The 72089-nt window shown below is 36.3% G+C and overlaps 1 long non-coding RNA gene and 1 other non-coding gene across 2 annotated transcripts; one reads left to right on the top strand and one right to left on the bottom strand.

The window, feature by feature from the left end:
- Positions 1–4917: 4917 nt before the first annotated feature.
- LOC128773339 (small nucleolar RNA SNORA50) lies at positions 4918–5057 on the bottom strand. Its single transcript, XR_008417606.1, has one exon. It is a non-coding gene; the product is annotated as a small nucleolar RNA SNORA50 (small nucleolar RNA).
- A 14356-nt stretch (positions 5058–19413) lies between these two features.
- LOC128773018 (uncharacterized) lies at positions 19414–51324 on the top strand. The gene is made up of 2 exons (XR_008417220.1): positions 19414–19697; positions 49457–51324. It is a non-coding gene; the product is annotated as an uncharacterized LOC128773018 (long non-coding RNA).
- Positions 51325–72089: the final 20765 nt, after the last annotated feature.

Below are 72089 nucleotides of genomic sequence, written 5' to 3'. Positions count from 1 at the left end.
GAAATGGACAAACAGACATCAAAAAGATGAGCTGAATCCATTCTCCTTAACCCATTACTCAATCATCCTATGCCAATGGAAAATGAGTTACAGTAATATGTCAAAAATATTTAAAAATATAAAACAGACATTAGAGTATAGAGAGGTATGAATGCTTCCATTTTTAATGTGAATCTTGGACTTATGAAGATATTAAACATGTATCTGCAAATGAATTTGGATTTCTTTCTTCCTAGTTACATTTTATATTAAGTGGTACCAAATGTCTCTAGCAGCTTTCAGCTAATTTTATATTATAGGCTGAATTAATAAGTGCATGACATGGCCACATGGGTAGTTATATAGTTAGTAATAGAATACTAAGAATTTGGATCAAGAGACCTTGATTTTATTCTATCATTTGCTGACCTAATATGCAGTGGATTGTCATCCATCTAAAATTACATGAAAAGCTCAAGCCTTTACTTGTATTCAATTTCCAGGATTTTTTTTTCTCAATTTTAGATTGAATGGAAACCTAAATTTGAGGTCTTCAATGAAGACAAGCATAATATGATGTTGCATATCTTACTATCTGAGCACTAACCATTTTAGCTACTTCCTACGCTCAGATAACTATATTTGTCTCCAATTTATATTCAAATGACACTCCTATGTCTGCCTATCTTCACCTATACAATACAACATGGACTGTCAAAAATACTCAGTTGATTTCAACTAGAAGTAAAATTATCCCTGTTTTCAGATTATATGAGCTTACATATAGAAGACTCTAAAGATTCTACCAAAAAATTATTAGAACTAATCAACAGATTCAGGAAAATTATAGGATACAAAATCAATTCACAAAATGCAGTTGCATTTCTACACCCTAATAACAAACTACCCGAAAATTAAGAAAACAATCTCATTTATAATAGTATCAAGAAGAATAAAATACTTGGGAATAAATTTATTTAGCAAGGTGAAAAACTTGTACACTGAAAGACAATACATCAATGAAAAAACTAAAGAAGATGCAAATAAATGGAAAGCTATTCCATTTTCATAGGCTGGAAGACTTAATATACTTTGTTAAAACATTAACACTACCTAAAATGATTTACAGATTCAATGCTATCTTCATTAAAACCCTGATGGTATTCTTGATTATGAATGAATATCCAAAATATATATGGAATGACAAATCAATGACCAAGAAATACAAATAATCCAAGTAAAAATGGGCAAAGACTTAAACAGACATTTCTCCAAAGAAGACAAAAAGACAACAAGTAAATAAAAAAGATGCTCAACATCACTTACCATCAGGGAAATGCAAATCAAAGCCACCAGATATCACACTTCACACTTGCTAGGATGGCTATAATAATTTTTTTTAACATTTATTTATTTTTGAGACAGAGAGAGACAGAGCATGAACGGGGGAGGGTCAGAGAGAGGGAGACACAGAATCCCAAACAGGCTCCAGGCTCCGAGCTGTCAGCACAGAGCCCGACGCGGGGCTCGAACTCACGGACCGCGAGATCATGACCTGAGCCGAAGTCGGCCGCTCAACCGACTGAGCCACCCAGGCACCCCATAATAATTTTTTTTTAAAGATTACAAGTGTTAGCAAGGATATGGAGAAAGGAAATCTTTGTACACTGTGGGCACCTCTAATGGTTTAGTCACTACAGAAAACAGTATAGAGTTTCCTCAGAAAATTAAAGATAGAATGACCATATGATCAAGCAATCCCACTTCTGAGTATGCAACCAAAAGAACTGAAATCAAAATCTTGAAGAAATATCTGCACTCGCACCTTCTATGCAGAATTTTTCACAATAGCCAAAATATGGAAATGACCAAAGCACCCACTGATGGATGAGTAGATAAAGAACTGTGGTTTATACATACAATGGAATATTATTCAGCATTAAGAAAAAAATGAAATGCTACCATATGTGACAATATAGAGGAACCTTGAGGACACCATTCCAAGTGAAATAAGCCAGATACAGAAAGACAAATACTGCGTGATTCCATCTAGATACCTGAGGTATTTAAAAGAGTCAAACTCACAGAGAATAGAATGGTGGTTGCCAGGGGCTGAGGGGAAGGGGAAATGAGAATTCATAAAACAAGTTCTAGAGATTTGTTGGAAAACATAGTGTCTAAAGTTAACAATACTGCATTGCAAACTTAGAAGTTTGAGTGTAAATCTCATGTTAAGTGTTTTCCCTACAATAAAAAAAATTAAAAAGGAACATAGTGTTCTTAGTATAAATTAAAAAATCCAACTCTTTTATAAAACTAAGCATGCAGGGGCCATATGATCTAGAAATTACATTCTTGGACATTTATCCCAAATAAATAAAAAACTATGTGTACACACACACACACACACACACACACACACACACACACACTGTACAAGAATGTTGACTGCAGCTTTATTTGTAATAGCCTGAACCTGGAATTTAAAAAGGTGCCTTTCAGCAGGTGAAAAGCTATAGTACACTCAAACCATGCACTATTACTCAACTATTAAAAGAAACATGCAATAACTTGATGACCATCCAGGGAATTATGCTGAATAGAAAAAAGAAATCTCAGAGGGCTACATATCATGATTCCATTTATATAATATTTTGAAATGACACCATTTTAGAAATGAAGGACAGATTAGTGGATGGCAGGGTTTGTGGCTGCATGGTGGACAGAAGGAAGGTAGTGGATTATTTAAGGACATACATGGGATTTCGGGGTATAGAAACTGTTCAGTATCTTTAACTCTGGTAGTGGATATACAAAGTTATGCAGGTGATAAAACTATATATAACTTAATACACTTGCACATGTACACACACACCAGTAAAACTGGGAAAATCTGAATACAATCAGTGTATCATTATCCTGGTGTGATATTATACTATGGTTACAGTTATATAGTATTGTACAACTAGCTGTAGTGCTATAATTATAAAGTATCATTATCCTGCCTGTGATAATTTTTTTTAATGGTCATTCATTTTTAAGAGAGAGAGAGAGAGAGAGAGAGAGAGAGAGAGAGAGAGACATAGTGGGAGTGGGGAAGGGGCAGAGAGAGAGGGGGACACAGAATCCAAGACAGGCTCCAGGCTCTGAGCTGTGAACACAGAGTCCCACCCAGGGCTCGAACTCATGGACTGTGAGATCATGACCTGAGTCAAAGTCAGATGCTTAACCAACTGAGCCACCCAGGTGCCCCATCCTACTTGTGATATTATATTCTAGTTATATAGTGTTACAGAACCAGCTATAGTTACATACTGTCATTATCCTGGTTGTGATATTATACCATACTTTTGCAAATGCTATCATTGGGGAAACAGAATCTCTGCATTACTTCTTACAATTGTATGTAATGCTACAATTATTAAATAAAAATTTCTTTAAAAATCTCTTTTTCTAAAAAAATGTTATAAAAATGTATTAAACATATTTCAGGGGCACCTGGGTGGCTCAGTCGGTTAATTGTTCGACTTCAGCTCAGGTCATGATCTCACAGTTGGTGAGTTCGAGCCCCGCATTGGGCTCTGTTGCTGACAGCTCAGAGCCTGGAGCCTGCTTCAGATTCAGCCTACTCTGTCTCTCTCTGTCTCAAAAATAAATAAAAACATTTAAAAAAAATTAAAAAAAAACATATTTCAAACGCATGCAAACATATGACACAGGTAAAGAAATCTTTAGGTCTTCATATGCCTAATAGGTAAATTGAAAAACACCAAGTAATTGTGATGATACCTAAATCGCCAAATCAAGTCAAGTGTGCTAGTCATTTTTCTTACTATGTCATAGAGTAGGTTTAAAGAGTTAGCTTCTGCCCAAGTATCAGAGCTTTAATATGAGGGATACAAAACTTCAAGAATAACATTTAAGATGAATTGCCCTGCAGCCATAGCACTAAGCATTTAGCAGTGACATGGGATGTTGTTACATTAGGTCTTTAAAATTTCCAATAAGCCCCTTTACAACAGAAAGAATCTCTCAAACTACATTATTTAACTTTCAACACAATAAAAGCTTAGCAATTAGAAATAAATCTTCCAGTCAAAACAGAAGAACATAGGGGAAGGGAAGGTAAAATAAAATAAGATAAAAACAAATAGGGAGTCAAACTTAAGAGACTCTTAACTATAGAGAACAAACAGGGTTGATGGAGGGAGGGAGGTGGGGAATGGGCTAGATGGGTGATGGACATTAAGGAGGACACTCCTTGGGATGAGCACTGGGTGTCATATGTAAGTGATGAATCACTGAATTCTACTCCTGAAACCAATACTGCACTATGTGTTAACTAACTTGAATTTAAATAAAATCTTGGAAGAAAAAAAGTCTACTCAAAATTTGAGGATCTTGAGGGTTGTCAGAGATCACTTCTAATTTAAAACAAAAAAATAAGGCATGCTATTCACCAAAAGATCTTTTAAAATATGTAATAACTGCACTTCCAAGCTTCTTAGTTTGTGGCATTATTTCAGGCCTTCACGACCACAGAAAATGGTACATAAAATGCCTTTCATAAAGTGGCCACTGAAGAACTGCTAAATGTCTTTTTTTTTTTTTTTCTTAAACTCCAATCTGCCAATCAACGAAGATGAAAACAGAAGTGGAATATGCTGCTCCCAGAAAGAAGGGGAGTGACTGGTGTCAGGGAGTAACTTAAATGTGCCTTGTTTTTTATTTTTTATTTTATTAAAAATTTTTTTTAATGTTTATTTCTGAGAGAGAGAGAGAGACAGAGCACGAGATGGGGAGACACAGAATCCAAAGGAGGGTCCAGGCTCAGAACTGTCAGCACAGAGCCTGACCTGGAGCTCAAACTCACAAATCACAAGATCATGACCCAAACTGAAGTCTGATGCTTAACCAACTGAGCCATCCAGATGTCCCAAATGCACCTTGTTTTTAAAAGAACAGTTCAGTTGAAAGCTGAAGAGCCCCAGTAATAACAAGTCCTTATGCTCTAGCACTGTTGCTTGGCTGCTGAAGAAGCTACATAACAAGATACATCCGGTTCAAAGGCAGTGCCTTCTCAATAAAAATTTCCATTAAAAAATTCAGTCCTCTTGTTTAACAAGTCTGCTGACACATCTGCTCACCTGTCATAACTACATTAACTATAAGCCATATTTACCCCTGCCCCTGTTCCTCCCCTAGTCTTCCCTTCAAACAGATGTGTCCTTTCATCACAGACAAGCTTTGAAAATTTTGTTTTCCTTGATACAGATCGCTTTGCTCTGTCAAACTGTAAATCAATTTAAAACACACAGCACCATCTCTTAACCTGGATTTCACATCCATGACTTATTTTTGCCTAATGGAATATTCAAATGCTGCATGGATTATGTAGATCATGGCTATTAATTTTACCTGTCAAATATTCTAGCAGTTAGAATTTGTCTGGAAGAAAAAAAATTCCTGAACATTGTTTTCTACTGTATTGCATATTTTGTGAGTTTAGTAATTAAGCTCTATCCAGGTTGCTATAAACACTTCTTTTCAAATATAAGCCTCCAAAAGAAAGATAATGATCAAAGGGGGTGAAAGGCAGGCTTTTCCCAACTGTTCACTGAACCCATCTCAAGGTTTATTAATGTGATACACATTTTCACATATCACTGTGAGTGAAAAGTTCTCATAATATTAAATAACAATGGTCACTCTAGGTGTTTTCCCTGGCTTCACAATAAAGCAGTGTCCTTACTGATATTAAATTCCCCACCCCCCACCCTGCCATATGCAAGTCTCTGAAGAAGTGGACAGTCTTGGTTCTAGAATGATTCTGAAATGATGTCATTAAAGTTAACCTACAAGCCTCAGCAGCTGTGATTCTGATGATTCAGAAAAGAAATGTGAATACAAGTAAATACAAGAGAAATCACAGACCTGGATTTTACAGTCTCCTAGCCTGATGAGCTTTTCCAGAGGATGTGGAAACTGCAAACCGAAATATTTATTGAAGGGACGGGCCACATTCAGCTGGAGAGACTCTAAAAGAATATCAGTTAATTTGAAACAAATCTTCTCAAAGAAAGAGCCTCCATGCCTTGAGCCAACCCTATTACTAAAAGTGGTATTTCAAATACTTCAAGTAGGTTTGCATTTATGAGAAGGATGTCCTTTGCTCCTTCCTATGCAAATTGTAAATTCTGTTGTATATGGTGGAACATGAAAACTGGAAGAATAAGCTAAATAGTTTTTTTTTCAATAATCTTCCACTTTTATTATAGAATTAGATGTAAACTTTTACTTTTGAAAGAGCATTGCATTGAGCCTCTTTCCATCCTGATAAAAAGGGAGAAACTATTTTATCCCTTTCTTCTATACAAAGAATTTATTATTTCCAATACTGCTATAGCTTCAAATCTGAGCCCAAGTGACCTACACTGTTGTGCTGGGTTGTTCAACATTAGACATTTCTTGCTGCACGTTGGTTCATCTAAAAAAAAAAAAAAACACCAACAGTGTTCCCATTTTCTGTTGTGGTAATTGTGTGGGTAACAGATGGTAGAACTTGTCTTGGCCTATAGTGGGATTGGACAACCACCTCTGAAAATATAGCATCCTGTGATGTAAGCAGAGTTCATATAGTGCTTTTCCTAGAACAACCTGAGATTGGAATATTACCAAATAAAGCACCCATGGAGTAAACAAAGTTTTTCCTTTTTATGGCTTTAATTAAGTTATAAAATATATCAGCTTCTGTCAACACAAAGTAAAGTTAGACAATGTTAGAAATCCTTACCTGGAACGAAAGAACTCTCTGTCCATAGAGTCTCTGCGAGGTCTACTGGTGGCTGCTCCAAGAATGACAATAAGTCTGTTGATTTGCTTATTCAGTTTATCTTCAAGAAGATATACGACCAACACATATGCACCCAAAAATGGCATCATGAATTGGAGCTAACAGAATCCTTCTGGTATAGCCTAACAAGAACAAGCATTTGGGTTTTTAGGCATCCACTTATGCTATAGTCTTAGGCTCTTATTATATATATAAAGACTCTATATATAGAGTCTTAGGCTCTTATTAATGAATGCATGTGTCTGGCTTTCAAACCCACCCTTAAAAGTATTAGGGAAGCAGCTTCTGTTGGTAATTCTTAAAAGTTCTGTTGCTGTTTTCATCATTTTGTTGTTTTAAATACACTGTAGCAAACAATGAAAAATTTGGGGTACAAATAAGGTGGTTCTGTGTTTTCTTTTCCTTCCCTAGGGGTCTGGTGGTCCTCTTCAGATTAAACTCCTGAGGGAGCTCCTGAGAATTCAGGTGTTTTAGCCACCAGTACAGGTCCAGCATCTATACAGTGCCCCATATCTAGACAGTATGCAATCAGTTCTAGCTGAATTGTGAGTTTCTTTGGGGAGGTTTCATTTTGTTTATTTCATTTTGTTCCTTCATTTTCATTAGAAGTCCTATGTCAGACTCTGCCTGCTGGTGGTTCTCTTTTCATCGCCCATGATGACAAGGATTTTAAGATACAGAAGATGAAAGTGACTCTGTCAGGGTCACCAGTTATATCTTGGCAGAAATGATGCCATTTGTCAGTCTTTCTCTTCATGAGTATTTGAGTGGTGATCTTCAGGATATCTTTAGTTAGTAAACTATTTTCATAAATAAAAGCAACAAAAATCATTATGAGCCAGAATAACATCTTGGCTGCCTGAGCAGTCTAGTCCCCAGAAACAGGCTGGACATAGGAAATTGATTCAGTACTTCTGGATATATCCTTTAGCAGTGTTTTTTGCCTAGCCTCACCTAAATTCTTCCCAACTGGACCTAAAATATGTTAAAATTGCAGAATATACTTGACTAATGCCATTTTTCCATTTTTCCATCTGGCTTTTAAAAACTGCATTTGGGAGGAACATCTGTTATTACACATCTGAATCTTTTACAGTTAGATCATCAGATCACTGTTGGGATGTTTTCTTTCTTGGACTCATCTTCTGTCCTGGGAACTCTTACAGCTTTTATAATCAGCTATATAAGCTATTCTGCTGAAAGCTTCACTCTGCCAAGGGTAAATGAACTGGGCCTACAAAGTTTGGTGCTTAATTAAAAATTTTTTTAGCTCATGAGTTATTGCAGGTTCTAAACTTAGCAAATGTCTTTCTTGAAACCCAATATGAATATTAATGTGAGACAGACTTGGAATGCCAAAGCAATTGAGGGTAGATCAGGTACTTTATAGACACTGGAAAATTTGAATGCATAACTGTTGAGCTATGAAATGCCTTTACATAAATTTCTTGCCAGAGTCTTTTATTAAAAGGAAAAAGCATTTATATCTGCATTGGCTAAATCCCATATGGGCTATGGTGTCCATTTTTGGGACACATCCAAAGAGTGGCTTTATCTGATCCAAATAATAAGGACGTGTAAGGGGAGACTATATTGAGAACAATTTAATATTATATAATAAACCTCATTTCACAAATATTTATTAAGACTCTTCTATGATAGGGGCTGATTAAAAAAAAAAGTAAAAATTATTCCTGCCTTCTATAAGCTATATTCAGAAGGGGAAAACAGACATTAAGTGATCATACAAATACATCATTGTGAATAGTGATACTTATATGGCAAAGCTTGCTAGGTAATTAATTATCCTCTTTACATCTTCTGTGTATTCCTATGTGACAACTGCCTATACTGTCAGGGCAGCAATATACTCAGTTTAAAAAACTATATTTCCTTTAGTTTGTACAGAAGGATGGTAGAAAGACTTCCTCACAGAGAGGGATGATGAAAGCAGTATATGGAAATCACTGGGTGTGGTGTTTGTTTGTTTGTTTTTTAAGTGGAATGATGGGAGGCTTTTGATCTTACCCCTTCTTCCTGTACCCGGAATAGGAACATGAAGACTAGTGGCATAGGGGCCTTTCTGTGCTAATGTGTTGACATGAGGATGGATGGCACTCACTAAGGATGACATCCCTGAATAAAAGGCACCTGGGTCCCTGATGGCCATGAAACTGCCTTGCCTGCTCTGAAGTGCTTACTTCAGACTTCTTCAATGTAAGGAAAAAATAAAACTTTTTAAACCACCCTTGTTTAAAATTTTTTAAATAATTCACTTTAGACCCTGTGAATGTGACATTACTTGGAAATAAGATCTTTGCAGATTTAGTCAACTTAAGGTGGACTCTAAATCAAATAGGGCTGGTGCCCTTATAAAAGGAGGATATGGGTAGAGAGACAAGAGGGAAAAATGACCATGGCAAGACACAGGCAGAGATTGGAGTTAGGCCCCAAATCACCAAAGACTGCTGGCAACCAACAGAAGATAGAAGGGGCATGGAAAAATTCTTCCCTAGAGATTTTGAGGGGAGCACGGCTCTGCCCACACTTTTATTTCTAACTCCAGAATTGTGAGAAAAAAAATTTCTGTTGCTTGAAGTCACTTACTTTGTGGTAATTTGGTACCATAGTCCTAGTAAACTAAAACACCAAGAATAAAATTTCACTTACAATGATAAAGGGGTTAAAATAACCAAGAGAACATAATAATCCCACATTATCATGCATCACATAAGAGATTCAAAATACATGAAACAAAAACTGACATGGACTAAAACATGAACTAAAGGAGAAGTAAACAAATCTATCATACTCAAGGACTCCTCATCATCCAAAATGGCTGCTGAAACTCCAGTCATCACCTCCAAGATTTGGACAGGAAGAAAAAGGAGGCAGAAAAAAGACAAAGGATGTTTCTCCCAACATAGTCAGCACCCTTTAAGTACCTTTCCCAGAATTCTCACCCAAAACTTTTGCTTATATCTCATATCTCATTGAATATCCCTAAATGGATGAGAGACTAGGAAATTTAGTCTTGGCTTCCTAGGGATCAGGATTCTGCTGATTCAGAAAACAGGGAGACTAAATGGTGGAGTGGCAACTAGCAGTGTTTTTCCATGTATGGAAGGAGGTAAAGCCTCATGTTTAAGCATGGTGCCTTGACAGATTACTTAGTTTAACATCTGGCTCTGCCACCTACTAGTTGTATGATCTATAGCATGATATATAACGTGCCTAAGTCTCAGCGTTCCCATCTGTAATTTTAAATAAATAAATAGATGTGTGTGTGCATGTGTTTGTGTGTGCGTGTGTGTGTGTGTGTACATCTCAAAGGGCTGTTTAGGAAATTAAATAAAAATATGCATGCACAAAAAAATCAGCCACATTTTTGTATACTAGCAACCACTCTGGAAAACAGCTTAACATTAGCTAATAAATATGTTTGCACCTTATATCTGAGCAATTCCTCTCTTAGGTATTTATCTAAAAAAGTCTGTGTACTAAGAAACCCATATACAAATTTTCATAGCATACTCATAATAGCCTAAAACCAGAAACTATCCAACTGCCCTAAACAGTAGAATACATTTAAAACAAACAAACAGTGGTGTAGGGGTGCTTGGGTGGCATCTGACTCTGGACTTTGGTTCAGGTCATGATCTCACAGTTCGTGTGATTGAGCCCTGTGTTGGGCTCTGTGCTGACAGTGTGGAATTTTCTGTCTGTCTGTCTGTCTCTCTCTCTCAAAAATAAATGAGCACTTTTTAAAACAGTGGTAAAGTCAAATAGAATATTATACCACAATGAAAATTTATGCCTTCTAACTGTACTCAGTAACATTAATGAATCTTATAAAAGAAGAAATTTATAAAAATTTAAAAATAGGCACAACCAAATTATAGTGTTGTAAGTAAGGATGATGGTTACCTTTTATAGTAATTTGGGGAAGAATTAAAGGTTTCCCAAATACTGACCATGTACTATTTCTTGATTTGTGTGGGAACTACACAAATATTATTTTGGGATTACTCAGTGAGTCATGAATTTATATATTTTTTACTTTTCTTTATATGTATCAATTTGCATGACTATGTAGTTAGTGTTCCAAACTCATATACCTTTGATAGTAAAACTAGGTACATACTATTACATGAGGACAACAGTCATAACCCAGTACTGTCCTAGCAAACCAGAAGATATGATCACCTTTGTGATAGGTAATAGTAAAGAAGTTTTTGAAAGAAAGGATGGAGGAAAGGAAGGAAGGCAAGGAAAAGAAAAAGAGCAAGAAGAGGAATAGAAGGAAAGAAAGGGAAGGAACAGACAGAAGGAGGAAAGAAAGAAAGGGAAAGAAGGAAGGAAGGGAGGGAGGAAAAAGAGAGAAAATAAAAGGAGGTGGCCCTGATCTAGATCACACTTCCACTCCTACTTCAAAATCCTAGAGTAGAGTGTAAGGAGGAATAACAAAACAGGTCCTAGCCATCTCTCTCCGAGACAAGCTTTGCCTTGGTGGCAGAGACAGAACACAGAGGAAGTTTTAAGAAGAATGTGAAATTAAAAGTTTAAAATTGCTTAACCAAGATGTTAAACAATTTTCTCACATGTCCTTAAAGGTTGTGCACCTTTCAGAAAGAGATAAGTGGCCTCACAAACCTGGGAGATGTTGTGGGGAAAAGGTAACCTATTTCCATGTATATACACCTTCAAGTTGAAAGTGCTCAATAAAAGGACTATGGTGTCTCCTTTGTTGAGGAGGTATTGGTTCTCATCGATGCTTGGCTGGGTGCTATGCACATACTGACCTTTGCTGAGGAGCACAGACATCCATCATGAATTTCAGTCATGTACCTCTAACCCTATGAAATCCTCGCAGGTCTCACCCAGCCTCTGGCCATGAGGTCATGTATGCTACCCTGCTCCCTCATTGATCTGACCACGAGATTCTTCACAGACACTAGTTCTCCCTTAGCCCTTTTGCTTGCATCCCAGGAACACAGAAAAGATTTCACTTTCCTGTCTTTCTGAGGCAGGAGGAGACTCCTACACAAGCAAGGTCTCATTCTTCTCTAAAAACACGGTAGCCTTTTGATCATCCTTGTGCCAAGATGTGAGAGACTTTTGGGGTGCCTGGGTTGCTCAGTCAGTTAAGTGTCCAACCTCAGCTCAGGTCATGATTTCACAGTTCTTGAGTTAGAGCTCTGTGTCAGGCTCTGTGCTCCAGCTGGGAGACTGGAGCCTGCTTCAGATTCTTTGTCTCCCTCTCTCTCTGCCCCTCCCTCACGCACTCGCGCTCTCTCTCTCTCTCTCTCAAAAATAAACACATACACACCCCAAAAAAGATGTGAGAGACTTTGGTGAGGCCTCTTTTTACCAGAGATGCATTGAGCCTGGAGAAACATGGGTCTCTCCCACTCTCAGATCCTCAACTTTTAGGGTTTCTTTTCCTCATGTGTCCCCTTCCATCAGAAATTTCCCAAGGGTGTGAAAACAAACTTCAAGGTGAACTCCTACTTCCTCTCCAAATTCTTCACTCTTCCCTCACACAAGCTCTGTCTAGCCTGGGTGATGCAGATGGTGCTGGCTGGACTACTCTTTTTCCTAAATCTTTCCTTCAAGTGAACTCAAAATTTATTATAGGTGCTAGAAATGTGTAATCCTGACAACTCTCCCCTGAGACAAATGGCAATGTCACATCTTCAGACATGAATGACGGGTGCTTATGGGTAGAAGTATAAAAACACACCTGTTACTTTGTCAAATCATTATCCTGGTAGAGTCTAAGACACTCATCAAAAAATTTAAAAATAGTTCAGAAAGTAGTTTCCTTGTATTCTGTAGAGCCGAAATAGTTAATAACCCTAACAAAGACCAGGCTTGTATGTAGGGATGATTATAAGCAACGTGCAAAGCTATATAAAATTATAAATGGATCATTCCCATTTTGAGAGGACCTCAACGTTCAACAATCTAGGAAAAGTCTATGTTTAAATTCGAGCAATATAACCGAGTGAGAATGCCCTTTGTTTCTATGGTATGCCTGATAGTTACTCCACACAATTAAGGTAGACCCTGCATGACTACAAATAACTATATGTCCTCCTTTAGGGACTAAGTTCTTTTCACAAATTTTTTGCCCTTATCACTTATGATATTATAAATACATTAAAGAAATTCCACAGTTCAGCCATCAAATCACTTATTATTCAAACCAAATACAACCTTCTTCTTAAAAAAACTGATTCTAAAAATTAACTCAGAGTTCTAGTAGTTTTGAGTTCTGTACCAAAAATACATGTTTAAAAGAAATATATTTATGTATGTAAAGTTGAAGTGTTAGACACATTTGGTGTTTTTAATATTGTTCTTTTTTCATGGAAAATGCCTGTTAACTTTAGGAACAATTTTATGTGAATGAAATATCCTACCTACAAAGAACGAACTTGAAACTCAGTTTTGATCTAATAGCATCATATTGGTGAAATAAATCTCTTGTGTGTGTGTGGTTCCTGTAATGTTATTGTGCTTATGGTTATTGTCGTGCTCCACAGGAGTGATGGATGGCAATGAGGCTTAAACCAATTTTACATCAAGTTTGTGCTAATCTCACACCACCCCTTCATAAATCTGAATAATTTGCTACTGCTCTGCAACCCTCATGTGAGCTTTAGAGTGGTTTTGGCCTGAAATTATGTATTACCGCAACCTCCTTTGAAAACGGTAAGGGCTTTTATTGTTTCCATAACTGAATTATGTTTTCATATCTTTTACACTGCTGTAATGGGTATTGCTTAGCAACAAGTCTCCAAGAGCTTGGGAGTGGAGCACACCTCATTAGCATAATATCCTAATTCCCCTGTGCTTGCTACCACCTGGGTAAATTCACTGCTGTGGCCCCTCTTACTTGTCTAACCCAGCAGAATGATTCCTTTTCACCTTCTAAACTAAGGTTGTATTTCTATACAATGAAACATTAACTCTTAGTGCTACGGCAGCAAATATTAAATATTAAGTAGAGAAGATAGCCCAACGGGGACCTAATATACATAAAAAGCATTTTCATATGGAAATAGATTTTTTAAAAATAAATACCACTTAACAAAGCAAACCCATGCCACGTCATTGCGCTTTGCTGACCTTTAAGAACAGAATACAAATGATACACCACAAATAGAAAGTGCTCCTTGTAGGAATGGCTTCACACTGAAAACGCATGATATTTCTCCTAGCCTTCTTTGTGTCTGAGAGTGCAGTTTGGGGAGACATTTTGGGGATTTTAGGGTAAGCCCATGGCAAAGGAAAAGCACTTTCTCTCCAAAACTACCTCTATGTAGTTTGAATAAGTGTCTTTGGTTTTGTTAGAACAGACAGAAATGCTTCTAAAAATATCTACAAAGATTCACAGCTCACCTTAAAAACAATTCTGAATCAAACAGAAGTTGTGTAGGACAAGCACAAAACATGGACCTTACCCACTAAGGATTTAGCTCACAAGCTGTGCAAACCATATTATGATAATTTCCTGGCATTGGTTTTAGCTATTTTTATCTTCCATTTGGCCTAGACTTCATGTGGTTTTGTAAGGAGGATTCTTCACTCAGTCTACCCTGTTGGCCTCTTGGAGGACATGAGGAATTAAGGCAAGTTCTACATTTCTCATGCGTTTAATTTTTTTAAAGTGGGTTAATGTGCTTTAAAACCTGTTAATCAGAGAAGGGACAAGTTGTATAAGATACTATGAGAAAGCATGATAGTCTCAATGGAATTAAGTATATTCACGAAAACATTTTAGAAGTCTGGAAGCATTACTGTTATGAATTAGCCAATTCTTCTCAAAAATTTTGTGAAACAGCACATCAGCAGCCATGGATCCTAATTCCTTTTTTCATTTCTTTCAAATTACTAAATTTCTGAGAAGTGGTTAATGTCCTTACAGAAATGGACATAGAAATGTCTGCCTAACAAATGGTTCAACTAGCCTTGCCAAACATAGCAAATATATTTTTTAAAGGTAATAAACTATCTTAAGCAATTGGCAACTGAAAGTGAAGTTTAAAAGACCCTTGGACCTTGAGATACGGTTCTAATCTATTGTAGAAACAAAGATTAGTTAAAACTAAATTGTGAAATGTCACAATATATGGCTACACTAGACTCATATAATTTCTGATACTCTAAAATTTTTAATAGAATTCAAAAATATCTAGGGTTTGGCTTACTGTATTAAATTATACATACAAATTCATTCTGAGGAAAATATAATTGCTACTAAGTTCTTGGATCTTGCCATCCACAATGAATAATATATCGTTAAATGCTTCTTTTGACAAGGAACATTTATCACCTAAAAATACTCAAGGTTTTGTTTTCTTTCCCCACTTTGTTTTTATTTTTAATTTTTTCCCTACCCTTTCTGGTTATCCTAGTTTCTATTGTTATCTCTGTAGTATTGAACAACAGATAGATCACCTGACCGGTGAATGAAATTTCTCTCATTTAACACTGACTCTACGATATTTCTACAAGCTATATGACTACTAAGAAGAGTTTCTCAAGCCAAGTCATAAGGTCATCTTTTTCCTCTTTCCCCTCAAACCGCAAAGACTCAATGCTATCTTTTAAAAATATCTATCTATCTATCTATCTATCTATCTATCTATCTATCGGGAGAAGAACAATAACCATAATGACACAATGTCAAAATTTCTAGGTACCATTACCTGGAATAAAGACAAGGCAATGAGATAGAATAGGTGATGGTTAATGAATAAAGAGACAAAATCATAGTTTTTTCTTTTCAGAATTGTCTCCACTTTTTTAGTATAGCTGACACAATGTTATATTAGATGCAGGTGTACAATGTAGTTATTTGACAAGTTTATACACTATGCTATGTTCACCACAAGTATAGCTACCATCTGTCTCATTACATTGCTATTACAATACCATTGACTGTATTCCCTATGGTCTGCTTTATATTCCAATGATTTAATCATCCTATAACTGGAGACCTGTATTTTCTTCTCTTCCCTTCACCCCTTTTGCCCAAACTCCCATCCCTCTCCCCTCTGACAACCATCAGTTTGTTCTCTGTATTTATGATTCTGCTTTTTGTTTATTCATTTTTTTTAGATTCCATTTATAAGTGGAATCATATGATATTTGTCTTTCTCAGTCTGACCCATTTCACTCAGCAGAACACCCTCTAGGTCCATCCATATTGTCTCAAATGGCATGCTATCAGCCTTTTCAATGGTTATGGGTTATGTAATATTCCACTGTGTGTGTGTACACATTTTCCCTGGGTAACACTCAATAGTGGAATTAGGTCACATGGCATTTATATTTTTAATTTTTTGAGGAACCTCCATACTGTTTTTGAAACATTAAAAAGAAATTATATGAAGGGAATTAAAGTCCATTATAAAGAGACCATACGAATAGAAACTGCAAGCTCTAAACTAAACTAGGGCAAATACCCTTGTAGCAATAGTTATAATAATAGGAAATATCTAAACAATTTTGTATATTATCTTGTGCATCAGCCATGTAAATACACCAGTCAGATTTCCTGCTGCAAGGAGTGTAACTGACTGATGTCCCCAGCTACTGTTTCTCTGGATTCCAGTTAACATTCATGCCAAAGCCACTCAATGTCCAGTGGGTGAAGAGGACACCATATTGTGGAATATGGATATCTTCTGGCATAAGCAGCAGGTATCTCCACTGCTGAAGGTTTCTCTGATGGTGGCCTGGGAAAACATCCTAGTGGAGAAGCCACTTTTTCCAGGTCTTTGCAGGTGAAACAGTTCAGGTATTTGAAAGATATTCAGGGGGAAGGCACTGGGCAATGCAGTGGGAAATGCATATACAACACCAGAGTTAGCTGACTGGTTACTATGATCTTCTGTAGAGGGATAATGAGAAACTAGGGGCCATTAACAAGTGGTGTATCTTTAACAAAGGACCTCTTTCATTTCATACAAAGATTTTATCTCCTCCAGCACAACAGCAGACACTGATAAGCAGCAAACTAAAGATCTGATAGTAACAAAACAAAGACTTTTGAATTCATAAAGTGAATCTGCAATGCCAAGGGTAGAGTTCTGATTGGAAAAACCTGAAAAGGTGGGATGAGAACATCTGGGTGGATGCCTCGGAGGAAGTTGGCTCTGTAGAATGCCCTGAACCCAGAGAGCCTGCAGAGGGAGCCCACTCTTCTTCAGTAAGAGCTAGCATTTCTCCTCCATTAGAAGATGCCACAGAAGATGCCAACCAAAGCAACAAGTGGTCTCTTCAAGTGCTACTTCCACCTCCTCTACTGATAGCTGGGATAATAAATGAGTTAAATCCCAGGAAAGCCAGACGAGAATTGTCCTGGGTGTGAAAAGAGAGGAAAAAAAGAAGGAGGTGGAAGAATTAAGTAGTATATACTAGAAAGAGGAATCAAGCAAACTCTGTGTTAAGATGGCTATTAGAAGCCTGGAAAAAACAATGGCCAGTGCTGAGTGATGCAGAGATGACTAAATTGCCCTGTCAGGCAGTGAAGGAAAGAATAAAGAGGCTGAAAGACATGGGCATGCTGGGATGAATAAACTGTGAAGCCACAAGGCCTGACAAAAGATTGTGTTTCATGGGAGGATACTGAAGACACATTACTTCACCAAGACCACTGGGATTATGAAACAAGTCAAAGAATTATATATGCCTTTAAAGAACAGTTCCTGGTATGTTAGTTCAACTCTCATAGATTTGAAAGAGTTCACCATGAGATTACCAAGCGACTATGGCTAGAACTGTCCATCACAACCTGGGTTCGATGAGACCCATTAAATTATACAATTGGGTAGCCCAGCAGCAGTTTTTCATAAGATAGAAATACACACCTCAGATTGAGCCCACAGAGGACCAGAGGGCATAAGGAAACTACACAAACATGTTCATAGGCCCCCATATCATCTGACACAGATGGACCAATATCTCTTCCTCAGTTCATATCTTTGGCCAAATTAGTTGTATATCTTTGGCCAAGTTGGTTGTATATGTGTGTATGTGTGTTGGGGAGGAGTATCCCATATGACCAGCTAGAGAAAGAGGAAGAAAAAGTCCAAGCTTAGCTTAGAATAGCTGGCTCAGTAACTGGATATGAGCTACAGATTGACAGTGTCTACATTAAAGCTACATTCAAAGGTGGTCTTGAAAGACTAGAGATGAAAACTTCTCCAAAGAACAGAGACACAAAGAGTGCATCAGATCATATGCACTGTGTACAGAAGAAATGGACCTATACGAGGATGTACACAGATTTCTGGTCAGTGACCAACAGCTTGGCTGAATGGACAGAGGCTTGGAACAAAAAGGGCTAAATGACCAGAGACAAGGAATTCTGATGTGGAGTCACATGAGTAAACAGATGGGATTGGATAAAGTCATCAAGTTCCACCAGAAAGCATCTACCATGGAAGAGGCACTGAACAACCATACTATCAAAATTTCTTAGACCTTTGATGCTACCTTTTTTATTGATCACCTTAGAACTGCCACTATTGGTGCATGAGAACAGTAGACATAAGAACAGAGACAGAGGCTATGTATGAAGCCAACAGTATGGACTCCCAGTTGCCAAAGCAAGTCCAGCTACTGATGCCTCTCAATATCCTACTGATACCAACCCTCTAATATAGCAAAATTCCTGGAAATCAATTGACAAATTGGTGACAAGTTCACTACATTGGCCTCTTCATCCTGGAAAAGCCAATGGTTTATCGTAACAGGGATAGGTAAGTACTCCAGGTATGTTTTTCTTTCCTATCCACAAAACCTCGGTACTATCACCTAGTCTTCACAGAATGCCTTATTTATAAGCACAGAATCCAACAAGGCATAACATGCAATCATGGGATCTGCTTCACAGAAAAGGAGATGTGGGAATCGGCCATAGTAAGGTCATGTGTGTCAGAGTCCACTATTGACTTACTACACAACCCCATAGGAGCAAGTCTCATAGAACACTGAAATGCCCTTTGAAAGGTATAGCTGAAGTGCCAGTTCAGAGGTAGCATTCTAAGAGGATGGGATGTCATCCTCCAGGAGATAGCATAAGCATTAAATTAGAGACTATATATGGTGCTGTGTTCTCAACAGGAATGAGACATGAGTGTGAGAACCAAGGAGCCAAATCATGGATATTTCATCTCTAGAAATTTTATTTGGGTCTTTATTTTTGCATGTCATTCAACCACGTTTGTGGTTTTCTCTACATTCTTGAACATAGGAGATATAGTTATAATAACTGTTTTAATGTTCTCTGTTCTAACAGTTATAAAATTTATTTTTGTTTCTCTTACAAATACATATTACTTTTTATGGTTTCCAATTCCCTGCCAAAATTTAACTTTGCTTTTATCTACATGTACATAGTAAGGGTACTTGTTTTACAATCTATGATAACTCCAATATCTTTAATTGGGATGGTTAACTTTATGTGTCAACTTGACTGGATTAAGGGATGTCTAGATAGCTGGTAAAACATTATTCCTAGGTATGTCTGCAAGGGTGTTCCTGGAAGAGATGAGCATTTGAATTACTCATCAAACAAAGCAGATGGCCCTCCCCAATGTGGGTAAGCATCATCCAATCTGTTGAGGACCCAAATAGAACAAAAAGGTGGAGGAAGGGCGAATCCGCTCTCTCTGCTTAAGCTGAGACATCCATCTCCTCCTGCCCTAGGACATGGGCGCTCCTGGTTCGTGGGCTTTCAGAGTCAGATCTGGACTTAACACTGTCAGCTTCCTATTCTGAGGCCTTCAGACTTGAACTGAATTATACCACTGGCTTTCTTCGTTTTCCAGCTTGTGGACACGAGATGGTAAGACTTCCTGGCCTCCATAACCACGTGAGCCACTTCCTATAATAAATATCCTCTTGTATATAAGAGGATAAAGCCAATTGGGCATGTATATATATATATATCCTTTTGGTCCTCTTTCTTTGGAAGACCTTAATACATTAATCTCTTTATTTCTGTTGTCTTATATGTCTTTCTCATGTTGTCTCGTCTCTTTCATGTGCCTAGTTATTTTTAAGTAGTCATTGGATGCTGTATTTGAAAAAAAATATTTATAGAAATAATTTGAGTTCTAAGATGGTAATATTTGCCTGCAAGGAATATTTTTCATTTGCTTCAGTCTTATGCTTGATGCTTGGGACCACTAGCAGTCCAGGACCATCTTAATACAAATTCAAGTTTTAAGATTTTCTATCACTTGGATGATGTGAAGCTTGGCTGCATACTATTATAAGGCTTGTTTATTCCCATTCCACTCTTACAGACTAGCTTCTTCAAAACCCCACAAAAGACATTTATTAAAATCTACACTCACTGGTGATTCCCAGATACCGGATTTTTATCTCCCTATACCTTTGAAGTCACCAGAAGCACATCTTGGTGTTTCAGCTGTCTCTTATGCATGCACAATTGACCCAGGGAAAAGCTGTCCAGGTACTTTATTTTTTGTTTTGTTTTGTTTTGTTTTTTTACTTCTCTAGGTCCTCAGCCTCTGGTCTGGCCATGTAAGCATTTTGATGTATTTTGGAAAATGCTTTAATTTTTTCCCCAAAAATGTATGTTTTCACTGCCAAGTTTGGTCAGAATTACCTAATCCAACATTAATGGAGGTGGAAGCCCCATGATACTTTAATTCTAGGGAAGAAAATCACATTAGTAACATCTGAAAGGGAAGGGAAAATGTGGTTTGACAATACGAAAGAGGTGTGTTTACTCATTTCAATTTAAAGTTGAGGGCCTATTATGGGAAAAAGAATCTATACTTAAGTGGCTTCAGAAGCTAGAACAAGGAAAACAGGCTAAAGTTCAAAAAAATAATTTTATCATGAATGATTAGACTATCACACTAGGAAATTTTGCTTTCAGAGCTAGTGAGATGTCTAAATAAACCCAATTAGCAACTAAACAACCATTTTCAAGGACTCATATATGATATAAGCTGGACCAGTTGACCTTTAGGATCCAGAATTTGTAAGATTCCAAGATTCTTTAATCCTAGTAGGAAATAGAGATGACCTCTGAGTTGTGTCTCCAGTCTAAAAAAACAGCAAATTATTTCATAATAAAGCCTCTTATTCTCAAAATTCATGAAGATAATGTTTCAGACCCACTTTTTTTGTTGTTGTACTAAGAGCACTTTATTTTTCTTTATTTTTTTTAAAGTTTTTATTTAAATTCCAGTTAGTCAACACATAGTGTAATATTAGTTTCAGGAACCACCAGTTATGCAATATCTCTTATTGAAATGTCTCACAGGCAGACATCTAGAAATGCAATGTATTTTCTCTCTGCTCTGTGAATGTTAGTTTTCATGTATGTTTGTTACAGTTCAAAACCTGGGATAATGCTCTGTAAACAGGGAATAGCTATTAGCACATCAATTAGTATTCTCTTTATAGTCCTATTGAGAAATATATTTGTTCAATTAAATTTCTTTCCCTGAGAACTCCAATTTTCATGTTGAGAAAGAGACCCTGTTACAATTGCAAACTACAATTCATACAAAGGCACATTTTCACACACTTTTTATATTTAAGTACTCTTTTAAGTAGAAGCACAAATGCCTATAAGGAATGAAAAAAACCTTAAATCAGGCTAAGAAGTGATTCTTTGGGTTGGCAATTCGAATATAAAAATACCCAAGTTAAGAAATTTTCTAAGAGCTACTATTCAATGTGTAAGTGCTTAAAAGAAAATCATTTTATTTTCAAGTCCATACAAGCCAGAACTTATTCTGAATTGTTATGATTCCTCCAAAGCCTGTTATCAGAAATAGGGAAAGTTTTTTTTTTTATTTCCTAAGTTAGAACATTCATGATGAAATATTATGTCTTGCAGTTATCTTAATGGGCAAGGTCATCTGGAGAAAATTCTGATATCTTTATTTAATCTGTGCTTCTGTTGACATATATGTTAACTTCACATCACTCTATACTTTAAAAAAAAAAAGCTGCTGAGAACTTATTTCCCTTGGATGCGTTTACGTAGCTAATCAGAAAGGAAAGTTTCAGGTTGTCATTCAGCTTTCCACAAAGGTACAAGAATTTGTGTAGCACGTTCTTCTAAATAAAGTGTTACCAGCTTGACTGGTAATGAATTTCTAGTTCTCCCCAGTTCTGTTGCTGAGATGCTTCTCAATAGCAGACTGCAAAACACATCAGTGCTCAATCATCATTTCCTTTCTGTTTCATTCTTTTTCTTTTCTAACGTCAGATACCTCCAAAGTGTATGGATATGGCTTTGCCCTTGTCCAACAAGAAGTAAATTGTCAGGATGGCTGACTGTAACTGTCGTGGCTAAAAACACAAAGGTTAGTAGCTATTACAATAAACAATGGAAGTAGGTGGAGATGATAGATACAAGGAAAATATTTTTAGGCATTGCAAACACACTAAAGTCCTTATAGCCAAGGACTTTCTAAGAAAGGAAGACAGTAACAACAAAATAGATATCATTTGTTATCTATTTAGTATTATATTTTGTGTTAAGCATTCTACTAGGTACTTAAAAACTCTTTTAATCTTTGGAACAATTTTTCAAATTGGAAGATTATATTATGATTCAATAGAGAATAAAACTGAAGTCTAGGAAGATTAAATGATATTGCCAATCATACAACCAGATGGCGATAGGGCAGTTGCCTGGGCCCACAATACCATCCATCAACTCCTCCTGCAACTTCTCCTCATATTTAATTCTACCCAAGTACCAGTGAAATAGGATAGACAGAATAAAATCTGGAAATCTAACCTTCAGCAATAAGTAAAACCGCATGAAACTAATTTATCAGCTATTGAGTGCTACAGAGATCATAATAAGACTTCTTGAAGGCATATACTTAATAAGAAACAGAGTATAAGAGAAGTAGACTCACTACATAGAAGAAACTGAGAGCAACCTCTAATTCATTGTATTTTAAGAATCTTCCTCCCATAGGCCTCTACTTTCTACCTTCCTACGGCGAAATTAGTCAACTTTAGACTTCCTCCTTAGGCCTAGAGAGAATTCTCCATCTTATGAATCTTGTGGAAGGCACAGCCTGCTTCTCACCACAGAAGCTGCAAACAGTACATACTCTGCCAACCCTCCTTCAGCTAGTTAGGATCAGATATTGGAACATTCTGATATAATTTTATTTTTTACAGCTTTGATACATAATTGAAGATGACACTGTGTAAGTTTAAGGTGTACAACATGATTTCATACATGTATATATTATGAAATGATTACCGTAAGGTTAATACTTCTATCACTTCACATAATTCCCTTTTTTCATATGTAGTGAGAACATTTATCTTTAGTAACTTACAAGTATATAATACAGTATTGGCTATAGTCACCATGTTGTACATTAGGTCCCCATAATTTATCTTATAGTTGGAAGTGTGTACCCTTTGACCAATATGTCTCCATTTCCCTCACCCCTCAACCCTGGCAACCACCATTCTACTTTTTCTATGAGTTTAGCTTTTTTAAGATTACGTATATAAGTGAGATCATACAATATTTGTCCTTCTCCATCTGGCTTATTTCACCTAGCATAAGGCCCTCATGGTCCATTGATGTTGTCACAAATGGCAGGATTTCCTTTTTTTCTCATGGCTATGAATAGTATCCCATTGTATGTGTGTGTGTGTGTGTGTGTGTGTGTGTATGTATGTGTATATATATATATATATATATATATATATATATATATATATATATATTTGTATACATATGTATCTCACATCTTCTTTATCCATTAATCCATTGAGTAACGAAGTTGTTTCCATACCTTGGCTATTGTGAATAATGCTACAATGAACATCATAGTGCAGTTATCATTCTGAGATCCCAGTTGTATTTTCTTTGCATATATACACAAGAGTGGAATTGCTGGATCATATGGTAGTTCTTTTTTTAAGTTTTTGAGGAACCTCTATACTGTTTCCCACAGTGGCTCTACCAATTTACATTCCTACCAACAGTACACAGGATTCTCCTTTCTCTACATCTTTGCCAACACATTATCTCCTGTCTTTTTGATGATGGCCATTCTAATAGATGTAAGGTTTTGATTTACATTTTCCTAATGAAAAAGATTGATCACCTTTTCATGTGCCTGTTGGCCATTTGTATGAGCTGTGTGTATTCTCTGGAAAAATGTCTACTCAAGCCTTCTGCCCACTTTTTAGTCATTTTTCTTTTTGCATGCAGTTATATTTGTTCCTTATATTTTTTGGATATTAACCCCTTATCAGACAGGTGGTTTGCAAATATTTTCTCCCATTCTATAGACTACCTTTCCATTTTGTTGATTGTTTCTTTCACTGTGCAGGTGTTTTTTTGTTTGTTTGTTTGTTTAGTTTGATATAATTCCATTTATCTTTTACTTTTAAGGCTTATGCTTTTAGTGTCAGACACTAAACAAATCATCACCAAGACCAATGTAAAGGAGATTTGTTCCTGTTTTATTGTAGGAATTTTAGTCTCGGGTTTTATGTTTAAATTTTTAATCTATTTAATATTTGCAAGTGGTATAAGGTATGAGTCAAATTTCATTCTTCTGCATGTGGATATCCAGTTTTCCTAACACCATTTATTGAAAAACTAATCTTTCCCTCTGGCATATTGTTGGCTGTCTTGTCGAACAGTGGTAGATTGTATATGTGAGGGTTTATTTCTGGGCTCTCAATTCTATTCCATTGGGCTGTATGTATTTTTATGCCAATATCACTGTTTATATTAATACAGCTTTGTAATACAGTGTGAAATCAGGAAGTGTGATACCTCTAGCTTTATTCTTCCTGAGAACTGCTTTCACTATTCAGGGTCTTTTGTGTCTTAACATGAATTTCAGGATTGCTGTTTTCTATTTCTATAAAAATTATTTGGGTAGTATGGATATTTTAAATATATTAACCCTTCTGATCCATGAACACAGTATAGCTTTCCACCTATTTGTGCCTTCCTCAATTTCTTTCATCAAAGTCTTATAGTCTTCAGAGTACACTGATGGAATTTTAAATATAAAATTATGACCCAGAGAAACAGTAATAGTGGAGAATTATTTTCTGTTGTGGCTGGGTAAAGACATCCAATCGCTGGGGCGGCAACAGAAGCAATGTCTGCAGTAACTTTAGTGAAAGTAGTGCAAGGGGTGGCAACCAGTGATCTGTGTGAGAATAGCAGTGGCCTCATTGGACCACTTTTCTGTTATATAGCCTTGGTAGAAGTTGTGACTGCTGCCCAGTTTTCTGAGCCTTGTTCCTAATGATCTCGTAAGCCACCTAATATTCTAGAAATAAATTCCTTTTGGTTTAAATCAACTTTATTTATACTGCCAGGAATAAACCATCCTAACTTTCTTACCATCAGCCTTTCAAGCATGTCAAATTCTTACTATGAGATTTAGTTTGTATTTCATTACCTCAAAAGCTCCTGATTGCCAAATGATGCCTTGATTAAAAGTGGCAACCATACCTAATTATATCCATGAAAATGTTAACATATTAAATTCTCTAAAAGAAATCAAGCAGGGCAGGAGTGGGATAAGAGCTGAATGGAATTGGAGTATTGTCTGAGGAAAAAAGACTAAGGTGGCTTGTCCAAGAAGGGAGAGAGAAGCATAAGTCCTACATTTTAGCCATAGTTCACATTCTATGGCAGAACTGAGTCTTTATATTGCAAGTCCTCAATTCTGAAATGATATACTCCCACCATAAATGTAGGAACCATCGATATCAATGTCATCACAATTTCTTGATTTTTGTTAAGTAACTCCCCAAATAATCAAGTTATTTAATGGTCAGTGATTTTTGAGGAGATAATATTATTACCCCAATTTTACAGATAAAGAAACTAAAGCTTAGAAAGGTCAAAACTTGTACAAGGTAGTCAGTAAAGAGCAAAGCTTGTATTTGACCCAGGGAGTAATAACTATTACAACTTTATTGCTTTTCCTAAATGTAGAAAAGATGATAGGATGATCTTTTCAATAAATAACAGGGAACTTCCTCTCCAGAAATCCTACACTGGGGTCTTCCCATTTTCCAAAGACAAGGTTAGAAACAGCCTTACAATTCTTCCTGGCCTCTCAAAACCTGATCCCACTGGTCCATTTCTTCCCTTACACATCCACTTCCTCTTCTTTCTATTTGCTTTCACTCTCATCTCACCATACTTACTTTTCTTAGCTACAGTCTGCCAAGACAAAAGATAATATTCTACAAGGTCTAATTCAAGTATCCTAACTTTTGGTGAAGCCAGGTTCCTCATAAATGTTTAATAATCTCTTCATCTGCTTGTTTGTATGTGGTATAAAACACACACACACACACACACACACACACACACACACACACACAATATACAGGCATGTTTAGCACACAGCAATATATTCAGATAACTGACCTGCATTTGATTTTGTGCCAACTAGATTTTATCACTTTTGCAACTACTTTTAAGTAATTATATACTCTAAGGAAGTTGCAGAGAATATGCAAGAAGGTCCAATACACCCTTCACTCAGCCTCCCTCAACATCTTGCATAACTATAGTGTAATATCAAGGTAGATAACCAATATTGGTAAAAGCTATGCCCTGAAAGGATCCTGTGGGTTCATATCCATCTATGGGAGAAAGAGTTCCAATTTGCAATGGTTGTTGGAGAACTGGCTCCTGTAAGAAAATGCCAGGATGCAGTGGTCACAGTTGACTCATGGACTATAGCATTGAAGTGCTTTGAGAAAATACCCTGATACATATGTATCGCATTACTATGGCAGTGAGTATGAACCATAGATCAGGGAATTCACATTGTAAACAAATTGCACTTGAATTGAAACTCAGGATACATGAGATATGGTCATTAACCACCAAATATTACTGAAAACTATCGCTCAGTACCCAAAGAAGGGTTCTATAGAAAATAAAGAAAAGAAAGAAGTCATGTTGTGGTGAGAAGTATATTGACTTTGGAATCAGAGTAGGGTTTGAACCCTGAATTTACCACTTTTTTTTTAATTTTAATTCCGGTATAGTTAACAGGTGGTGTTATATTAGTTTCAAGTGTAGAACACAGTGACTCAACAATTCTATACATTACTCAGTGCTAATCATGAGGTGTATACTTTCGTCACCACCGCCCATTTCACCTATCTCCCCCACTCCCTCCCCTATGGTAACCATCAGTTTGTTCTCTATAGTTAAGATTTTGTTTTGTGTTTTGGCTTCCCAACCCCCACGTTGTTCATTTGCTTGTTTTTTTTAATTACACATATGAGTGAAATCATAGGGTATTTGCCTTTATCTGACTGATTTTTCTTAGCATCTTACTTTCTAGTTCCATCCTTGTCATTGCAAATGGCAAGATTTCATCCTTGTTTATAGCTACATAATATTCCAATGTACATATATACTCCATCTTCTTTATCATTTATCTATCGATGGACACTGGGATGCTTCCATAGTTTAGCTATTGTAAATAATGTTGCTATAAACTTAGGGGTGCATGAATAATGTTGAATTAGTGTTTTCTGTATTTTTTGTGAAAATACCCACTGGTGTGATTACTGAATCATAGGGTGGTTCTATTTTAACATTTTGAGGGTCCTCCATACTGTTTTCCACACTTTCTGCACCAGTTTGCATTCCATCCAAAGTGCACAGGGATTCCTTTTTCTCTATATTTCACCAACACCTGTTGTTTCTTCTGTCTTTGATTATAGCCATTAGGACAGGTGTGAGGTAGTATCTCACTGTAGTTTTGATTTTCAGTTCCTTGATGAGTGAGGTAAAGAATCATTTCATGCGTCTGTTGGCCATCTGTATGTCTTCTTTGGAGAAATGTCTGTTTGTGTCTTCTGCCCCATTTTAAATGGATTACTTGTTTTCGAGTGTTGTATCAGTTCTTTATATATTTTGGACACTAACCCTTTATTAAATAGATATGTCATTTGCAAATATCTTCTCCCATTCCAAAGATTGCCTTTTAGTTTTGTTGAATGTTTCCTTCATTGTGTAAAAAGTTTTTACTTTGATGTGGTCCCAAAAGTTTATTTTTGCTTTTATTTCCCTTGCCTCAGAAGACATATGTAGAAATATATTGCTATGGCTGATATCTCAGGAGTTACTGCCTGTGCTCTCTTCTAGGATTTTTATGGTGTTAGGTCTCACATTTAGGTCTTCATTCATTTTGAATTTATTTTTGTGTATGGTTTAAGAAAGTGGTCCAGTTTTCCCAACGCCATTTGTTGAAGAGACTGTCTTTTTCCCATTGCATACTCTTTCCTCCTTTATCAAAGATTAACTGAACATGTAAGTATCATTCTAGTTCTATGAAAATGCTGTTGATATTTTGATAGGGATTGCATCAAATCTGTAGATTTCTTTGAATAGTTTCGACATTTTAACATTTGTTCTTCCAATCCATGAGCATGGAATGTCTTTCCATTTCTTTGGTCTTCCACAATATCTTTCATCAATATTTTATTTTATTTTATTTTATTTTATTTTATTTTATTTTATTTTATTTTATATTTTATTTTATTTTAATTTTATTTTTAACATTTTATTTATTTTTGAGACAGGGAGAGACAGAGCATGAACAGGGGAGGGTCAGAGAGAGGGAGACACAGAATCCGAAACAGGCTCCAGGCTCTGAACTGTCAGCACAGAGCCTGATGCAGGGCTCGAACTCACGGACCGTGAGATCATGACCTGAGTGGAAGTCGGCCGCTTAACCGACTGAGCCACCCAGGCACCCCTCATCAATATTTTATAGTTTTTACAGTATAGGTCTTTCACCTCTTTGGTTAAGTGTATTCCTAGGTATTTTATTATTTTTGGTGCAACTGTAAATGGGATTTTCTTAGTTTCTCTTTCGGCTGCTTCTTTATTAGTACATAGAAATGCAACAGATTTCTGCAAATTGATTTTATCTGTTGGATAGAACAGGGAAGTTTTCAGCTATTATTTCTTGAAAAATATTTTCTGCCCCCTTTCTTTTGCTTCTTCTGGAATACATATAACGGAAATGTTATTATACTTGATGAAATCACAGAATTCCCTAAGTCTATTCTGATTTTGCATTTTTTTTTTCTCATCTGCTCAGCTTGATTACTTTCCATTATTCTGTCTTCCAGGTCACTAATTCATTCCTCTGCTTCCTCTAGCCTGCTCTTTATCCCAATAAGTATATTTTTAATTTTATTTATTTTGTTCTTCATCTCTGGTTCTCTTTTATGTCTTTGTTAAGGATCTCACTGATGTCCTCCACTCTTTTCTCAACTCCACTATCTTCATGATCATTACTTTACATTCTCTATCAAGAATATTACTTACATCCATTTCACTTACGTCTGTTGCTGTGATTTTGTACTGTTCTTTCATTTGGTACATATTTCCCTGTGTCCTCATTTTGTCTAACTTTGTCTGTGTCTGTGTACCACTTACTTTTAACTGTGACACTGGACAAGGTATCTAACCTCTCTGAGCCTCAGTTCTCTTACGTACACAACAGGGCTGTTAATGATCATCCTATAGAATACTTTAAAGATGACATTCAAGAATGAACAAAATGTGTCCATTATTTAGTAAGGTCTTAGGAAATGTGGGCTTGAATTTTTTACTCCATACAAAGTATACATAAAAGCTATAGACTCACTCTCAAGAAACTTTCAGTCTGTCTGGAAAGAGAGGCAATATCATTTAGAGATTATCAGGAGATGAAGCCAAGTGTTAAATGGAATTATATTTTCCCTACCTAACACTTGAAAATCACCAATCACATTTTTAAATGTTTGCCTTGTTTTTTTCAATCAGTGCTTATTTTTTCCATATAGTATAAAAAGTATTAAACACATTTATTATCCCAGAGCTAGATGTCAAAATTCAGTCTTAATTTGGCAAGCATTCCAGAGGACTTAGGTTCTCCTTTCAGCTGAAGTACTCGTACCAGTTCCCCTGTCAGAAATGTTTCTTTTGAAATTCTTATGTATTTGATTGTTCATAATGTTTCTCATTGTAAAATATGCCTTATGACTGTACCAAAACAAACCTATCACATCTTGGACCTTATATATTTTCAATACAAATGATCTCTTAGATTACATTATATGTTTCATGATCTGAACTATATGCAATACTCCAATCTACTGATTGGAGAATAATCATACAATCATTGGTAATTTTTAAAAAATTATTTTGAAATAATTATACATTCACAGGAAGATGCCTTAAAAATATACAAAAAGTACAAAACCTAGCAAAAAAGGACTCTTCCCTCAATTTCCTCCAGTGATAACACTTTACAGAGCTATCAAAACCAGGAAATTGACAGTGGTAAAATCCACCATTTTATTCAGATCTCACAAGTTTTACATGTACTCATTTCTGTGTGGTTGGGTACACTTCTAGGCAATTTCATCATATATGTAGCTTTGTGCAACCACCACTACAATCAAGACAACTGTTCCATCACCATAAAGTTCGCTCTTATTACCTGTTTTAGCCATACCTACTGACCTCTCCATATACCTAAACCATGGCAACTTCTAATCTGTTCTCTATCTCTAATTTTATTATTTCAATAACGTTATATAAAAGGAATCATATAGTATATAATCTTTGAGTTTGGCTTTACTCAATAAAATTTCCTGGACAATCATCAAGGTTGTTAAATATATAAATAGTTCATTCATTAATTTGAATGCATTATGTTCCATGTTATGGATGCTTTTTGTTATTTATTTGTTCAGTCACCTAACATTTAAGGACATTTGGGGTTTTTTTCCCCCAATGATTGGCTATTACAAATAAAGCTGTTATAAACATTCATAGAAAGGTTTTTGTGTAAACATACATTTTTATTTCTCGGGGATAAATACTGAAGAGTATAATTGCTGAATCATATGGTAAGTATTTGTTTAGTTTTAGAAACTAACAAACAGTTTTTCAGAGCTACTATACCATTTAAAATTCCCATCAACAATGTATGAGTGATCAAATTGCTTCACAACCTCATCAGCATTTGTTGTTACCACTATTTTTTTTTATTATAATAGGTGTGTATAACACCAACTCAATTTGATTTTAGTTCGCATTGCCTTAATGATTAATGATGTTGAGCATTTTTTCAGGTGCTTTTTCACCATCCATACATCCTATTCCGTACTGAATATTGTGTTAGCTATTCCAGTTCCTTTGCCTTTCCATATAAATCTTAGAATATGCTCATCTATGTCTACTAAAATTCTTTGGAGTTGTAAAAGCAATTGCTTTAATCCTATAGAACAATTTGAGGAGACTTAGCATCGCTATTATGATGTGTCTTTTAATCTATGAAGATGATAAACTTTTCTAATTAGTCATCTTAGATTTCTGTTATTAACATTCTGTAAATTTTAGCAGACATTTTCTGTACATATTTTGTTAGATTTATACCTAAGTACTGAATTTTATTTGGAGCAATTATAAACAGTAGTGAAGAGTTTTATTTCCAATTGCTCATTTTAGTAAACACACATGCAGTTAATTTTTATGTGTTTATCTTTCATTCTATGACCTTGCTGAACTTACTAGTTCTAGGAGCTTTTGGTAGATTCCTCAGGCTGTTCTCTGCAGACAATCATGTGTCTACAAATAGAAATAATTTATCTTTTGCTCTATCTACAATCTTTTAAAATTCTTGCATTATTGCACTGGCTTGAAATTCCAGTTCAATGTTGAAGAAAAATGGATAAGTTGATAGTTTTGAATTATTCTCAATCTTAAATGGAAAGAATTCAGTCTCACAATGAAGTGTGGTACTAGCTATAGTTTTTATATATGTGCTCTTTATGAGGTTGAGATTCCCTCTGTTCCTACTCTGTTGAAAATGTTTATCATAAATGAGTGTTGAATTTTGTCAAATGATGTTTCTGCATCATGTATGTGATATGATTATTCTTTGTTAGTCTTTTAACATGGCAGATCACATTAATTAATTTTCTAAAATTGAATTAGTACTGCATATTGGAATAAATCCCCTTTGTTGTAGTGTATTAATCTTTTCATATATTATTGGATTTGATTTCTTAATATTCTATTGAGGATTTCTCATTTAAGTTCATGAGAATTATCGTTTTATAGTTGTTGGGTACTATTTTGTATTTTGTCTTATTTTGATATAAGGGTAATATTGGCCTCACAAAATATGAAGTGTTCCCTCTGCATCTATTTCTTGGAGGAAAACGTATAAAATTGGCATTAAGTCATCTTCAAAATCTTTAGTAAAATTCTCCAGTGAAGCCAGCTTTACCTGGAGATTTCTTTTGGGGGATCCTTTAAACACAACTTCAGGTTCTTTAATGGATGTATAACAATTCAGGCTATATTGTTCAACTTAGCTGAGTTTTGTAACCAATTACTCCAAGTAATTGGTCTATTGCTTCTAGCTGATTTGTAAACAACTATGTACCAACTCATGTATGATTTTATAATTTTAATGGAAATTTCCTTTGTATTTACTTCATGATGAATATTCTGATCTATTTAAAATGTTTCCTAGTGACTTAGTATCATTTTTTAACTTTCTGATGTTTTCAGTTACAGCTGTGTACATGAGATGTTAGCCCCAACACTTAATGTCCCCATCTTGTCATGTTTTGAGTTTGACTAATTTCTCTTGCCTTTCATCTCCTCCCTCAGTATTAGTGGCTACTTCTACAGATAACACTGTGCTTACCACTAAGAAGCTCCTCCCTCTATTTTTCAGTAGTAATTTGATAATACAAATCCACCTAATATTTAGAACAATATATAGAGTATTTTGAAATTCAGGATTAAGATACAACAGACTTTTAATGATATGAGTCCTATTTAAAAATGGCAAAATGCTAACACCCACAGATGGAAATAACTTTTGTTAAGAAATATTGTGTAAAATATATTATTTTCATGTTTTTAAATACTCTACTAGGTACAACAATCTTGATTTCTTTAATCATATATCTTCCTATTACCATGCCCAGAATAACTAAGTGGTAACTTCATCAAAAACATAAGGCTAGTTATTAAAGTTATTAAACACTCAGATGTTAGAGAGCTGTTAAAAATTATTAAAACACTAAGATGGTTAAATATATAGTTAACTTGGAAATATTTATATATATCATAAGCCAGAAATTATATATGGTGGCATTCTTACATAAACATTTTGTTCTCCAGTTACCTGAAGAAACCAGGGAGCTAATAGAAATTTCTATCTTCTGAATATATCTTCCTAGGTTTTTATGATATTCTATTTGTCCAATAAGGACCAAATATAGGACTATTTGCAAAAAAATTGTATTCTTTACTTACCTTCTCCTTCTAAGTAAGGATTCTTATCACTTTTTTTTAATTACCAAAAAAGAAAAACTAGTAGTGAAAATTAGCTGTCGTACTTCCTACCCTGGAAATGATTCCATCTAGTTTATGTGTTTACATGCCATCCTTGATCAGAGTACTATGTTGAGATGGAGAAGAGTTGTATTCAGGAGTAATCTCTTCACTGGAGTTCCACCAGAAACCAGATTTATTCATTGAGAAGAATCACAAATGTCATAACCCTTCCTTTGTAACATTATCTTGCACCTTCTTTAGCTAGTTGAAAAGTATTCATGTTTCAAGACTGTTATGTCTAACATCATGTGAACATCCTACAATCTTCATAAAAACAATTCAGATCACCTGGACATTTTAATTTAACTTTATTCTATTCTATTTTTTCCTTTGTTTCTTCATCTCAATGGGGAAATAAATTAACTCTGTATAAATAAGTTTACATTGCCCCAACTTTATCATTAATTCAATTTTCACTTTTATCTTCTGCCTTTTATTTTTTTAAGTTTATTTATTTATTTCTGAGAGAGAGAAAGAGAGAGAGTGAGACAGAGAGAATCCCAAGCAGGCTCCTGACTGTCAGCACAGAGTCTGATGTGGGGCTCAAATTCACAAACCATGAGATCAAGACCTGAGCCGAAATCAAGAGTAAAACGCTTAAGGTACTAACCCACCCCAGGAACCCCTGCCTTTGTTTTTTTAATGTTTATTTATTTTTGAGAGAGAGTGTGTGTGTGAGCAGGGGAGGGGCAGAGAAATAGGGGAACAGAAGATCTGAAATGGGCTTTTTGCTGACAGCAGTGACCCCGATGTGGGGCTTGAATTCACGAACCATGAGATCATGACCTGAACTGAAGTTGGACATTCAAAGGACTTAGCCACCCAGGTGCTCCTTTTCTGCCTTTTAGATAAATGATGTTTTTTAAGGGTTCTAGATATTGGAAGAGGAAGAAAAAAAAGGGGTACTTCAGAATGAAAGATTTCAAAGATAAGTTTCATTCATGTCATGATTTTGACCAAACTCTGGTTTGAAATTCTCATTTCTATTCTCTGAGGTTTTTATGTTGACCCCACACCACACGTTGTGCTCTAATGGGCTCCATCCAGACAGCTTAATTTGGTCTCTTGCTTCTCTCTGTTCTTTTTTGCTATTTTGGATTTCACAAACAACACAAACAAACAAATAAACTAGAGGAGTTTCAGAGGAGCATGAGACTGACCCATGGCCTTATGCAGCTTAATACATAATTTCCTATGTTGTACTTTCTTCTCTATTAGCAAGAAAGAATTTTGGTCCACAAACTCATGACACACTTATCTACTATTGATCTGAGATATGTGAGAGTTAAGAAAATGTACACCACTCCTCACTAGTTTGGGTGGTATAGTCCTTATCATCTGCTCCCTAAAGCCAGAAATATACATTCTGTCTGGAAGGGTATGGGAAACTGTAGGAAGAGTCTGGGAAACTGTAGGAAGAGTCAACAAGGCACCCAGTCATATCCCATAAAGCCTGACCTCTCCTTATGTCATGTGGTCACTCAGGTAGTATTCAGGTGACCCTTCAGAGAGCACATTTGCGGCCTCAAGTAACCCATAGTCTTGCTGTTGCTCCAGAGGCAATCACACTGGGTCTCCACATAACAACATCCAAACTCTTAGAAGAAAATTGAGTATGTTTTATTCATCACTTATTCCTCTCTGCTTTTTTCCTCTCTAAAGCTCCATAATTTCAATGTAAGTGCTAAAACCTTTTTCCGTATTTTGGGTTTATAAGCTGTATAGAAATTGCCACAATATGGAGATAGTGATATGTCTCTTACCTTCCTTTCCTCATGTCTCCCTCCAATTCCTGTTAAGGGTTATCTGTTCCTACATCATTCCATACCCTATTCAAATAGTTCTAATTATTGTGTTTCCTCTTTTCAATCTTTTCTCTAAAACCAGGAACAATGTAGGTCTATCTTTCCAAAACCCATGTCCCCTTAAGACTTTTAATTGGGTTTAATCATTGGAAAGAATTTTCACTATGGAAGAAAGGAACTTGCTTCTGATATTTAGAAGGTAAGTTCATTTCTCTGAAGTTCAGCTTCACAAGAAGTCTAGTTCAGTCTAACTATCATATGGAAAGAAACAGAAAATGAATTCTTTTGCAAGTCCCATATTCTAAATAACATTATGCTCTGCTTGCAATAGATGAATTTACTATCTCCTATGCAGGGACATTAAAAAATAATCACTCTTCCCTGTGATAATATCTTAAGAATTATAAGACATAATTCCTGCTATCTTTCTTTAAATCTACTACCTGGTTACATGTTGGCTTTGACACTTGTACTTGGTTTGACCACCAAAGCAGTCAGTCAAAGAAATTATTTTACTTTTTCTGCATACCTATTTATCAGTATCTTTTGGAGGAAGAAAATTTCAGTGCATACCACTACATAAGCTGTCGCTAAAAACGCACTGCTTGTAAGTGCTCAGTCTTCTCCATGAAATTCAAATTCAGGTTACTTTATTTTAGACTCTTTTTCTATATATAGACAGAGGTAGATTTATGATTGACAGGAGGAAAGGAGGAGGAGAAAAAAGATGATGAAAGAGACAGCAAGTGGAGTTCTAAGATGTCCTTATTACTAAACCATTTGAAATAATTATTGATTGACATATCAGATACAGAATTTTAAGAGCAAATGTAGGATATAGAATTTTAGTGAAGAGTAGACTTTATTTATTACTTTCTTAAGGTCAGAAGCATATAGGAATGCAGTAAAAAGATCACCCCATCTCCAAAAAGGGACCCAAAGCCCATGTGACGAGTTAAGTTTCCTAAAACCCTGAGGATAAAAACCACCCTATGGTGTTTGTATTAGCATTCATTCTATTAGTCATCACTCCTTTGGTTACAAGGTACATGAAGCAACTCAAACTTCCTCAGAGAAAAAAGGGAAATTACTAGTTCACATAACCCAGAAGGGATGGGTATAGCAGGAAAAGACTAAAACCAGGGACTTACATCTTTTCTCTCCCAGCCTCTCAGCTCTTCTTTCCCTTCCTGTGGACAGAACTCTCTGTTACTACAGACCAGCGTCTACAGGAGATATTTAAAAGTTCAAAAAAAATCTGTTTGTACCAAATAAATTGGAACTCTTATGCCAATGAAATCCTGTACCTTCTAAGGTAAATAAAATCTTTAAAGAAATATAAAAAAAAACTGCCTCAATATGCTCACCATGGATCCCTAGGATATAATCAATCAACAATTGTACCAGTATAAATATTTTTATGAAATATTTTTCTGCCAGTTTCACATACAATGTACTTCTGAAGTAATAACTGAATTTCACTTATTCAATGCATGAAACAGAAGCTAATATTTAGTATGCATTTTATCGGTTACTTGTATTATTTCATTTAATCCTCACCACAACTCAAAGATGTAATAAGTATTATTATCCTCATTTTACAGAAGAGATATTGAAACAATGAGAGATTTAGTATCTTCCCAAGGCCACACGGCTAATAAGTTCTAGAGCTGGGATAAGTCATGGAAGTTCTATGTGGAAAGTAATCAGCATAAAATGTCATATATAGAGAGTATGTATATCTACTTGTTCCATCAGAAGTCGATTTATATTTTCCTTCATATCTGAGTATATTCTCACTCTGGTTATAGAATGCTGACCTTATTAAGATGAAATCAGTGATATTTGCACAATATACATGTTCAACACCCAACACTATTCCCAGCTTTTTAAAAAGTGCTACATTAAATGGAAAAAATGAAATAAATAATGACATTATCATGTCCCAGTGGCTATCATAAAAGCAAATTTGTATCATTTTTTTCATGTTTTTATCTAAATTCCGGTTAACATACAGTGTAACATTAGCTTCAGGTATAGAATCTAGTGACTCATCACTTACATACAACACCCAGTGCTCATCACAACAGGTCCCCTCCTTACTACATCATCCATTTAACCTGTCCCCCCACGTCCACCTCCCCTCCAGCAATCCTCAGTTTATTCTCTATAGTTAAGAGTGTGTTTTCTGGTTTGTCAATCTTTTTTTTTTTCACCTATGTTCATCTGTCTTGTTTCTAAAATTCCACCTATGAATGAAATCATATGGTATTTGTCTGTCTCTTACTGGCTTAGTATAATACTCTCTAGCTCCATCCATGTCATTGAAATAGCAAGACTTCATTCTTTTTGAAGGCTAAGTAATATTCCATTCTCTGTGCGTGTGTGTGTGTGTGTGTGTGTGTGTGTGTGTGTACACATACATATATACCATATCTTCTTTATCCATTCACCAGTCAACAGACATTCAGGCTCTTTCCATAATTTGTCTATTGTTGATAATGATGCTATAAATATCGGGGTGCATGTATCCCTTTGAATCAGTATTTCTGTATCATTTAGGTTAAATACCTAATAGTGCAATTGCTAGATTATAGGGTAGTTATTTTTAACTTTTTGAGGAACCTCCATACTGTTTTCTAGAGTGGCTGCACCAGTTTGCACTTTCACCAAAAGCATAAGAGGGTTCCTCTTTCTCTGCATTCTTGCCAACTCCGGTTGTTTCCTGTGTTGTTAATTTAAGCCATTCTGACATGTGTGAGGTGATATCTCATTGTGGTTTTGATTTGTATTTCCTGATGATGAGTGATGTTGAGCATCTTTTCATGTGTCCATTAGCCATCTGGATGTCTTCTTTGGAGAAATGTCTGTTCATGTCTTCTGCCCATTTTTAACTGGATTATTTATTTTGGGGGGTGTTGAGTTTTATGAGTTCTTTATATATTTTGAATAGTAATCTCTATCAGATATGTCATTTGCAAATATCTTCTCCCATTCCATTGGTTTCCTATTAGTTTTATTGAATGTTTCCTTTGCTGTGCAGAAGTATTCTATCTTGATGAAGTCCCAATAGTTTATTTTTGCTTTTGTTTTCCTGAAAGAAGTGGATAAATTCCTAGAAACATATAAACTACCAAAATTGAAACCAGAAGAAATAGAAAACTTGAACAGACCCATACCACCAAAGAAACTGAATCAATAATCAAAAATCTCCCAACAAACAGAAGTCCAGGGCCACATGGCTTCTACCAGACATTTAAAGAAGAGTTAATACCTGTTCTTCTCAAACAATTCCAAAAAATAGAAAGGAAAGGAAAACTTCCAAACTTATTCAATGAGGCCAGTATTACCCTGATTCAAAAACCAGACAAAGACTTCACTAAAAAAGATAACTATGGTCAATATCCCTGATGAACATGATTGCAAAATCTCAACAAGTTTCAACAAATTTTAAGAGACTGAAGTCATACCATGCATCTTTTCTGTTCACAATGCTATGAAACTAGAAATCAATCAAAAGAAAAAATCTAGAAAGAACAGAAATACATGGAGGTTAAATAACATGCTACTAAACAGTGAATGGGTCAACCAAGAAATCAAAGAGGAAATAAAAATGTATGTGAAGAAAAATGAAAATGAAAATATAACAATCCCAAATCTTTAAGATGCAGCAAAAGCTGTTCTAAGAAGGTTCTCAGCAAAACACCATACCTCAAAAAGCAAGAAAAATCTCAAACAACTTAATCTTACACCTAAAGGAGCTAGAAAAATAAGAACAAACAAACCCAATAACCAGTAGCAGAAAGGAAATAATAAAGGTAACAGCAGAAATAACTGTACTAGAAACAAAAAAGAAAACAACAACAGAACAAATCAATGAAACCAGGAGTTGGTTCTTTGAAAAGATCAACAAAATTTATAAGCCTTCATTTAGCCAGACTCATAAAAAGAGAGGGGGGTGGGAGAGAGAGAGAGGACTCAAATGAACAAAATTACAAATGAAAGAGGAGAAATAACAACCAACACCACAGAAATATAAAGAATTATAAGAGAATATTATATGCCATAAATTGGACAACCTAGAAGATATGGACAAATTCCTAAAACCATATAACCTCCCAAAACTGAATCAGGAAGAAATAGAAAATTTGAATGACCAATTACCAGCAATGAAATTGAATGAGTAACCATAAAACTCCTATCACACAAAAGTCCAAGACCAGATGGCTTCACAGGTGAATCCTACCAAAGATTTAAAGAAGAGTAATATGTATTCTTCTCAAACAATTCCAAAAAATAGAAGAGGAAGGAAAACTTTCAAATTCATTGTACAAGAAGGCTTCCATTACCCTGATACCAAAACCAGGTAGATACTATAAAGAGAGAGAGAGAGAGAGAGAGAGAGAGAGAACACTACAGGCCACTATTTCTGAAGAACATAGAGCAAAAATCCTCAACCAAATAGTAGCAAACCAAATCCAAGAATACATTCAAAAGTTCATTCTTTGCGATCAAGTGAGATTTACTGCCAGGATGCAAGGGTGATTTCATATTTGCAAATCAATCAACATGATACATCACAACAAAAAGAGAAAAACCAAATAGTCATTTCAATAAATGCAGAAAAAGCATTTGACAAAGTACAACATCCATTCATGATAAAAATCCTCAACAAATAGGTTAAGAGGAAACATACCTCAACAAAATAAAGGCCACATATGAAAAACACAACTAACATCATACTCACTGGTGAACAACTGAGAGCTTTTCTCCTAAGATCGGAAACAAGACAAGAATGCCCACTCTCACCACTTTTATACAACATAGTACTGAAAGTCCTAGCCATAGCAATCAGACAATCAAAAGAAATAAAAGGCATCCAAATTGGGAATGAAGAAGTAAAACTTTCACTATATGCATATGACATAATACTATATACAGAAAACCCTAAAAACTCCACCAAAAAATTGCTAGAATTGATATACAAATTTAGTAAACTCTCAGGATACAAAATCAACATAAAAAATCTGCTGCATTTCTATATACCAATAATAAAGCATCAGAAAGAGAAACTAAAATCAATCCCATTTACAATTGCACCAAAACAATAAGATTCCTAGAAATATAGGAAGTGAAAAGACCTGTATGTCTTTTCCAAAGAAGTGAAAGACCTGTAACCTGAAAACTGTAAAACACAGATGATAGAAAGTGAAGAAGACACAGAGAAATGGAAAAACATTCCATGCTCATGGACTGGAAGAACAATATTGTCAAAATGTCAATACTAAGCAAAGCAACCCATACATTTAATGCAATCCCTATCAAAATAACACCAGCATTTTTCACAGAGCTAGAACAAACAAACCTAAAATTTTTATGGAACTACAAAGACTCAGACAGCCAAAGCAATCTTGAAAAAGGAAAGCAAAGCTGGAGGCATTACAATTCTGGACTTCAAATTATATTATAAAACTATAGTGATCAAGACAGTATCAAGACAGTACTGGCACAAAAACAGACACAAAGATCAATGGAATAGAAGAGAAAACCCAGAAATGGGCGCACAACTACTTCTTAGACAAAGCAGGAAAGAATATCTAATGGAAAAAAAAGATAGTCTCTTCAACAAATGATGTTAGGAAAATTGGACAGCAACATGCAACAGAATGAAACTGGACCACTTTCTTGCACCATACACAAAAATAAATTCAAAATGGATGAAAGATATAAATGTGGGACAGTATACCATCAAAATCCTAGAGGAGAATACAAGTAGTAACATCTTTAACATTGACCATAGCAAATTATTACTAGACATGTCTCCTGAGGCAATGGGTGCAATGTTGAGTCATGAAATACATTGGGATTTTTCAGTTTACATTGGTATCTTTTGTGCATATTTGGTAACGCAGAAATGGTACATCAAAAGGACAATCAGCCCAAAAAATTTGAGTTGCTTACTGTTCGTCACTATATAGCAGAAACAAAGTGGTCTTTCTCTCAGCCCTAAACATGTCAATCTCCCAAGGGCTGACTACATATGGTGATGTACAAAGTGAGGAACAAAATAAAGGAAGAGAATTATTCTAACCCTGAGAAGCTAGAAAGAAGAAAAAGTAACAACTCTTTCTAATTCTGTAAAATGGCTAGTATTCAGCATATGATAGTGAAAAATATCTTCTGTTGACTTACTCTTTAAATATTAACAATGAATAAATTCTTAAAAGTATTTTTATTAGTTCTCAGTATTACTGTGATAAAGTAACTATAAGACAAGGTACCAGAGTGAAGATTTTTCACATTATACCTTTACTCTTTTATTCTTCACTCTATCAAAATATTTTGTCATGCAAGAGCATTTCTTTTATGAATCAGTATAGCTTTTCTCTTATCACAGAAGCAGTTTCAATTAATACAACAGCCGCCTTACATTTGCAAATGAAGTAATTCAAGCTGAAGCCACCAGCAGAGGAAGGAGTGCCACGGGACCAAGGACTACATGATTTAACAATGTGTTGCAATTAGAAATGTATCATTCGGGAAATTACCTAGAATATGCTCATGAACTGGTAACCACCTTGACTGTCACCAGAGCAAATGAAAATTAACACATATTTAATAACTTGTGCATGCAGATTTAGAGTGTATTATTCAAAATTCATGGAAATGAATCATATGCCATTATTTAATCTACAATGCTTTTCTTATTTTGCATCATCTCACGCAGTCAAAATGATTTAATGTACTTTTAAGTATTATTAAATAAGCTTGAATGAAGGTTAAAAACTTAAATGTTTACACATTTTGTGCATGTATGTACATAGCTATCTTGGAATAATTTTTGTGACACTTTCTATTTACATTTCATTAGCTAACCCTTCTTTTAGCCGGGTGTACATTTAATAATCTCTTGACCCTTTATCCTTTGTCAGTGCTTTCAATAAAATTCAAATTCAAAGGCAAAATAATGCAAACATATTTGTGTAAGTCTGTTTGACTTATGTCTGCCATTTTTAAAAATTAAAATCATGTGGACCAATTTATATGTGAGACTTTCCTATATGCTTCAAAGAGAACATTATCTGTGGAAAGCTGTACGGGGGAACTGTCTGGTTGAGTCTGTGCATCTGTGCACATGTGTGTTCACCCATCCATTTGAGTGAAATGCATGCGGAAGAATAAGGAACAACTTGAAAACTGATGAACTCATTTCTCATTCTGCACATATCAGTAAGGCAGAGATGATCAGTGGAGTCAGAAGTCATACCTAAAGAATCTTGAACTCTGCCTTATCACTAATATTGTCTGATGTGAAAAATTCAATATGCAAGACTGAAATCAGATAAAATAATGAGAGGTCCTGAATTTATCTAACCTATTTAAATATTGCTTGATCCAGTCCTCTAATTGCCCCAAGAACATGTATATTTAAAAAAATCTTATCAGCATTTTGTCATAAGACACTTATTGGACATAACTCTAATTTGTTCTAATGAAGGAAAAATTGTTCCAAAGCAAAATACCAACAGTAAATCTGAGCCATTCCCAGTGATTCCCAGTAACCTGAGTAATTTCTTACAAAAAAGCCTCTAAGAATAGAAAAAGCTAAAACCAGTAACAGAAATCTCAGACTCTGGATATCCTTGAATCACCGCTTAAAAAGTTATTTTTGAAGTGTGTTTCTCAGATCTCTGAACTGCCATGAAATCTTCAAATGCACTGCTAATTTATTTTCATAAATTTTCTATTGTATAAAAATATTTAACAGGTAAGAAATCTGCATCTCAGGTTTGTTTGCTTGTTATTTATTAATCAATTCTAAGCTCCAATAGAGCAACAAAGGAATCTTACTAGTAATAAGAAGCCTTTGATGCATGCTTTGCAGAGCAATGATTCAGAAGGCTGGATTGGTCAAGTCTAAGGTAGTTTATTGTTAATACTATAAAATTTAATAGAGACATGATTCTCATATGTAAGCATTAATAAAAAGTTGCATATTCATTATCGAGACTTTTTCTGAGTGAAAAATACAAACACTGGCTGTTACAAACCCAACTGGAAAAATGTAGAATATCAATAAAAATTTTCTACAAAGACATCTTTAGTGCTAATATTAACATTTACAAATCAAATCAATGTGGATTATTTTCATTTCAAAAAAGAAGTTTAGTTACTTTAACAAAGAATTTAGTGCAGATTTCCTTCTCCTGGTATAAATAAGTATCTTTTTCCAAGGGTGCCTGGGTGGCTCAGTTGGTCAAGCATCTGACTTCAGCTCAGGTCACGATCTCATGGTTCATGAGTTCGAGTGCTGCATCAGGCTCTGTGCTGACAGCTCAGGGCCTGGAGCCTATTTTGGATTCTGTGTCTCCCTCTCTCTCTGCCCCTCCCCTTTTGCTCTCTCGCTCTCTCAGAAATAATAAAAACATTTTTAAAAAATAAGTATCTTTTTCCAGATAATAACACAAATAATGAAGGCATTTAGGTACCAAAGTTTGGAAGTCACTACCAAGGATACACAATGAGAAATCTAAAGCATTAAATATTTTGTAATGGAAGATGTTAAAAACAAATTGGCTAGGCATAAATTTGATATCCTTGAGCTGAATAAAAGAACAGCAAATAACATTTCCAGAAATTAAGTGATATGTATCAAAACTTTTTAAAATATTTTACCCTTTGACTCAACAAATCTATGATATCCTAAGAATACACCAAAAATAAGTGAATACAGATAAATTTCCAATGGTCTTCATTACAGGGTCATCTGAGAACAGTTCAAATTTCCCAGAATAGGGAAATAATAAATTATAGTATATCCATACAATGCAACTCTATAAACCACTGAGGACAATAATGTAGATAATGATACATACAATTTGCATGGAAAGAAGTTAGGGATGTAATGAGTAAAAGAGCAGGTTTTGCAACCTTATGTAAAATATATACAATAAATATTTGCTTCCTTATCAAGCATGTGTTTATATAGGTATAGGTGGGAAGATGGTGTGTGGGCATATCTGGCTGGTTTTAGTTTTGTTTATGCATATTTTTCTAATTTTAAATAACAAATACATATAACAAGTACAATCAAATTATTTTTTATTATTTAAAAGAAATGCAGTAAGATGTTCATTCTGGAAATGGTTTAAATAACATTGCTGTGACGTGCTATGAGGTTACATGTTTTTCTGGTTTTTAACTTTTTAAATATCATACTCCATCATTGTGGTGTTTTTTAATATCTCACCTCTATGTGACTAGCTAAAATATTTGTATTTTCATGTGAATAACTCCTACCGCATTTAAATTTTACTGTAAGTTTCATTATTCTAAGTAATACACTAGCCTGATGAATTTTATTTATTATAATAATGTAATTAAGAAAATGTTTCTTCTAGCCCTTTAATCTGTGATTATTTCAGTAATATTATGACAAGGCAGTTTTTTCTTAATATTATGTAAGGATTCTATGGATGTTAATTTTGCATACAAGAGAATAGAAATATTAGGAAGAAAAAATTCTAGAAAACAAAGAATTGAAAGAATAAAGATATCAATTTGTCTTAGACCATTTTTTATCTACCTTTAAACAGTGCATCTTTTATTAATTTTTAAAATTGTTTTCAGCTTATAAACCAAATTTGTATAAGCTGTTTAAAGGAATAAATTTCTGGAATAACAAAATAACTTAATGCTTAAAATACAGAAATATCCTAGCCGAAAGACGCAGAATTATTTTTCAAGCCTATTATGCAACTATTCCCATGTAAAAGGGATAAATAAAAGATATATGGGTAGAAGATAAATCTTGCATATTCTCATTTTCTTTCAGCATGACCCTTGTGAAATGGGTACCCTGAAAGGTCTGCATACATTTGTTATGTATTATTTTAAATGTTCCTTTAACTATACACATGAATATGCACATTCTTCTCACTTTTGTCTAATATCCATTTCATAGTGGGCTTCGCTGTACTGCCAATGAAAGGAGACACAGGTTTTTGCCTCACTTATACTCCACTAATATATCACTTTAATTATTTTAAAAAATTTATTTTAAGTAGGCTCCATGCCCAACATGGGCCTCAAACTCAACCCTGAGATTGAGACTGGCATGTTCTACCATCTGAGCCAACCAGCCACCCCTTACTTTAAGTGTTTACTGAATAGCAACCATAAGATCTATTCTCTCTCTCCTTTACCTTTCTTGTGTTAACAATATATACCTAGTACATTTTCTTACTAGAGGTTGTTCTCTAGGGTTAACCCTAAGGTGCATAGGGTTCCAGGCAAACATATTTGCAGAGTCCCAATAGCTCTTTGTCAGATACAGTGATTTATTCTAGAAGAATATGTGGAGAAGTGGTACTTACGTATTTGTTTATTGTCTAGTCAGTGCACATGGAGATTCTTCCTACTGTATAAATACCATGTCTTTCTGCTCAGGTCCAGAAACCATTTCTTAATTTTCTTTATTGTCAAATGTGCTGTTACTAATTTTGGCTCCCCCAGCACAAGAAAAAGAAAGCAGTGTTCCTAACTCATGAAGCTATGGCTTTGGCAAACTGTACTGAAACAAACAGATTCTCTTGCCTCTGCAAGCATCTCTAATACCATTTAGCTAACATTGGTAATGTCATTATGAGATTACTTCATTTCATCACGCTGCCCATGGATATTGGCTTCCAATGACTCTTTCAAAGGTTGTTACTGTTGATAATAATCACAAGAGTAAATCTTACACAGAGTATGTAGGGTAATGTGAATAACAGTTTATTTTCTGATCATGTTAAATTTGCCATTTAGAATTTTATAGCATAAAAGCAGAACACATGTTCTAACCCTGTCTTCTCTTACATCCTTTAGCCATAATCACTACATTCCTAGAATATGATCTTTTTCATCATTTACTATACACTTGCCTTTTACACAATGCGACCAGAGGGAAAGGAAGATAAGGGGAGAGATGAGTGACCCCATTCACACAAGAAATGTCTGTCCCTCATCTGCATCTGGAAAGGCTTACAATCCACCTGGGAGAACACTGTCATCACATGGACCAGAGACAAGAAGGGCCCATTATCACCAAAGAGTTATGGTTTCAGAAGTTCTAAAAGGAGATCAATAAATCCACCTGAATAGGATGACTCTATATATGGTATAGAGCCTGCACTGAGGTGGAGCATCTTCGCCAGATGCAGCAGGGAGTAAAGGGCACCTGCTGTCACCCTCTAGTGCTGTCAACAGACCTAAGGCAGCATTGATGGGAACACAGATAGGTGAGAAGTGTAGCCTGTGGGCAGGACAAAAGGCCCACATTAAGGAATGGGCAACCATTAGTCCAGAATCCTGAGCCTTACCTGGGTCTAACAAGAGTGGGAGTCACATCACCGACAACCAATGTGTCTGCCTCATTCTAGTAGCCTAAACTTCTGTGATTCCAGAAAAAGAATATCAAAGGCTGGACAAAATTCAAGAGCTCCCAGAACTTCTGATCATCTTAGGAGTTGAAGTAAAAGGTTGAAGAACACCCAAAGGTGTTCTTTGGGTGTTCTTGAGCTGCCCTGCATGGACAGCATTGCTGGTCCAGGCCAGTCCAAGGTAGCAGAGAGGACATAGACAGAGGAAGGCACTCCAAAGCACAGAGGCCCCTGAGGCATGGAGCTGGGGCAGTGGTCAGCTTGCTCATGTCTAAGGGTAGTACTCCTTTCTACTTCAGAGCCCTATGAACAAGAAACTGGAATATATTTGGCCATGTTAGTACAGCTAGTACTAACTGGCCACTTAATTATACAACTGTAATAATCTGACTCCATTTTTGACGTTTGACTGTTGACAGCTTTCAAGTCCCACTGGTTCCTCTTCCTCTTCTGCTCCACATCTAGGCAAACTGATAAGAAAGTCCAGATGCTCCCTCCTTGGCACAGGTGGGAAGTTTAAATCAACCAAGCCTTGTACTACATGCAGGAACCCTCCAGTTCTACTCCTAATCACAATAAATAACAAGCCAATCTCCTTTCCCTGCTCTCTCAGGCCATTTTTGAACCTGATTGAGAGCTTGTCCCATTATCCTCAGAAATCCTATCTGTAATAATTTTTTTCATATCTTCTTGGTATAAGGTATAGTCATTGGCCTCAACAACCAAACAAAACTTTGGGGGTAAGGTAGGAGTCCATGAGACTGCTTCTGTGAGGCAATCACAAAAGAAACAATTGAACAATTTGGCATTTGCAAAGCCAAGAAAGAGATGTTAGCCGTAGATTAACCTGAGAGAGCCTAGGCTGGTACAATTAACCAAGTTTAGCAGTGAGAATTCCTCTGCTTCTAAGATGTGAACTCACCTTACAACGAAATTTAAATACATCCAAATTTTAATCCAGGGTAAATCTGCTCTCTACAATGACTGACTAGCAACCTCAGTGTACTTTTGGGAGATAATAGGAGTCCCCAGCTCTAATAAATTCTAGCCTAAAACAATTGTAGCAGCTTCAGCTACACTTGTACCAGCAGATTGCTTCAGAAAAGGAACATGTGGTATTTAAAAACTGTCAAACAGTTACATATGCTTTCCCTAATCAAAGGCGTGTGATTTCATTGTAAGCAAGCCTGCTCCCAAAGTAGGAATAGATTACCTCCATGTTTGCCATTTCACTTCTGAACTTTTAACCAAAGATTGTATAAGTGCACTATAAATGGCGACATTAGCTACCATCCCAAATGATGCATTTTGAGGACTATTTGATAGTATCTTTTTTTTTTGAACTAGTAAAACAATACAAACTGTAAAATATAGTGAGAATATTAGGGGACATGGATTCTGACATGGGTCCTAGTTCTTGGTTTTTGTCTTTGCTTCCCCACTGCCCCAGCTAAATAGTTTGGCAATGAAGTATTATTTAACTTTTCTATAAGATGATTTATGATGTCTTTTTATATGAAAAAATCTATAATCTATTGTCTTGACAAACAAAATTAACCACAGGAAATGTGCAAGATAGAGTACAGTTTCATTTTAGTATGATGAACACAAATGTTGGCCTTACATCAATGGAAATCTTAGGTCATTCAAATTTTGACTTAAAATGAGGAATAATATAACCTCTCCTCTCCAATATTCTGGTTATTTCAACTACCCAAAGCCACACTTCTAAATAAATACAGACCAGAATTTTTACCCAGATACCCTGACTCTTGGGAAAATTACTTATGAATATAGGTCTGATCTCATAATATGATATTATCTCTTAAGATATTTTCCTTTCTTGTCTTTGTAGATTTAGTGCAGTGGCCTAACAAGTACTGTGTTCTGTGTGCCAGTGTTAGAGTGTTAAGGAGGATTACATCAGAATGGTTCACAAGCATGGAAATTACCTGGGCCCTAGGAATTAGAAATAACATAATGGTGAAACTATTTTGGATACATACTTACTGATTTTTAAAAAATACTTTTAAATACTTCTTTTAGCACCTTCCATAGAAACTTCCTAAAGCCTTGTAGCCTAATTGCCTAGTCTTCATACTGTGACACATTTTTAGAAAGCTGACTCTGAAAATATTGAAATATAACACAAGTCTCCGCTTTAGGCTTCCTCGAAGAAGCAACATAGTGATTTTCTTAAGTGCTTTATACAAATGAACTTCCTACCAACCCTCATTGAATAGCTGTCCTCTCACCAATTTCATCTTGGTAGTAATAATGGCTTCTTCTGTCTTCACTCTCCATGAAGCCTGCCCACATTCTCTGGACATGAAGAAAAAGGTGTTGTTTTTCACGTATCACAAGTGATAGGACAGTAAAAGCAGCAGTCAGAACAACATATTTTGACCACAAACATGTGTTTACTCCTAGTGTTACTAAATTTTGTTTTGCTAAGAAAGATACATAATTTAAAGCCAATTGGAGCGGGGCAGGGGTGGGGGGCTGGGTGGATCAGTCAGTTAAACGTCCAACTTTGGCTCAGGCCATGATCTCACGGTTCCTGAGTTCGAGCCCCGCGTCGGACTCTGTGCTGACAGCTCAGAGCCTGAAGCCTGTTTCAGATGCTGTGTCTCCCTCTCTCTCTGACCCTCCCCCATTCATGCTCTGTCTCTCTCTGTCTCAAAAACAAATAAACGTTAAAAAAAAAATTTAAAAAAATTAAGCCAATTGGAAGTTGTATCTATCAAATACACAGACCTTTGGGTCAAATTAGCCAATAAGAGAAAAGTCCACATGTCATATAAAACAAAATTGGGAAGATGGACTAGTAAGGACGAGTCCTTTGATTTTCGTTCCAGATATCTATTATCAAACAACAAACAAATTTAGTGGAATAAGAACAACTACCATTTTATCTTTCCCACAGGTTCTTTCCGTTTAGAATGTGGACAAGGCATTACATGGAGGATTTGTCTGTGATTCATAATGTCTGGAATCTCAGGTGGGAAGCCCTGAATGCTTGGAAATGAAGCAAATTGCTGGGAACAAGAACCACCTGGAGGTTTTCTCACTAGTGTCTGGCACTAGGGGGATACCTTCAAAGGCTGGGGTTTTAACAAGAGGACCTACCAGTGGTCTCTACATGTGGTCTGGATTTCTCAGTATGGCAGATGGGTTCCAAGGAAAAACATCTAGAGAGAGAGTGTCAGGAATGCAAGCATGCCAAGAAAGTAAGGCAGAAACTGCAGTCTCCTTTAACCCAGCCCTGCAAGCATGACTTTCACTGCATTTTATTACTAACAAGTGTGCCACTGAAAGCAGAGGGTATTAAATTCTGCCTCTTATAGGAGAAGTAGCAAAGTAGTACAGAAAAAATGTGTGACGGGGAAAATTATTATGGTCTTCCTTGAAAGCACAAACTTCTACAGACTGTGATGACAAAAATGGTTAGAAATGACTCTAAGACTTACTGGCTACTCTGATGGAGTTGGAATGTTGAAGAATTCACCTGATTTGTCTGGATGACTACACAATATGTGACTCAACTCTCTATCTTGACTTTGTTTGCATTTAAAGAAAAGTCACTGATAGCACACCCAAAGCCATTGGCCTTCACCTCAAGGGGATCTCACAAACTATGGGAATATCCTGCTGTTGAAACTAAAGGTAGGAGGTGGGGCAAGCATTTGCTCTATTACTTCTTTAAGTATTGAACCCCCATAAACTTCTCTTTTATTCTTTAACATAATGAATACTGTTCAATCCCTTTGATTGTGGTTGAACAGAAAATATTAACATAAGTACTTTATGACTTCCATTGCAACATACCAGCAGCTCCCATGAAACCAACTGGTTATAATTTCAAACTCAATTTTTGTCCCATTAGATCACACCATCGCTCCAGGCACATACATATGGGTTAAGTGGGAAGGGGGGTAAAAAAAAGAACCTAGCAAGATTTTAACCACAATAATTAAAAGAACCATAATTATAGTGACAATGAAGGGAAACAAAAGAATATGCAATAAGAGAAGTCTTGATTTGGACTATTTTTCATTTTAAGGGGAAAATTTATGTCCAAGTACAGTTTATGTGAAACAATTTCATTATCATTTGAAAAAAGAACTCTTATCTCTCAGTCAAGTGAACACTAACCATGTACCAACTGATACGAAATGTCAAAGTTAAAATACAGTATGCTCACATGAGCACAAAGAGACATTAGCAGTAACCTTTAGGAACTCTGGTGTTCTTATAACTAATGCATTAACCCATTTATTTAAGAAAAGGTCAACATAATGGAGCATTAGGAGAGTAATAAAGTTCTCCCCTGCTATTCAAAATGTCAGGATAATGCTGGACTCTGCAATTTGATAATTAGAAGAAATAATGTTCACTCACAGAGTCCCCCTTAGGATCTCTTGTAGGGCTGGTTCAGTGATGATGAATTCCTTCAGTTTTTGTTTGGGAAGACCTTTATCTCTCCTTCTATTGTGAATGACAGACTTGCTGGGTAAAGGATTCTTGGCTGCATATTTTTTCTGTTCATCACATTGAAGATTTCCTGTCATTCCCTTCTGGCTTGCCAAGTTTCAGTAGATAGGTCTGTTACTACCCTTATGTGTTACCTTTGTAAGTTAGGGCCTGTTTATCCCTAGCTGCTTTCAGAATATTCTACTGTACCAATGATGTTTACTTTATTTAAAATAGTTAATAACATACTTTATCTCATTGGTCAAAAGACTTTCCATTATATCCTCCTCCATTTAATAAATATGTTGTTCAGATGTGTTTGACACTCACTCCTCCTACTACCAACCCCCTTTCAAAATAATGGGGAGCTTACATATCAATTAGATTCTTGCTGCAAAAGAGAAAAAATATTGTGTCCTATCTGTTCACCATTAACCAATCAATATATTCTAAAAATCATTTATTAGTTTGAGATGTTTTAGGCAATTATTGAATTTCATAGCAGAGTAGTAGGACTAACTTAGATTTATATCTTGCATTCCATCTATTTGCTATGTAACCCTGAGAAAATGACCCCATATTTCTGAGCTATAAGACTCTTATCTGACAATTACATTAAACTACTTCAGGGGCGCCTGGGTGGCTCAGTCAGTTAAGCGTCTGACTTCGGCTCAGGTCATGATCTCACGGTCCGTGAGTTTGAGCCCTGCATCGGGCTCTGTGCTGACAGCTCAGAGCCTGGAGCCTGCTTCAGATTCTGTGTCTCCCTCTCTCCCTGACCCTCCCCCGTTCATGCTCTGTCTCTCTCTGTCTCAAAAATAAATAAACACTAAAAACAATTAAACTACTTCATACATTTTTGGAGGGAATATTAAATAATATTATGCATGCAAAAACACTTAGAATTCCTTGCAGCTCTCATTAACTTACTAAAGGACCTTCATTATTATTGCTAATGAAATCTGTGGTCCATAAAAACATCTATTATTTAGCCAACACTAATTTGAAAAAATTTCATAGAAAAGATTTATACCTAAGATGGAGAAAGCTGAAAGCTTTTCAGTCAGCCAATACTCCTTTCTCCCTTCAAAATGACCAAATTACAAAATCATAACTTTTCTTGAAGCCATTAGAGAATTAAAGTTAAGTCTGAACATAGACTGAAATCCAAGGAAATCAGGCTTCTCCAGGAAGAGATGTGGTAGGAAAGCTGCCCCCACTGTGGCTGAACACTGGAGGGTCTGGGTACCTAACCAGCAGGTAAGAACCATTTAAAATGTTAATGAATTGCTAAAGGCTGAATGTCAGGTTGTGTGAGTATAATACCTCTGGTAGTCCAGTTCCAGCCACTCAAGCTTTTTACTATGGAAGTCTACTGGGCATATAGGGGAAAGATTGGAGGCACAGAGCCCCTCTTTGTCATAAAGATCACCAAAGGCAGAGTAGAAGGTGCTATGGAAAAGGCACAAAGTTCTGCCAAAATTTTTTTTTCCCTGAAAATAAAATAAGAATCCTAAGCCACTGGTGAGGAATAGCAGACTCTGTCTGCTCCTGGGGTAAAATTCAAGTAGGGAAAAATAAATGAAAAAAACAAAAACAAAAACAAAAACTACCACTAAGAGAGGAACCAGAAGCAGTCCAGGGCCCATGATTTTATACCAACATTAGACATCTCCTAACATGGAAGGAAGGACAGAGAATTCTCACTGAAGACATGATGCAGAGTTTGACAGCTACAGGAAACAGGGGAGGATGGCTGAGAAAACCCAACCATGAAGCACAAGAAACAAGGCCTGCCTAAGACTGCGGCATGGCAAGGAGTTCTAACATCCACCACCAGACTGGCCATCATCAAGAAATAGGCAGCAACAGTCTACAAAGGGGAGAGAGGCAGGTCCCATAGACATTCTTCATGGTGCATATTCACAGGAAAGGCTGAAAGCTAGAGTGGAACTGCAACACTGAGAAGAACCTTCTTCCTCCAAGCTCCCATGCTAAGCACATGGTTAATACCAAAGCATTAAAATCCAGTTAGGTAATGAAGGAAACAATATCAACAAATTCCAAACACACACTCCGATTAGGTTGAGTCGACCCCCAACACTAATGGTGTAGCAGAAGAAATGAGGCTATTTATCATGGTCTCTACTTTCTACACAGACATGCAACATTCAATTACAAATTAGATAAACACAAGGAGAAAAAGGAAATCTCTGTCAACAAATGAAGTAATTTACAGAAAAAGACTCCCACATGACCCAGATGACAGAACCACAGGGCAGTGACTTTCAAGTAACTGTGATTAATATGTTGAAAGCTCTAGTGGAAATAGTGTGAAAAATGCATGAATATCTGAGACATTTCATGAAAGTTGTGACACTATGAGAACAAATAAAAACAGAAATAATGAGGATGAGGAAAAGAAGGGGGTATTAGTAATAATAATGTAAATGAGATAAAGAACTCCTTCCATTGATGCATCAAGAGAATTGACCAAGCCAAGGAGAGAATCTGTAGACTTAGAAGACAGATCAAGAGAAATTACCCAAACTAAAACACAAAGAGGAAAAAAGGCATTAACAAGAAAAGCTGAGATTACCCAAGAGATACAGAATGATTTCATAAAAATCTAACACATGTTAACTGAAATCCCAGAGAAGAAAGCAAAAAAAAAAATTTTTTTTGAAGCAATAACCACAGAAAAGTTTAGGAAACTAGTGAAAAACATAAACCATAAATCTGAGAAGCTCATAGAAGACCAAAAACAATAAGCACCTAAAGAAACACACTTAAACATATATTAAAAATACTGAAACCAAAACTTAAGAAAAATCTTGACAACAGCTAGAGGGGAACCAACACACACACACACACACACACACACACACACACACGAACAAAAATAAGAATTAGAGCTCTTACTGTCAGAAACTATGCAAGCCAAAAAGGAGTGACCATTTTAAAGTACTGAACAAAAACTATCAAGTGAGATTTCTATGTTCAGCAAAAATACTTTTCAGATATGACTACAAGTAAAAGCTGTTTCAAAAAGACAGACATAGAGGGGTGCTGGGTGGCTCAGTTGGTTAAGTACCCAACTCTTACTTTCAGCTCAGGTCATGGTCTCGTGGTTGTGAGAGGAAGCCCCGCAATGGGCTCTGTGCTGGGTGTGGAGCCTGCTGGAAAATCTCTCCCTCCCTCTCCCTCTGCCCCTTCCCAACTCATGCAGCTCTCGCTCTCTCTCTCTCTAAAAAACATGATAGAGACAGAGAGAGAAAAGAGAATTCATTCATTGCTTTGAGACTTGTGCTTTAAGAAAGTTTAGTTAAAATTTTTCATCCAGCAGGAAAATTATACCAGGTAGGAATTTAGATCTAAAAAAACAGATAAAGCACTCCAATAATGTTTGACATGAACATAAATATAGAAACACAATATTTTCTCATTTTAAAGTGTTTTAAAAGGTAACTGATTGTCAAAGGCAATAATATATTGAAGATTTATAGCACAGATAAAGCAAAATATATAACAAGAATGCCAAAAATATGGTGTAAGTAAATTAAAAGTAAAATCAGGAAAAGACAAGAATGTCCTCACCAGTCTCACCAAGTGGATATAAGTTAATATTTGGCAATAAAAGCACCAAATAAAATTAAGTACTAAGGTATGAATCTAATAAAATGTGTACTCAATTTATATGTTGAACACTTTTGTTTTTAATATGATTTTTTTTTCAAGTTAGCTAACATACATTGTATACAGTGTGCTGTTGGTTTTGAGGGTAGATTCCTGAGTTTCATTGCTACATACAACACCCAGTGCTCATCCCAGCAAGTGCTGGGAAAAAGTCCATTTTCTCCCCACCCCACCCCCCATCAACTGTTTGTTCTCTGTATTTAAGAGTCTCTTATGGGTTGCGTCCCTCTCTGTCTAAAACTACAAAACACTGATGAAAGAAGATTTTGTAAAGAAATGGAAATATATATCATACTCATGAATTAGAAGACTCAAAATTAAAACATGATTCCCCCCAATTTGAGAATATATCAGATGCAATCCTGATCAAAATCCCTACAAGTTTTAATTTTTTTTGTAGATATCAACAAGCTTACTATAAAATCTGTTCAGAAAAGCAAAGAAACTAGAAATCTGAAAGGAGAAACAAAAACAATGTGGGAGGATTCATCACATTCCATTTACGGTAATCAAGTGAGTGTGGTAAAGAATTTACGGTAATCAAGTGAGTGTGGTATTGGTGAAAGTTTAGAAATATATGTATCAATGGAAAAGAACAGAGTCCAAAATTAGAGTCACGCAAATATTGTCAACTTGTTTTTGACAAAGGTGCAAAAGTAATTCAATTGATGCTAGTTTTCAAAAATTTTTGTCAATGTTTATTTATTTTTGAGAGAGAGCGACAGACAGAGACAGAGTGCTAGCAGGGGAGGGGCAGAGAGACAGAGAGAAAGACTCAGAATCCAAAGCAGGCTCCAGGCTCTGAGCTGTCAGCACAGAGCCCAATGTGGGGCTCAAACTCACAAGCAGTAAGATCATGACTTGAGCTGAAGTCAGGATACCCAACTGACTGAGCCACTCAGGCACCCCCAGTTGTAATTTAAAAGACAGTTTTAATTTAAAAGATTAAGAATAATATTTTCAACAAATTGTACTGGAATAATTGGACATAATATACAAAAAATTAAAGGCCTTTAATGTATACCTCATGCCTTACACAAATTTACTCAAAATGGATTAAATTTTTAAATGTAAATTTTTAAACTATAAATTCTAGATGAGAACAAAGGGAAAAATTTGTGAGCCTGGGTTCAAGGGCAACGTTTTAGATACAATAAAAAAAGCAAGGGGATCTCATTAAAACAAAACAAAACAAAACCCAAATACCTTTGAAAATGAAACCATCAAAAACATCATTAAGGAAATGAAAAGTCAATCAGATGGAGAAGTAATTTTTGGAAATCACATATCTGATAAAGAACTTGTATTCCAAAATATATAAAGAACTATTAAAATCAGTAAGAAAACAAACTATTCAATAACAATAATATGGGCAGACACTTCACTAAAGATTATATGAGATTTCCAGGGAAAGTTGCTGAGTAGGAGGATCCTAGGCTCACTTTGTCCCACAGATACACCTAGATAACATCCACACCAGTGTAAATAACCCAGAAAATGACCAGAACACTGGCAGAACAGACTCTCAACATAGCTGAACACAGAGAAGAGGCCACAACTAAGAGTGTAGAAAGGGCAGAGACACAGTAGGCAGCCAAAGGGACTCAAGACTGTTCACTGGAGGGAGGGATACCATGGGTATAGATAGGGGAGAGCAGCAGACCCCATACCAGGCACCCAGGCATGAGGGACCCCATATTGGAAAGACAAATTCCCATAACATTTGGCTTTGAAAAACATTTGGCTTTGAAAATCAGTGACACTTAATACCTGGAACTTTAAAAATTAGCAGGCATGGCTCTGGGAGAGGCAGGAGGGCAACAGGGAACTGAGTCCTTGCCCTTAAAGAGACAGAACAACAAACAGCCCCACTGAGATACAGCATAGAAGCAGCAATTTAAAAAATTTCTGGGATATATGAGATTTAGTTAGTATTCTCAGGGTATGAGCTGGAGAGGAAAGGATCTTCATGACATTTCTCCAGAACAAAAGAATTGACAGACACCACTTTGCTCCCCTACCTGCCAGTCTAGCTAAACGGACACCTGCAGAAACCAGCATAGTGCCAACACTCTCCACCTAGCTTCCTAACGATAAGCCTGATCCCACAGTATTCTACAGAACAGGATTTGTCCCAGGTAGCTGTAGCCCTCTTCATGCAGTAAGTCTGCACAGACCTTGCAGGCACCTTGAACCCTGCCCTTGCATCTTCCTGTGGACCTACACCTCCAATATCCCCTTGGCTGGAGCCCATCCAAAGCCCACCCAAAAAGCCACAAGCCTTGCAGTGTGCAAGGAGCCCTGACAGGGGCCAGCACCACTCCAAAGTGACTCCTGCTCCAGACAGAGGGGAAGATAACTACATAGTTCCACTGTGGCCCCAGCAGGGAGCTAGAGGTGGACTTCTGGTCCAATTGCAGGTCCTGCTCAGCAATGAAAGCTTCTCAGCGGGAAATCCAGGGAGAGCACCCTTCAGTTCTGGCAAATGCCTAGTCTGACTCAACTCAAACTAAGGTGGACGCAGACTGGCTCACTAACAATGCAGGGATCAAACTCTGTCCACAAAGGCAAAGAGAGCCACTGAATACAACTGGACTGAAGAAAAACGTGACTTAACCACAACAGTAAGGCACATGCAACACACATAGGAGACATCCTGAAGCACCAGATTCCGGTGAACACGGGACATTGCACTGCTGGGTACTACAGAATCTCTTCTTCATAAGGCCACTACTTTCAAGATCAAGAGACATAGCTGACTTTCCTAACACACAGAAACAGACACTGAGAATTAGACAAAATGAGGAGGCAGAGAACATGTCCTAAATGAAAGAACAAAACAAAATCACAGCAAAATTGCTAAACAAAAGAAAGGTAAGTAACATGTTATAAACATGTTTAAAGCAATGGTCATAAAGATAGTCACTAGATGAGAAAAAAGCGAAGGACCTCAGTGAGACCCTCAACAAAGAGAAAACATAAAAAAAAAAGAACCAATCAGAGATGAAGAATCCAATAACTGAAATTAAAAATACACTAGAGGGAATAAATAGCAGACTAGAGAAAGAAGAACAGATCAGTAACCTGGTGGATAAAGTAATGGAAAACAATCAATCTGAACAGGAGACAGAAAAATAACAACAAATGAACATAGATTCAGGGAACCCAACAACACCATCAAGTGTAGTAACATTCACATTAGGGATCCAAAAAGGATCCAAGAGAGAAAAGGGGGCAGAAAAGTCATTTGAAGAAATAATAGCTTAAAACTTCCCAAGTCTGGAGAAGGAAACACAAAGCCAGATACAGGAGGCACAGAGAGCCGCAACAAAATCAACCAAAGGAGGTTCCCACCAAGACACATAGCAATTAAAGTGGCAAAAAGTAGTGATAAAGCGAGAATTTTAAAATCAACAAGAGAAAAGAAAACCGTTACATACAGAGGAAACTCCTATAAGGTTATCTGCTGATTTTTCAGAGAAATTCTGCAGGCCAGAGGGGAGTTGCATGATATATTCAAAGTGCTGAAAGAAAAAAACCCTGCAAAAAGAATACTCTATCCAGCAAGGCTATCACTTAGAATAGAAGGAGAAATGAAGAGCTTCCCAGACAAAAGTTAAAGGAATTCATCACCACTGAACCAGCCTTACAAAAAATATTAAAGGACATTTTTTTAAGTGGAAAGGAAAACCATAAACAGAACTAAGAAAAGTAGAAATTATAAAAGCAGTAAAATCAACTATATTTATAAAAATCACTCAAAGGACTCACAAAATAAAATGATGTAAATTATGACACCACAGTACCTAAAACATGATGGGGGCAGTAAAAATGTAGTGCTTTTAAAATGGGTTCAAGAGAACTATAGAGGAATATGGCAGCATAGGAGGACTCTGGGCTCACCTTGTCCTGCTGATTGCTTAGATTCCACCCACATCTGCCTAAATAACCCAGAAAACCACCGGAAGACTAGCAGAACAGACTCTCTGGAGCCACGAGTAGACAAGAGGCTCACGGAAGAGGGTAGGAAGGGCAGAGAGGCAGTGTGTGCTACGCAGACTGGCGGGAGGGAGCTGGGGCAGTGGAAGGGCAGCCTGCCTGGCAAGGCAGAGCCCCCAAAGTCTGGCTTGCAAAAGTGGAGGGGCCAAACTCCGTGAGTTCTGACAGACAGCCGGACTTAACATCTGGAATGTTAAAATCAACAGCTCTGCTCTTGGAGAGTGGGGAGGGTGAGAGGACACCGGGAGGGAGAGTTGTTGAGCCCAGGAAGACAGAGCTCAGCTTGGCAGGGGAACAAAGGCTCTGGCAAGCACCATTTCCATCTCCCATCCCCCAGCCGAAATTCCAAAGGGAACCAGTTCCCGTCACCAAACTTGCTTGCACCACACAAACACCCAATGCTATGTTTCTGTGGATCCATCCCTCTGACAGGCCTGCCTCCCTCCTGGTGCTGCAGTGCCCCTCCCGCAGGGGACCACTGACAACAAAGCAAGCCAAGCCTGCCCCTCCTGCCCCTGTGCACTTTGCAGATCCACCCTGTCTAATATGCCCTTGGCCAGATCCCATCAAAGCAGCACCACAAGCTTGGCAGTGTGCAAGCAGCCCAGACAGGGGCCACACCAAACCACAGTGAGTCCTACTCCTGGGAGAGGGGAAGATAAGGTAGACACCAGTCTGACTGTGGCCCCAGTGGTGGGCTGGGGGCAGACATCAGGTCCAACTGCAGCCCCACCCACCAACACAAGTTTCTCCAGACAGCACAGGGAAAGTGCCCCACAGTTTGGAGCTACTGCAGGGACTACCCAAAATGATGAAATGGAAGAATTCTCCTCAAAAGAAACTTCAGGAAGTAGCAACAGCTAACGAATTGATCAAAACTGATTTAAGCAATATAACGGAACAAGAATTTAGAATAATAGTCGTAAAATTAATTGCTGGGCTTGAAAAAAGCATAGAGGACAGCAGAGAATCTATTGCTACAGAAATCAAGGGACTAAGAAATAGTCACGAGGAGCTAAAAAAATTCTTAAATGAGGTGCAAAATAAAATGGAGGTGGCCATAGCACAGATTGAAGAGGCAGAGGAGAGAATAGGTGAATTAGAAGATAAAATTATGGTAAAAAGAAGAAGCTGAGAAAAGGAGAGAAAAAAAAATATCCAGGAGTATGAGGGGAGAATTAGAGAACTAAGTGATACAATCAAACAGAAAAATATCCACATCATAGGAATTCCAGAAGAAGAAGAAGAGAGAGAAAGGGGCTGAAGATGTACTTGAACAAATCAGAGCTGAGAACTTCCCTGATCTGGGGGAAGGAAACAGGCATTGAAATCCAACAGGCACAGAGAACTCCCTTCAGACGTAACTTGAATTGATCTTCTGCACAACATATCACAGTGAAACTGGCAAAATACAAGGATAAAGAGAGAATTTTGAAAGCAGCGAGGGATAAACAGGCCCTAACGTACAAAGGTAACACATAAGGGTAGTAACAGACCTATCTGCTGAAAATTGGCAGGCCAGAAAGCAATGGCAGGAAATGTTCAATGTGATGAACAGAAAAAAAAATATGCAGCCAAGAATCCTTTATCCAGCAAGTCTGTCATTCACAAAAGAAGGAGAAATGAAGGTCTTCCCAAACAAAAACTGAAGGAATTCATCACCACTAAACCAGCCTTACAAGAGATCCTAAGGGGGACTCTGTGAGTGAAATGTGACAAGGACCACAAAGTACCAGAGACATCACTACAAGCATGAAACCTACAGAGATCACAAAGACTCTAAACCCGTATCTTTCAATAGTAACACTGAATGTAAATGGACTAAATGCTCCAACCAAAAGATACAGGTATCAGAATGGATAAAAAAAATAAGACCCATCTGTCTGCTGTCTACAAGAGACTCATTTTAGACTGGAGGACACCTTCAGATTGAAAGTGAGGGGATGGAGAACTATCTATCATGCTACTGGAAGTCAAAAGAAAGCTGGAGTAGCCATATTTATATCAGACAAACTAGACTTTAAATTGAAGGCTGTAACAAGAGATGAAGAAGGGCATTATATAATAATACAGGGTGTATCCATCAGGAAGAGCTAACAATTATAAATGTCTATGAGCCAAATACGGGAGCCCCCAAATGTATAAAACAATCACAAACATAAACAACCTTATTGATAAGGATGTGGTAATTGCAGGAGACTTTAATACCCCACTTACAACAATGCATAGATCATCTGGACACAGAATAAATAAACAAGGGCCCTGAATGATGCATTGGATCAGATGGACTTGACAGATATATTTAGAACTCTGCATCCCAAAGCAACAGAATATACTTTCTTCTCGAGTGCGCATGGAACATTCTCCAAGACAGATCACATATTGGGTCACAAAACAGCCCTTCATAAGTATACAAGAATTGAGATCATACCAAGCACACTATCAGACCACACTGCTATGAAACTTGAAATCAACCACAGGAAAAAATCTGGAAAACCTCCAAAAGCATGGATGTTAAAGAACATCCTACTAAAGAATGAATGGGTCAACCAGGCAATTAGAGAAGAAATAAAAAATATATGGAAACAAATGAAAATGAAAATATAACAATCCAAATGCCTTGGGATGCATGCATCAAAGGCAGTCCTGAGAGGAAAATACATTGCAATCCAGGCCTATCTCAAGAAATAAGAAAAATGCCAAATACAAAATCCAACAGCACACCTAAAGGAAATAGAAGAACAGCAAACACCCCAAACCCATCAGCAGCAGAAAAATAATAAAGATCAGAGCAGAAATAAACAATACAGAATCTAAAAAAACTGTAGAGAAGATCAATGAAACCAAGAGTTGGTTTTTTGAAAAAAATAAACAAAAATGATAAACCTCTAGCCAGGCTTCTCAAAAAGAAAAGGGAGATGACCCAAATAGATAAAATCATGAATGAAAATGGAATTATTACAACCAACCCCTCAGAAATACAAGCAATTATCAGGGAATACTATGAAAAATGATATGCCAACAAACTGGACAACCTGGAGGAAATGGACAAATTCCTAAGCACCCACACGCTTCCAAAACTCAAACAGGAAGAAATAGAAAACTTGAACAGACCCATAACCAGTGACGAAATTGAATCAGTTATCAAAAATCTCCCAACAAAAAGAGTCCAGGACCAGATGGCTTCCCTGGGGAATTCTACCAGACATTTAAAGCAGAGATAATACCTATCCTTCTCAAGCTGTTCCAAAAAAAGAAAGGGAAGGAAAACTTCCAGGCTCATTCTATGGAGCCAGCATTACTTTGATACCCAAACCAGACAGAGACCCAGCACAAAAAAAGAACTACAGGCCAATATCCCTGATGAAGAGGGATGCAAAAATTCTCAACACGATACTAGCAAATCGAATTCAACAGCATATAAAAAGAATTATTCACCATGAACAAGTGGGATTCATTCCTGGGCTGCAGGGCTGGTTCAACATTTGCAAATCATTCAATGTGATACATCACACTAAGAAAAGATAAGATAAGAACCATATGATCCTGTCAATCGATGCAATAAAAGCATTTGACAAAATTCAGCATCCTTTCTTAATAAAAAGACTCGAGAAACTCAGGATAGAAGGAACATATTTAAACATCATAAAAGCCATTTATGAAAAGCCCACAGCTAATATCATCCTCAATGGGGAAAAACTGACAGCTTTCCCCCTGAGATCAGGAACACAACAGGGATGTCCACTCTCACCGCTACTGTTTAACATAGTGTTGGAAGTTCCAGCATCAGCAATCAGACAACAAAAGGAAATCAAAGGCATCAAAATTGGCAAAGATGAAGTTAAACTTTCACTGTTTGCAGATCACATGATACTATACATGGAAAACCGGATAGACTCCACCGAAAGTCTGCTAGAATTGATACATGAATTCAGCAAAGTGGCAGGATACAAAACCAATGTGCAGAAATTAGTTGCATTCTTATACACTAATAATGAAGCAACAGAAAGACAAAGAAACTGATCCCATTCACAATTGCACCAAGAATCATAAAATACCTAGGAATAAACCTACCCAAAGATATAAAAGATCTGTATGCTGAAAACTATAGAAAGCTTATGAAAGAAATTGAAGAAGATACAAAGAAATGGAAAAACATTCCATGCTCATGGATTGGAAGAATAAATATTGTTAAAATGTCAATACACATTCAAAGCAATCTACACATTCAATGCAATCCCAATCAAAATTGCACCAGCATTCTTCTCGAAGCTAGAACAAGCAATCCTAAAATTTGTATGGAACCACAAAAGACCTTGAATAGCCAAAGTAATATTGAAGAAGACGACCAAAGTGGGAGGCATCATGATCACAGACTTTAGCCTCTACTACAAAGCTGTAATCATCAAGACAGCATGGTATTGGTACAAAAACAAACTCATAGACCAATGGAATAGAGACTCCAGAATTGGACCCACAAAAGTAAGCCAACTAATCTTTGACAAAGCAGGAAAGAACATCCAATGGAAAAAAGACAGTCTCTTTAACAAATGGTGCTGAGAGAACTGGACAGCAACATGCAGAAGAATGAAACTAGACCACTTTCTTACACCATTCACAAAAATAAATTCAAAATGGATGAAGGACCTGAATGTGAGACAGGGAACCATCAAAACCCTAGAGGAGAAAGCAGGAAAAACCCTCTCTGACCTCAGCCACAGCAATTTCTTACTTGACACATCTCCAAAGGCAAGGGAATTAAAAGCAAAAATGAACTACTGGGACCTCATGAAGATAAAAATCTTCTGCACTGCAAAGGAAACAATAAATATACTAAAAGGCAACAAACAGAATGGGAAAAGATATTTGCAAATGACATATCGGATAAAGGGCTAGTATCCAAAATCTGTAAGAAAACTCACCAAACTCCACACCTGAAAAACAAATAATCCAGTGAAGAAATGGGCATAAAACATGAATAGACACTTCTCTAAAGAAGACATCCAGATGGCCAACAGGAACATAAGAAGATGCTCAACGTCACTCCTCATCAGGGAAATACAAATCAAAACCACACTCAGATATCACCTCACGCCAGTCAGAGTGGCTAAAATGAACAAGTCAGGAGACTACAGACACTGGAGAGGATGTGGAGAAACGGGAACCCTCTTGCACTGTTGGTGAGAATGAAAACTGGTGTAGCCACTCTGGAAAACAGTATGGAGGTTCCTCAAAAAATTAAAAATAGGTCTACCCTATAACCCAGCAATAGCACTGCTAGGAATTTACCCAAGGAATACAGGGGTGCTGATGCATAGGGGCACCCTATACCCTATACCCCAATGTTTATAGCAGCACTTTCAACAACAGCCAAATTATGGAAAGAACCTAAATGTCCAACAACTGATGAATGGATAAAGAAGTTGTGGCTTATATATATAATGGAGTACTACATGGCAATGAGGAAGAATGAAATATGGCCTTTTGTAGCAACGTGGATGGAACTGGAGAGTGTTATGCTAAGTGAAATAAGTCATACATATAAAGACAGATACCATATGTTTTCCCTCTTATGTGGATCCTGAGAAACTTGACAGAAGACCATGCGGGAGGGGAAGGGGGAAAAAAACTTAGAGAGGGAGGGAGGTAAACAATAAGAGATTCTTAAAGACTGAGAAGAATCTGAGGGTTGATGGGAGGTGGGAGGGAGGGGAAATTGGGTGATGGACATTGAGGAGGGCACCTGTTGGGATGAGCACTGGGTGTTGTATGGAAACCAACTGGACAATAAATTTCATATTAAAAAATGGGTTCAAAATTAATATAGATGGATATACACATAACTAAATGGTAACCACAAACAAAAACTGGTAACAGATACACAAAATATAAAGAAAAAGGAATCCAAGTACATCAAAGAAAGCCAGCAAATGATGAGCGACAACAGCAAGAGAAAAAAGGAATAGAGAAGAACTTAAAAAAACAAACATAAAACTAATAACAATATAGCAATAAGTACATACCTATCAATAATTACTCGATTACATTGATGAATTAAATTGCTCCAATCAAAAGATATAGGGTGACAGAATGGATAAAAAAAAAATAAGACTCATCTGTATGCTGCCTACACGATACTCATTTCAGACCTCAAAAACATGAAGATTGAAAGTGAAGGGATGGAAAAGCATTTATCATGCAAATGAAAGTGAATGGAAAGCCAGGGTAGCAATACCTACATCAAACAAAATAGACATTGAAACAAAGACTATAACGAGACACAAAGAAAGACACTATATGACCATGAAAGGAACACTCCAACAAGAGGATAAAACAATTGTAAATCTTTAAGCACACAAATATGTAAAGCATCAAATAACAAACATAAAGGAAGTAATAGGTAATAATACAATAATGGCAAGTAACTTTAACACCCCATTTACATAAAGAGATAGACCATCTAAACAAGAGAACAGGGCTTTTAATGACACATTGGACCAGATGTATCTAACGGATATATTCAGAACATTCCATCCTAAAACAGCAGAATGCACATTCTTTTCAAGCAGCGTGGAACATTCTCTAGAATAGATCACGTTAGGCCACAGTAATCAAAAATCTCCCAGCAAACAAAAGTCCAGGGCCAGATGGCTTCTACCAGACCTTTAAAGAAGAGTTAATACTTATTCTTTTCAAACAATTCCAAAAAAATGAAATGGAAGGAAAACTTCCAAATTCATTCTATAAAGCCAGTATTACCCTGATTCCAAAACCAGACAAAGACTCTACTAAAAAAGAGAACTACAGGCCAATATTTCTTACAAACATGATTGCAAAATTCTCTACAAAACAAGTTTCAACAAATTCAGAGACTGAGGTCATACCATGCATCTTTTCTGATCACAATGGTATGAAACTATAAATAAACCAGAAGAAAAAATCTGCAAAGAACACTAATACACGGAGGTTAAATAGCATGCTACTAAGAGTGAATGGGTCAACCATCAAAGAGGAAATAAAAATTACATGAATAAAAATGAAAATGAAAACATAACAATCCCCAATTTTAAGATGCAGCAAAAGTTGTTCTAAGAGGGAAGTTTTCAGCAATGTAGTCCTACCTCAAGAAGAAAAATATCAAACAACCTAACCTTATACCTAAAGGACCTACAAAAAGAACAAAACCAAAAACCAGTAGAAGAAAGGAAATAATAAAGGTTAAAGATTACAGTAGAAATAAATTCAATAGAAACAAACAAACAGAAAGCAATAGAGCAGGTCAATGAAACCAGGAGCTGGTTATTTCAAAAGATCAACAAAATAGAGGGGGGGGGGGGGGGATGAGAGAGAGAGAGAGAGAGAGAGAGAAAGGGCTCAAATGAAAAAAAAAAATCACAAATGAAAGAGAAGTAACAATCAACACCACAGAAATACAAATGATTTTAAGAAATATTATGAAAAATTATATGACAACGAGCTGGACAACCTAGAAGAAAGGGATAAATGCCTAAAAACATGTGACTTCCCAAAACTGAATCAGGAAGAAACAGGAATTTTGAACAGACCAATTACTGCAATGAAATCAAATGAATAACCACAAAAATCCCAACACACAAAAGTTCAAGACCAGATGGCTTCACAGGTGAGTCCTACCAAAGATTTAAAGAAGAGTAATATGTATTCTTCTCAAACTATGCCAAAAAACAGAAGAGGAAGGAAATTCATTGTACAAGGCATCCATTACCCTGATACCAAAGCCACATAGACACTATAAAAAAAGAGAACTACAGGCCACTATTTCTGAAGAACATAGGTGCAAAAATCCTTAACCAAACAGTAGGTAACCGAATCCAAGAATACATTCAAAAGTTCATTACTGGGATCAAGTGAGATGTATTGCCAGGATGCAAGGGTGGTTCCATATTTGCAAAACAATCAACATGATACATCATATCAACAAGAGAAAAGATAAAAACCATATGATTGTTTCAATGGATACAGAAAAAGCATTTTACAAAATACAACATCATTCATGATAAAAATCCTCAACAATATGTTAAGAGGGAACATACCTCAACCAAATAAAGGTCATATACGAAAAATCCACAACTAATGTCATACTCAATGGTAAACAACTGAGGGCTTTTCTCCTAAAATCAGGAACAAGACAAGGATGCCCATTCTCACCACTTTCATGCAACATAGTACTTACTGTAAGTCCTAGTGACAACAATCAGACAACCAAAAGAAATAAAAGGCATTCACATTGTGAAGGAAAAAATAAAACTTTCACCATATGCAGATGACATTATACTATATATAGAAAAGCCTAAAGATTCCACTAAAAAACTACTAAAACTGATCAATGAATCTATAAAGTCACAGTATACAAAACAAATATACAGAAATCCATCGCATTTCTATACACTAATATTGAGGTAGCAGGAAGAGAAATTTAGAGAACAATCTCATTTACAATTGTACCAAAAATAACAAAATACCTAGGGAAAAACTTAACCAAAGGATTGAAAGGCCTGCACTCTGAAAACTATTTTAAAAAGATGAAAGAAATTTAAGATGACACAAACAAATAGGACATGCTCATGAATTGGAAGAACAAATATGGTTAAAAAGTTCATACTACCCAAAGCAATCTACAATTTAATGCAATCTCTTTCAAAATGCCATGAGCATTTTTCACAAACTAGAACAAATAATTCTAAAATCTGTATGGAAACACAAAAGTAGCCAAATACCCAAAGCAATCTTGAAAAAAGAACAAAATTGGAGGTATCACAATCCCAGATTTCAAGATATACCACAAAGCTATAACAAACAAAATAGTGTAGTATTAGCATAAAAATAGACACACAGATCAATGTGACAGAATACAAAGTCCAGAAACAAACACTCAATTTTCTGGTCAATTAATCTTCAACAAAGGAGGCAAGAATATGCAACGGGAAAAAGACAGTCTCTTCCACAAATGGTGTTGGGAAAACTGGATCACTACATGCAAAAGAATAAAACTAGACAACTTTCTTACATCATACACAAAAATAAACTCAAAATGGTTTAAATATGGGACCTGAAACCATAAAAACCTTAGAAGAGAGCACAGACAGTAATTTCTCAGACATTGGCCATGACAATATTTTTCTAGATATATCTCCTCAGGCAAGGGAAACAAAAGCAAAAATAAACTATTGGGACTATATAAATTAAAAACTTCTACACAGCAAAGTAAACAACAAAACAAGAAGACAATCTACTGGATGGGAAAAGATATTTTCAAATGATATATCAAATAAGGTATTAGTATCCAAAATACATAACATATACAACTCAACACTGGAAAAAAAAAACAATCCAATTAACAAATGATCAGAAGACACGAACAGACATTTCTCCAAAGAGGACATACAGATGGCCAATACACACATGAAAAGATACTCAAGATCACTAATCATCACAGAAATGCAAATCAAAACACCACAATGAAGTATAACCTCACCCTTGTCAGAATGGCTAAAATCAAAACCAACAAGTGTTGGTGAGGGTATGGAGAAAAAGGAACCCTAGTGTTCTCTTGGTGGCAATGCAAACTGGTATAGCCAGTATGGAAAACAGTATGAGTGTTCCTCAAAAAGTTAAAAATGGAACTACCATATGATCCATTGTTTCCACTGGTGTATATTTACCCAAAGAATATGAAAACACTAATTTGAAAATACATGCACCCCATTGTATTGCAACAGGATTTACAATAGCCAAGATGTGGAAGTAACCCTTGACAGATGAAAGGATAGAGAAGATATGGTGTGTTTATATATACAACATATACAATATTGCCTAGCCATAAAAAAATAAAATCTTGCCATTTGTAACATGAATGGGTCTAGTTGGTATATTACTAAGTGAAGCCAGTTACCAAAAGACAAATACCATATGATTTCACTCATATATGGAATTTAGAATGAAACAAATAGACAAACCAAAAAACGGAGTCTGAAACTAGAGAGAACAAACTGATGGTTACCAGAGGGAAAGTGGGTAGGGATGGATGAAATAAGTGAAGGGGATTAAGAGTACAATTACCTTACTGAGCACTGAGTAATGTAAAGAATTAAGTAATTATATTGTACACCTTAAATTAACATCATATGTTAATTATGTTGGAACTAAAATTTTAAAGAATAAAAAATTTTAAAATGATTAAAGGAATGACTAACAAGCACATAAAAATGCTCAGCATCATTAGCTACAGGGAAATACAAAGTGAGATACTAGTACACACTTATTAAAATAACTAAAATTAAAAAGATGGATCAATACAAAATTTGGTAAGGATTTAAAAAAAAAAACTAGAACTCTCATACACTGGTGGTACAAATGTAAAACAATGCATTCAATTTGAAAAAGTTTGGCAATTTCCCGTAAAGTTAAATATACACTTACTATCTGATCTAGCCATTCCACTCCCAAGATTTTATCCAATGGAAATTAAAGTATATCTCCATTTTAAGACTTGTGTCTGAATGTTTAAATAAGATTTGTAATGGGGCGCCTGGGTGGCTCAGTCGGTTAAGCGTCCGACTTCAGCCAGGTCACGATCTTGCGGTCCGTGAGTTCGAGCCCCACGTCAGGCTCTGGGCTGATGGCTCGGAGCCTGGAGCCTGTTTCCGATTCTGTGTCTCCCTCTCTCTCTGCCCCTCCCCCGTTCATGCTCTGTCTCTCTCTGTCCCAAAAATAAATAAAAGACGTTGAAAAAAAAATTTTTATAAATAAGATTTGTAATAGTAAAAAACTAGAAACAATCCAAATATCCATCAACTAGTGAATATTAATAGATCAACTGTAGCATATCCATACAATGGGATTCTATGTAGCAATAAAAAGAAATAAACAACATGAGTGATTCTGAAAATAATCAGGTTGGATCTTAAAATGCCAGTTAGATGTGTACATAGTTCATGGTTCCACTTATGTAAAATTCTAAAAAAAATATAAACTAAATCTGTTGGAAAATAAGTTAGTTCCTGAGGATGAATACCAGAGAGGGAAGGGCAACATTAATAAGGGACACAAGGAAATATTTTCAGATGTCCATAATCTTGAGTGTGATGATCATTGCAAGAGTGTATACATATATGTCCAAACTAGCCATATTGTGCAATTTAAGTATGCGTAGTCTTCTGTATCACATTTATGCCTCAATAACACCATTACACAAGAAACTGCAACAAGTCCATACATGTATTTACTCAGCAAGATTTAAAAAAAATTAATTTAATTTAATCCAAATATAATTAATATACAATATTATATTACTTTTAGGTGTACAATATAGTGAATGTGCTGATTCTACACATTACTCAGCACTCATCATGATAGGATACTCTTAATTCCCTTCACCTATTTCACTCACCCACCCACCCAACCCCTCTCATCCCTGGCAATCACCAGTTTGTTCTCTATATTTAAGAATCTGGTTTTTTCCCTCTTCTCTTGTTCCTTGAGTTCCACATGAGTGAAATAATATAGTATTTGTCTTTCTCTGACTTATTTCACTTAGCATTATATCCTCTAGATCTATCCATGTTGTTACAAATGGCAAGATTTTATTCTTTTTTATGGCTGAATAATATTCCATTGTGGATGGGTGTGTGCGTGTGTGTGTGTGTGTGACACACCACATCTTCTCTATCCATTCATCTATTGGTGGACACTTGGGCTACGTCCACATCTTGGCTATTGTAAATAATGCTGCAATAAACAATGGGGTGCATATATCTTTTCAAAATAGTGTTTTTATTTTCTTTGGGTAAATACCCAGGTGTAGAATTATGGATCATACGGTAATTCTATTTTTAATTTTCAGAGAGGTCTCCATACTCTTCTACAGGGACTACTCAGAAAGATTAAATGTAAACTAAAAGTAGCACTTCTCCACCCAAAGAGTCACTCAATTTTGAATATTCACAGAGTCCCTGAGATGCAGATTCAACTTCCTAATCAGCACCATTTTTCAAACCTTTGATTTTTTTTATTTTCCTTTTTTTTTTTTTTTAAACATAGGAAGCGTAGGCCAAAAGCAGCCATCCCATGCCATCAGTCAGGCTTTGTCTTTAATATTTAATTAAGGAAGGAAAGAGATCATTTGATTCTTTGCCCCCATCAATTATTTTTGCTTCAAACAACTAAAGTACTTCAGAAAGGGACATTGTTAGTTAAATCACACAAATATTGAGCAATTCACACCTACTTTCTGTAATCATGGCCTACACTTGGTTCACAGCCTGCATGGGGCAAGGGTTGGGAGGAAGAAGACCGCTAAGCAATACAGACAGCTGTGCCAAAGCATACACAAAGGCATCATTTGTACTTAACAATTGCTAACATTGATTATTTAATATTTACTATACATGACAGACACTGGGCTAAGCGTTTCAAATGCATACTCTTTTACAATCCCCATTTCTATTCTTTGAGCTATTGGTTTTTTTCTTAGCATCATAATCTTCATTTTATACATAAGAAGCTTGAAACTCAGAAGGCTTAAGACCCTTGCCTAAAATCACAAAGCTTATAAATGAGGGATGAGTCACATTTCAAATCCATACCTGCTTTGATTCTAAAATGAGTGGACTCAACTGCTATGCAATATGGCCTCCCCATTTATTTTTTTTTTTAACGTTTATTTATTTTTGAGACAGAGAGAGACAGAGCATGAACAGGGGAGGGTCAGAGAGAGAGGGAGACACAGAATCTGAAACAGGCTCCAGGCTCTGAGCAGTCAGCACAGAGCCCGACGCAGGGCTTGAACCCACGGACAGTGAGATCGTGACCTGAGCCGAAGTCGGACGCTTAACCGACTGAGCCACCCAGGTGCCCCATCCCCATTTAAAGCCTACCCTATTCTTTGGAGGCGCTCTCTCCAAAATGTCAGTCCTGGTGGAGAATCAAAGGAAAACCAAGAGGAGAGAGAAAATACACCTTGTTGAGAAGAAAATAAATTCTGTGAGTAAAGGATCCACAACTGTCTTTGGCAAACTTTAGCTTGTGGTACTGTGCCTGTTGCATATTATTAGGCAGTTAGTATTTGTTGAACTGAATAGCTGAAGTGTAGCACTTTCTTTTTGTTCTTGGTCTTTTTGAACTAACCATTCTTCATTCAAAGCCATGAATATGTAACACTTTCTGTGGGAGAAACAGGCATGTGCTAAAAGTACTGTGCTGAATACAGATACAACAGACATTCCAGTGGATAGCCAACTGTTAGCAGTGCAGACCCCTCAATGGGTCTACATTTGGGAAGGGTGGCACCAGGGGACCAAGAGTGTACCTACCGCATAGCCAGTTAAGTGGTCCTGCTGAAATGACAATTCAGT

This window comes from Panthera pardus, unplaced genomic scaffold, assembly GCF_024362965.1.
Source record: "Panthera pardus isolate Hobbes unplaced genomic scaffold, ASM2436296v1 HiC_scaffold_24, whole genome shotgun sequence".
NCBI lineage: Eukaryota > Metazoa > Chordata > Mammalia > Carnivora > Felidae > Panthera > Panthera pardus.
This window is presented reverse-complemented; position numbering and strand designations above follow the sequence as displayed.